This window comes from Capsicum annuum, chromosome 2 (genome assembly GCF_002878395.1).
Source record: "Capsicum annuum cultivar UCD-10X-F1 chromosome 2, UCD10Xv1.1, whole genome shotgun sequence".
Classification (NCBI taxonomy): Eukaryota; Viridiplantae; Streptophyta; class Magnoliopsida; order Solanales; family Solanaceae; genus Capsicum; species Capsicum annuum.
Genome location: NC_061112.1, coordinates 35023355 through 35074323, shown reverse-complemented (window position 1 = coordinate 35074323; position 50969 = coordinate 35023355). Strand labels below are relative to the sequence as shown.

The following is a 50969-nucleotide window of genomic DNA, read 5'->3' as shown; positions in this document are numbered from 1 at the left end:
TATATATATATATATGTATATATATATAGATATGTATATATATATAGATATATATTTGTTTTTACACAAATACAAATGATAAATTGTGCATATTCACAGGTAAACTATTCAAGTACAAATAATAAATTTATTTAAAGTATATAATTTGATACAAATAAATATAAAATGTAAAAAACATATAAACATAAAATACAACAAAAAAACTATTAAAAAATAAAAAAAAGAAATAAAAAATGAAACAATGAAGAAAAAAGGAAAATACTAAAAAAGTAAGAAAAGAAAAAAGAAAATTTAATAAATCAAAGGAGAAAACTAAAATGAAAAAAAATATAAAAAAATTGCAAAGAGAAAAAGAAACAGTAACAAAATGAAAAATAAAAAATATGAAGGAAAAAAACAGAAAAGAAGAAAAAGAAGAGAGAGAAAAAATTAAAAAATATATATTTTAGTCATTCAAATCTATTTTGAGTTTTTGAAAATCATTAAAATAGACTTTCTATTTTTAGAAATACCATCTTCAATTAATATTTAATTAATTGGATGAACGTGATTTAAGAGAGCTGAAATTCTTTTGCCCTTTAAACTCAAGTTGTTACCTAAAAATAAGGTAATTAATTGTATTTGTATATCGATAATCTATATATATTAAAAGTGTGAAAGACCTTAAAAATGTTGTTTGAACTTTTTATCCTTCATTAAAAGTTTTTGTTTTAGACAAAATCGTCTTTTCACTATTTTTTTTAATATTTAAGAGTTGAAAATTAATTAAATATATTTATGATAAAACCTTTCCTTATTAGAAGTCGTCGGAATTAATGATTTTTCTAATATTTAAGTGATGAAAAATAATTAAATATATTTATATAAAACCTTTCTTTATTAGAAGTCATCAGAATTAATGACAACTACTACTTTTTTCACAAGTTTAAAAATTCTAAATCAACTAAATTTGTTTTTTAAGAAGATTTAAAAAATTTGAAAATAAATATAAAAGCGTTAGAATAAGAAAAATTTAAGAAATACCAAATTTTAAAAGTTTCAAGCACATAATAATAATGTAATAAATGATTTTGTAAAGATTTGACTTTTAAAACAAAGAAAAATTTAAAATATAGAAAAAATAAAAAAATAATCGTACCACAAATATGGTTCAAATTGATGTTTCTCTCTTAGCCACTAGCAGCAAGTGAAAGAGGTATTGTATGGCAAACACAAAATTGATGATCGATCAACCACTTGAAACTTTTGATGGTAAAATATGTGTTTACACTAAAATAAATGTTTATGTTTTACATTTTTGTATTTTTGAAAGATTTTTGAAAAGTGAGTTGAACTTTTTACACTTCACTAAAAGTTTTTGTAATAGACAAAGTCATTTAATTTTAAATAATCAAACGTTACACCTGCGAGGCACATACGGTTAAACTAGTGTATTTAATACATATACAAGTTGCTATTTCGGGTAATTATAAAATTATTGCTATAAAATGCCTAATTATGGACTTAAGTTTGCTACTTGTCCATTTTTCCCTTATAATAATTTAGTCTAGAACTTTTTGGGCGTATTTTGGTTACGTTTAATGCAACCAAGCGTAGAAATCATTCTGTGCATCCATCTTTGGAGACGCAATTTCAAAACAGTTAGCACTACTACTACATAGAATCTAGTGGTTCTACTTTTCCAGTTATTCAAACACAATAAAATCTTTAACCACTTGAAGTAGACTTCCACTACCTGAACTTATTAATCACTGTAATAAGATATCAGGGAAAAAGGTATACACAATTCAATAATCATCTGATGCATGAGACAAAATCCATAATATTCGAATTGATGATTTACACATAGAAGATCTGTCCAACATTCAAGAGGCTCTCATGTGGTACATTGAAGATGACACTATTTTCCCTGCATATTTTCCTAAGGAATGCATATATATAGTCTATAGCAAGCTTCTTATAAAACTTAGATTCCCTTCTTGCTCTAATTACAGTGTTCCCTAGTATGTGTACAACCCCAGCATCTCTGCACCTATTTAAGAATTCCAATTCATCAACTTCTGTCTGGCAGCTCTCGTGGCCTGATGATGTGATTGAGCTGGTTACCTGAGGATGACATTTAATGGGGGCTATCGAGTCCATTGATGAATAACTGAGTTCAATATTTGAAGTAGATGAGTTCCCATTATAATCTCTTGAATGTTGTGTTTGCTGTCCAGATAAGCTGTACTCATCAGAGTCAGAGCAGCCATCCATCATGGAATCCAGCCGGACAAACGTAAAGAGATTATCGAAAAGCTTTTTCTCAAACTCATCATCCTTCCTATGGAGGTCTTTGTAACCATACCTTGCAACACACCGGAACATGTGAAAACTCTTCGGTCCTATCCGTTTCACAAGGAATCTCTCATCATCTGGAACTGTGTAAACAGGAAGGTACTTCACACACACAAATACCACAACTGAATGTATAGCAGGTAGGTTGGTAATGAAGTGAGAAAAGATGTGAGGCACTCCACTAGCTAGCTCAGTGTACACGAGTCCTATTCCTGGCACACGCACCAGTCCTAAACTGGGTCCAAGCCCAAGAATCCATGCCATAGATACCTTGCTGTGCATCTCAAATTCATATCGTTTCACTGTTCCATAATGCCATACATACATGATAAGAAGAAAAGCTGCAGCAATCACAAGTGGAACCCAACCACCCTGGTCAAGCTTAAAAAGTACTGCTGAGAAGTAGGTACATTCAACCATTAGAGATAAGACAGTGAAGATAAGGACAACAACCCAATGGCAGTGCCAAACTAGTAACATTATCAAAGTCATGAGCAATGTCGTCACCAGCATGACTATCACAACTGCTGTTCCTGTTCAAGAAATGCCATGTCAAGAAGTGAGTTTCAAGGTGTGGATCTCATATGTTGTCAACCGTAATGAAGAAACCAATTAAAGAGAATATGACTTCAAAACAGTGATTATTAATATGAAAAGATGAATATGGATGGATACACTCGTCTGGTTTGATTTTGCTGGGGCCAACTTTAAACTGATGTGCCACTTCCATTTTATGGTTGAACCATTATACAGAATTTATTGAACCATTATGGTTGAACCATTTTATGGTTGAACCATTATACAGAATTTATTGAAAGCCTCATCTTCCTCTCCGCCAAATGAAAAGGAAAGAAACCTAAACCATAGACGACTGATTAACTTGTGCAAGTATTAAACTCTTATGTATGGTTTAATTTATTGAAACCCAGACTTCATTTCATTAACAAACTTCTAACTTCAGCATACATGTCAACGAAAGAACCAAGGAGAACTTCAGTAACCTACAATGACCTGATTAAGCACCCCATTGAGATAGGAAAATCAACATGCATCTATTCGAGTGCATGTAACACTTATCACTAAATATAGATATAAACCACTAATAAGGGCCATAAAGGAAGACAACAAACAGAAAAATATTAATCAGCTGAGCAGTGTCCCCTCGGAAATTTGATCTTGAAAAGACTTAAATCTCTCTTTGTATGTTTAAACTGCCAAAGGAATCAAGAAATATTAGATGTAAGGCAAAAACTCACCATAAGCGTTGCCAATTTGGCTTTGATTTTTAAATCCAGCAGTAACGGCAATGCAAAGAACCATAAGAATCCAATTTATATCAGGAATATATATCTGCCCTAAGAACTTCTTTGATGTATGTACAACCTTTACTCTCGGGAAACAGCCAAGTGCTAGAGCTTGCTTGATTATTGAAAAAGTTGCAGATATGGTAGCCTGGCTTGCAACAATAGCAGCTAAAGTTGCAATGACAAAAACTGGCCAGTATATGCTCTCTGCAGCACAAAAACGAGTATTTTCTTTCAGATACATTATAACTAACACAACTCCATAAACATACCCGATGTTATTCCATAAGTGGGGTCTGGGGAGGGTAGGATGTACGTAGACGTTACCCCTACCTTTGTAAGGTAGAGAGCCTGTTACCTCATTGTAACTAATATATTTAGTAATTGATGTCACCTTTTACTACTACCATATCTTCCTTTCTAATTCAACTTTATTTCCCTCTTTTCCTTCAAAGGAGGGCTGAAAATGGTAATCTGCTGTAGAGGTTGTACACTACAAGATGATATATAATCTGATTAGTCCTTTTTAGACCTATGTGAAAATAAAAGAGGCTCAGTTTATGCTATTTACATAGTAAATGCGCAAACAATATCAATGATACATGATCGGAGTACTTAGGAATTTATGAACATGTTTCCGAGCCACAACCTCCTGCCCCATATTCAAAGATCCTGTCCCTACCAACATATGGAAAATGAATCCTTATAGCTTGTTAAATGCTAGCAATAAAAAATAGGATACAGTGGACCAGCCTCGGTGATTGCATTCAAGTCTTTTTACATGGAAAAGAAAGCATATTATCACTAGCAAGAAAAGATGAGATTGTAAAATCCATTGATTCAATATCATACCTATAAGGATCATTCTCTAATTCATAATATAAATCATCAAAAGCCAACTCTCCAGGAAAAAGGCATACTAAGGAATATCTCCAACATAGTTCCTTCAATAAGCCATTAAATTTTGGGGACCCAGGTGCAGCTGGAGACTCCCTCATTGCCATTACAAGAGATAGGTTCAGTCTTTAGCTTCAAATTGGAAGCGGCGCAAGTTTAAGAATTCTGGATTTGTAAAATATCATTTAAAAAGAACTTGGATAAGTCCCTATAGGAAAAAGAAAGTCTCAGATTATCCTCTTATCACCACTCTTCTGCCTCAACCGTGCTCGCAACAGGTCCTTATTGACATCTCACCTATTACCGCACTTCAACATTTCTCGTATCTCTCTTCTCAGATGAGTATGTTCTCTAACTTAGATAAAGTGGTAACAGATTATTTTGCAGCTTACTGAATGTGCACTGCCAAAGATACTCACTCCAATCTGCACTCAGAGGCCAGTGCTCTATCAATATTATGACCTTTTAGGTCCACACAATGCTAATCCGTTTTATCATGATTGAGAAGAAAAACATCACTTTTAACATTATAAAGTTCAAGAGCAAGAAATACCTGGAATAGATCGATAGAATGCATCAGCAACATGATCCGTATTTTTAATGAGGTATGCAGCTTGTCCAGAATAAGCTAAAAGAAGGCAAGGGAAAACAATGACCGTGAAAGCAAGCTGTACTGCTGACACTGGAAAATGAGCAAGATCAGCAAAAAGTGCCTCTGTTCCTGAAATAGCCAAGGAGCACACACTCATCTCCTTGAGCTCTAATAAACTAGTGACATATAACATAAAAAAGAGATGTTTGAAAAGAGGGAACAGAACAAGAGGAAAAAACCTGTAATGCTGAGCATGATCCCTCCCAGCGATGTCCAACCATCTCTTTTTCCCCTTTTAAAATACCGATATATGTAAACAGGAGAAAAAGCCCGCAAAACAGAGCTATCATATTTCCAGATGTTAAAGATACCAATACCTCCTACTAAAAGAAACCAAAGCAGCACAATTGGAGCAAACAGCCAACCCACTCTGTCTGTGCCATAATGCTGTAAGCTAAACAAACCAACTAATATAATGACAGCAACAACCACGACTACATCTGCATCAACAAGCACAAAAATGAATTTTTTTTGTCATAAATAACTGAAAGAGACGCAAGTAAACAAGATGTAATCAAAAAATAGATCAAAGAAGGTATTTGGAAGTAGTGTAGTACCATTACTCATCTTCGGATGGTCCACCTTGATCCCACCGGAAGCCGAAAGAACTGAGAAAAATATTCTGCATAAATACTTTGTTGCAAAATAGAAGTATACGTTTCTTTGATCAATAAAAATCTTCTAGTTGATTATTACACCAAAACAAGTGTCATCCCATACAAAATCATGACACTGAGTTCCAAAATTCCATCTAACTAATTCGACAACAACTATGCCTCAGTCCCAAACAAGTTGGGTCGCTATATGAACACCATTTCTTCATTTAAGCTTATACAATGAAGTAAATATATCAAAAACACACAAGAAGACTGCTTTTGTTTCTCATTGTACGAACTTTCCATAGCACTTCACCACTAAGGTCCTTAAACTGATGTAAAATTACAATGCAGTACTAGGTGGTCCTAGTCTTCTCATTGTGGCTAACACATGCATTACCAAGTCAACATCTATCATCTCCTCTTACTAATCTGCTTTTAAGAAAATTACCTATTAAAATAAAATTAAAAAAAGCCCTTTAGAAAGCATTCCATGTAGATACCATGAGAAATCATCCCTTTCTTAGATGCTTTCCTCTTCGAAACTGACTTCCATCCAAGCCTCATTCCCTCAATTAAGCATCTGTAGTATACCCCTTTCAACATCATTTTGTCATCTTCTATGAACTCTGATGGCCATAGATCTTTGTCAGGAAACCCTTGAACTCATCTCATTCCCAATCCTAGATAGGTCATCTCAAGTATACTTGCCAGGACGATTTGGTCTTTTGTTCTTTCTGAGCGCTTCGACTACCCTGACCTGCTTATTGGCAATGAAGAGAATAAGCTGGGAGCTCTTTCGTCAAGGTGTAGCCTCCATATATACATTGAGCCAGAGTCAGATGAGCTAATCATTACCAACTGTGAGCCTTATGAGTTGGAAAGACCTTCAATCCAAATCATTCTATCCTTCCACACTCCTTCCCTTTATGAGGTTACAACATGCCTCAAAACCTATCATGCCTATTGGGTTTAATTGGTGTGAATGGAAAATGGAGGGACACAACCTTTGAGCAAAAGACATATTGTTTTGGAAAAGGTGCATATTGTTTTGGAAAAGGTGTGACTGTTCAGATAGTTGTGTCTGTTCAGAAAAAGACACAATGTTCTGAATGAATAGACATGACTCTTCCAAAAGATACTCCTTTTAAGTGGACCATTGTCACCTTTCAGAAGAGGCATCTGATGGCTATATAAACCTGTTTTCATCCACAGGTTTAGAAATGAATGAAAAAAAAATTCTGAAATAAAAACTCTTCTTGTCTTCAAAACACTCCTTGTGATCAATCAAATCATTGAGTGAGTTCGTTGAATCCAACAATTTGAGGTACCGTTATTGTTCGGATTGAAAGTCATTTTATCCTGGGAAGAAGATTCCATAACCTCGGGTAGAGTGAGGAAAATTATTCCTTAAAGACATTCCGTAAAGTCAGGGGACTTCGCCTTAAAATTCTATTTCATGAAGTCGGGGGACTTGGCCTTAAAATTCTATTTCATCTCTTTTTTGGACAAAAAAAATAAATTAACACACTTCTTAGATAGATTATTCATAATCTAGTGTTGAAGGTGTTAAGGAACTTCAAAAGTGTTCTTGTCTTAGACTTGAACTAGTATTGAAGTTGGTGTTACATTTTATATTGAAGTTGGTGTTGCATTTTATACAGATTCTTGTACCCGAAACACTACATAAAACTACAATCTTAGGGAAATAATTTTGGAAAAAGAAAGAAAAAAAATATTTTTTTTTTCTTGTTTGGTGAAATTTTCTTTTCACTAAAGTCTTTTATTTTTTTCAGAATCTATATTACTTGTTTTTGGAGATTAAAGCTTTAAGCTTTCTACTCCGTTTGAACTTAACTGGTGATTCAAAGACATAAAATCTTCATCACAAGTTAAAGATCACTCGGTTGACGATTGGAAGTCATAAAAACTTCATCGTTAACTAGAAACAAGAAGAAGAGTTTAAAGTTGCTTAACTTTATAAGTAGTATTCTGAAAATACTAAATTTTATTGTCTTGTGGTTACAGGAAAAATGACTAATAAAATTCAAATGCAAGATGCGGCTACGACTGTGGGAGCAACTAGTATTGCCTCAACAAGTCGAGCAAATGCTCCGTAACCAATGGCACCTAGGGAGAAGCTCGAAAAATTTGCGGGTATTGACTTTAAGCGGTAGCAGCAGAAGATGTTCTTCTACCTCACAACACTATGTCTTCAAAGATTCACTAGTGAGGATGCCCCTGAGGTGCCCGAGGGAACCTCGGACAAAAAGCGTTTCATAATTGTAGAGGTTTGGAAATACTCAGACTTCCTTTGCAGGAATTATATATTGAGTGGTCTCCAAGGCGACCTCTACAATATTTACAGTGGAACTAAGACATCAAAGAAATTGTGGGGGGTAGTAGAACGAAAATATAGGACAGAGGATGTGGGAATTAAGAAGTTCTTTGTTGCAAGGTTCCTGGACTTTAAAATGATGGATAGCAAATCGGTTCTCTCAAGTGCAGGAATTGCAAGTAATCATCCACGATCTCTTAGCGGAAGGTTTGATTGTGAATGATGCATTTCAAGTAGCAGCAATAATTGAGAAGCTACCACCTATGTGGAAAGACTTCAAAAACTACTTGAAGCACAAACGCAAGGAGATACTGTCGAAGATCTTATTGTCCGACTGCGTATTGAAGAGGATAATAAAGCTGCCGAGAGAAGGTCAAAAGGGAATTCAACAATTAATGGAACACATATTGTAGAAGATAACCAAAACAATTCTAAGAAAAGAAAGAAAGTTGAACAAGGAAGCAATCAACCCAAGAAGAAATTCAAAGGAAAGTGCTTCAACTATGGCAAGATTGACCACAAGTCCACGAATTGTCGTGCCCCTAAGAAAGGCAAGAAAAAGGACAAAGCAAATATGATTGAGTCTAACAAAGAATGTGATGATCTGTGTACTATGTTTTCAAAATACAACTTGGTGGGGAATCCTCGCAATTGGTGGATGGATTCTGGTGCCACCCGCGATGTTTGTGCCAATAAAGAGTTGTTTTCGTCATTCGCTCCGGCTCAAGTAGAAGAAATGATCTACATGGCTAACTCCGTTACGGCTAAGGTAGAAGGAACAGGAAAAGTGGGCTTGAAAATGACTTCAGAAAAGGTCTTGACACTTAACAATGTCTTGTACGTTCCGGAATTACGAAGGAACTTGATTTCTGTTTCACTTCTAGACAAGAACGGATTCAAATGTGTAACCGTTTCTGGAAAAAATGTAATTAGCAAAGGCGAAGTGTATGTAGGAAAAGACTATCTCACCGAGGGCCTTTATAAGATGAATGTTGAAATCAATAAAAGTTCAAATTCTTCTTACTTGCTTGAGGTCATGTTAATTAAAAAACGTTACGAAAACTGATTAACTTAGAAGTTTTGCCAAACTTTGAGTACAATAAATCAAAGTGTCAAACGTGTGTGGAATCAAAGTATGCAAAGCATCCTTATAAGTCCATTGAAAGGAATTTCAATCCCTTAGATTTAATACACACTGACATTTGTGATATGAAGTCAACACCATCACATGGTGGAAAAAAGTATTTCATAACGTTTATTGACGATTGCACTAGATATTGTTATGTCCACTTGCTAAATAGTAAGGATGAAGCAATAGATGCGTTTAGGCAATACAAAAGTTTAGGCAATACAAAATTGAAGTAGAAAATCAGTTAGAGAAAAAGATAAAAATGATAAGAAGTGATAGGGGCGGAGAATATGAATCTTCCTTCTCCGAAAAATATGGAGAGAATAGAATCGTACATCAAACTACAGCCCCGTATTCACCTCAATCTAATGGAATTGCGGAAAGAAAAAATCGAACTTTGAAGGAAATGATGAATGCCTTACTTAAAAGTTTCGGTTTACCGCAAAACTTATGGGGGGAGGCTATCCTTACAACCAATCGTATACTCAATAGAGTTCCTCATAGTAAGACATAATCAATTCCTTATAAAAAATGGAAAGGAAGGAAACCCAACTTGAAATATTTCAAAGTGTGGGGGTGTCTAGTAAAGGTTCAAGTTCCTATGCCTAAACGGGTTAAGATAGGACCTAAGACGGTGGACTGCGTATTCATAGGATATGCTAAAAGCAGTAAAGCATATCGGTTTTTGGTTCATAAATCCAAACATCCAGATATAAATGAAAATATGGTAATTGAATCAGATAATGCTGAATTCTTTGAAAACATTTACCCGTATAAAGTTAGACATGAACAGTCTAGTGGATGATCTAAACGACCTCGAGATGGACCAAGTGAGAATGTACATAATGAAGAGAATCCAAGACGTAGTACACGTTAAAGAATGTCAACTTCGTTTGGATCAGATTTTGTAACATTTCTCTTAGAAAATGAGCCTCAAACGTTTAAAGAAGCGATGTCGTCGTCAGACTCATCCTTTTGGAAAGAGGCAGTCAATAGTGAGATTGATTCAATCTTAAGCAACCATACGTGTGAATTGGTTGATCTTCCTCTAGGAAATAAACCTTTAGGTTCTAAATGGATCTTTAAAAGGAAAATGAAGGCAGATGGTACTATTGACAAATACAAGACAAGACTTGTAGTAAGACGCTTCAAACAGAAAGAAGGCCTTGCTTACTTTGATACATACTCGCCAGTAACAAGGATAACATCGATTTCGAATGTTAATTGCCTTGACGGCGGTATATGATCTCGAAATACATCAAATGGATGTGAAAACCGTATTCCTAAATGGAGAATTGAAGGAAGAAATTTACATGGAACAACTTGAGGATTTTGTGGTTCTAGGAAAGGAAAATAAGGTGTGTAAACTTATTAAGTCATTGTACGGACTAAAGCAAGTACCTAAACAATGGCATGCGAAGTTTGACCAAACCATGTTGGCAAACGAGTTCAAGATAAATGAATGTGATAAATATATTTACATTAAAGACACTCCAAATCACCAAGCCATTGTTTGTTTATATGTGGATGATATGTTGATCATCAGTCGAGACATTTCTAACATAAATGCAACGAAACGAATGCTCGAGAGCAAGTTTGATATGAAAGACCGTAGAGTTGCGGATGTGATCTTAGGTATAAGAATCCATAGAACTCCACAAGGTTTGGCATTGTCACAGTCTCATTATATCGAAAATGTACTTGACAAATTCAAGTATATGGAATTCGGTATTGCCAAGACTCCATTGGATGTGAGCTTTGCACTTCAAAAGAATGAAGGTAAAAGTGACTCACAATTGGAGTACGCAAGAGTATTGGGATGTTTAATGTATATAATGAACTGTACACGATCAGACATAGAATGCGCTATCAGCAAGTTGAGTCGGTACACGAGTAATCCCAACAAAACTCATTGGATGGCAATGAAAAGAGTTTTGGAGTATCTTAAATACACTCAAGACTATGCTTTGCATTACAATAAATATCCCGCGATAGTTGAAGGATATAGTGATGCAAATTGGATCACTGGATCGAACGAAGTAAAATCCACAAGTGGATATGTATTTACTATCGTTGGAGGAACAGTCTCTTGGAAATCATCCAAACAGACTTGTATTGCTCGCTCTACAATGGAATCTGAATTTATCGCATTGGATAAAGCCGGTGAAGAAGCAGAATGACTCCGAAATTTATTGGAAGATATTCCTTATTGGCCCAAACCAGTGGCCCCAGTATGTATACACTGTGATAGCCAAGCAGCAATAGGCAGGGTAGGGAGCATGATGTACAATGGTAAATCTCGTCACATACGACGTAGACATAATACCTTTAGGAAACTTCTCTTTAGTGAAATTATCACTGTTGACTATGTAAAGTCAAAGGATAATGTGTCGGATCCACTTACAAAAGGCCTATCTAGAGAAGGAGTGAAAAGGACATCAAGGGAATGGGTTTAAGACCTAGGACAAGTCAGCATGGCGGTAACTCTACCTCGCAGACTAGAGATCCCAAGAGCTAGGTTCAAGGAGATCAAACAAAGTTGTGTCTGACAGGTTCAACATTGTCAAAATACCAACCCATTCTCATGATGTAGACAATGTTTAGTAAACAAGGATAAGACTTAAGGTGAGAAGTCTTTTAATGATTATCTAAATTTGGCAAATTTGACCAAATAGTTTAATTTATGGGATTAAAAGTTTAGAAATCACCTATGTGAGGGAGAAGTGGAAGCCGCTTCAAGGAGAATGTTAGTAAAGACCTATTCTCTAAGCTCTCATGAAACCGGAACGTGTTCATAGCTGAAAAGAACAAAACCGTGAGAACCATAAACGGTAAAAGGCTGGTTGTGTGACATGCGTTTTCTAGGTGTACATTAAAGATCGACGGTTCAAAGATATCAAATCTACCGATTGACCGAGTGCATTCGATGTATGTTCACTACGAAAAGTTCAAAGGGAAACCCACTTATCTAGATGCAATCTGTCTTTGCTTGATGATCACATACTTATCCGTAAAGTTTTACAAAGAATAGTCATTCCCCATTCATGTGGGGAATTGTTGGGTTTAATTGGTGTGAATGGAAAATGGAGGAATAAAACCTTTGAGCAAAAGACATTGTTTTGGAAAAGGTGTGACTGTTCAGATAGTTGTGCCTGTTCAGAAAAAGACACAATGTTTTGAATGAACAAACATGACTCTTCCAAAGGATACTCCTTTTAAGTGAACCATTGCCACCTCTCAGAAGAGGCATCTGATGGCTATATAAATCTGTTTTCATCCACAGATTTAGAAATGAATGGAAAAAAAATTTCTGAAATAAAAACTCTTCTTGTTTTAAAAACATTCCTTGTGATCAATCAAATCGTTGAGTGAGTTCGTTGAATCCAACAATTTGAGGTACCATTATTGTTCGGATTGAAGGTCATTTTATCCTGAGAGGAAGATTCCATAACCTCGGGTACAGTGAGGGGAATTATTCCTTAAGGACACTCCGTGAAGTCGGGGGATTTGGCCTTAAAATTCTATTTCATCTCTTTTCTGGAAAAAAAATAAATTAACACACTTCTTAGATAGATTATTCATAATATAGTGTTGAAAGTGTTAAGGAACTTCAAAAGTGTTCTTGTCTTAGACTTGAACTAGTATTGAAGTTGGTGTTGCATTTTATATGGAAGTTGGTGTTGCATTTTATACAGATTCTTGTACCCGAAACACTACATAAAATAACAATGCCATCGCCATCCATGCTAGCAAGAATCACTTCCTAGGCGAGCCCTCCTTTTAAATGTGGATTTTCTACTATAACTACTTCAAATTAAGCTTTTCCGGAGAAGCAACAGTGAGAATATATAGCCTCTCTGTCCCACTTCATATGACACTGTTACTATTTGGAGAATCACATAATGCTTCTTTTATTATTGCTTCCTGTGTTCCATTTTATCGGCACTATTTCAAATTGATTTATTCCAAAAACAATATAACATTTATGTATTTGGAAACCATTTAACATTAAACTTCACAATTTGGCAAATGTCGTGGAATATTTGAGACCACAAGTTTCAAAAATCTTTCTTCTCTCGGATAAACTCCCTGTCAAGTCAAACATCTTCATGAAGGGACTTTTCACAGCATATAAATATTTTTATTAGTCAACAGGATAAATAGTAGTTTTCATGTACTTTCTAGATATGTAAATTCTATTTCAAAGAAGCTTGAGGAATCAATCATAAAAGTCCAGATTTACATGAAAAATTAAATGTTTTTAACCCTCAGAACTTGTTATTCTTTTTGGCAGGAGGAGTAAGTTTTTTAGGCAAATTTTTAACTAAAACAAGAGTGAGAAGTGTTGAACAACTCAAGTAAATAAATAAGAATATCATCTCTAAAATGTAAGCTTGAAGTCAATCACACAAGTCAGTATGATATGAGAGTAAGAAGAGATCTTCAATTCAGGTCATGCTTGACCCAAGAAAAAGCATCAGGTTGGCACTAATTGGGCATGCTGAAAAGCTAAAATAGCCGACTAAAAGTCAGTACCTCAAAAGTACCAAAGAAGCATGGGAATTAAGTGGCACACAGGACTAAATGCTAGTCCATCACAGTATCCCCTGTATAATTAATTGGGGTCACAAAAGTACCAAAGAAGCATGGGAATTAAGTGGCACACAGGACTAAATGCTAGTCCATCGCCAGTATCCCCTGTATAATCAATCGGGTCACCTTTAGGATTCACGTTACAACTATGTAGAGTTGTTCTGTCATATATGTCTCACGAGCCAACTTGCCTTCGATCTGGAAACTATTGGTGAAAAGCCCACTTTGTTCATGAAATAAACTAGAGGCTAGCTTTAAAGGAGGTTGACTTGATGGGAGTAACCTCGTGTACGAGTAAAAACAAGCTATCACATTGGGTCGCTACTCCAATCTGGTTAGAATACAACCTCTTTTATAACTGTCGGTATTCTACTAAGTTGCATTCTTGTAGCCGAGGCAATTCAAACCAACATCATCATGTTAGCATATCTTTAATCCTTACCGCTCATGACTTTCATTAAGAGGGGCGAGATTAGTATATAATATTAGGTATTGGTCAAGCATGGTGTTTTATTGGTTAAGCATGCAGGGAGCAAGGGCAAAAGCAACAAGTAACTTTCGCCAAAGCAGAATCTTAGTAATATCAAGTAACTTATTACAAAAGTGGAAGCCCCACCAACAAAAGTAAAGATAATCGCCAATCAATCTCATGTATTGTTGCCAAACTTCGATCGACAATTTCCTGGTTTAGAAGTATTTAAAGTAAATGGATATGGGAAGCATACAATGTAGAATCCTGACAAGTTAAATGGCATTACCATCATCAAGTGGTGAGTTTGGATGTACAGGGAATAGCTATAGAAAAGGTACAAGACTGGCATTAGTGGATTCTATCGAGTGCAACTCAAGTACTTTTTGAGATGGATGCATGGTTTTTTTCCCCTATAATCACTAAAATACAAGTTCAACTACTACTCATCTATATAATCTAACTAGAATAAATCTATCAGCAGTACACTATATTAGAAATGTATTCAAGTGTCGTTTCTAATCATCGAGTTTTATCTAACACCAGCTAATAAGATTGTCTTTCAGAAAAATATTATCAGGTAGAGTTCTTCACTTGATAATAAATGATGAACTTCAACCTAGTCAGTAACGCCTGACAAGTACAAGATGAACTTCAAGCTAGTCTACCTGATATGGCAGGAGTGAGAATTCCATCACCAATTACCATGCAGGTGCCAACAACCACAAGAATAAGAAGCGCATTCTTCCTGAATGGATATGCCTCCAACCATCTTTTTGTTTTCGCAGCAAATGAATGCTCATGGAATGTGCTACGGCTATAAGTTGTCAGCTCCTCATCAGTTCGGTGTTGGTTTGGAATTGTCTTTATCTTAGCATGTCGACAGAGTAATGAATAAAGAGCAAAAGTCCCACCTGAAAATGGTAAGTTCAGTTCTTCCACCCTAGTGCATCATAGAATACTTAAAATGTTGTTTCTTTAATTTATATAATTCTTGCATTAGAAACGTGTAGCTGAAGATTCTGGCAGAGAGCAGTTACAATTAGATCAAACTGATTAGGTACCAAGTAAATATGAGAAAATGCATATCACGATTCACTATAGTTACACAATAATGAGGAATTAAAGAAAACATAAAGTAACAAACAGCAACTACTTAACCAAATGTAACAAAATCTGATGAATGAGCCATACAAAGTCTTATCATTTGATTTGAAATGGAATTCAATGAAGCTTCCATAAAATCATCAAAATTAGAGAATTGGTTTACTGCAGTAAGCAACTGGCTTCAATTTCTAAACAAAGCAGTGCTTACAGATGCATTAATATTCAGCAAAGCATTCCTATCAATGAGACAATCACATAAGAAGGTTGTTTTTGTGGTAAATCTCGCGGAAAATACTCAACACGAACACTTGTAGGAAATCCTTCATAGATGGATAGAAAAATATTTTGCTGGGTTTCATATATAAGTACAATGCGCCGAATTTAGTGTCCGTAGACTATGAACCAGACCTAGATTAAACAAGATATAAGCTTACAGAATAATCAATGAATTTTTCGACTTTTATGAACCAGGAATTCTTTCGTAAGATTAGAGTCTTATACTATCACATCATACTCGCACAATCTTTGTCATTATCGCAGTTTTGCACTGCGAGTTCATGCGCATGTCCTGGCATTCATGAGTGCTCTAAGAATCTGTCACAAATTCATAGGAGCGGCACCACTCCACACTCATATAGGTCCAATCATCAAGTGTATTCGACAAAGCAATACATCACCTATAAAGGATATGGTTTGGATTAAGAGTCTAACTCAACCCTCACTTTGCCCCGCACACTGCACTATATGCGACACATCATAAGTGGGATAAATCTTTAGTATAAACAACATAAATCCCATCCTAAATGAAACTAATTACATAAGATCCCGGATTGACTCTCTCCCAGATTTGGGAAAATACATATACATGTCAATGTACCTCATACGTAGCTCCAATGTATGAGGAAACTTTTTCTCCTTAAATTATGGAAATAAAATCAGATCCAATTATTCTTTCGCCTTAATAACGGCAGTAATTGATGTTGTGATTTTGTGGATGCTTAAAAATAGTAACTGTAATTCAAATTCAAAAAATATCATGAAACATCTCTCTTCATCTCCCTCAAATAAACCAACGCCGCCGCCGCTGGTTTACGGTTGTCACCGTCGTTCACCGCTTCACTCCTCTTCCTCACGCCGGTGAACACGCAAGGGTGACCAGCCGCCAAGTTTGACGTCGTTTCTCGTTCCTCTCCCACTGTCACCACCACCGGCGCCATCACGAACAATCAACGGCGCCTTCATCGCACTACTCCTCTTGACCAGCAGCCAAGATTGACGTCGTTTCTCGTTCCTCTCCCACTGTCGCCACCACCGGCGCCATCACGAATAGTCAACGGCGCCTTCATCGCTCTACTCCTTTTCCTCACGCCAGTGAACACGCAAGGGCGACCAACCGCCAAGATTGACGTCGTTTCTCGTTCCTCTCCCACTGTCGCCGCCACCACCAGCACCATCACGAACAGCCAACGACGCCTTCGCCCTCTCTTAGCGTATTTTTTTTTAAGTAAAAACTTGCATGTTATTGTATGAGAAATTATAATACATTACCCAGTTTGAATGATATTTTGACATTGTTTATGAAATTTACACGTATGAGAATGTATTACACATTTTTTTCTATGTATGATGCTAGTGTTATATGTATGATTTACACTCCAACAACCACATGTTCTATATGTATGTGAATGCATTATACTTTACTTCCTATGTATGATGCAAATGTTTTTTATTTTATATTTAAGTAAAAACATTTCACATATATGTATGAGAACATATTATACTTTACTTTCTATGTATGATGCCAGGGTTATATGTATGATTTACACTCCAACAACAACATGTGTTATATGTATGAGAATAGATTATACTTTACTTTCTATGTATGATGCAAGTGTATTCATTTTTATTATACTTTACTTTCTATGTATGACATTGCAAAAGCAGATAATTTGATAAAATCATACATGCAACCAAAAAGGAGAAATAATTTGGATCTTATAGCTCAAATCAACTTTCAAGTCGTTGACTATAGAAATGATTGGATCTGATTTTATTTCCATAATAATTTGTAATGCATATTATAGTTCAAATTAAGGTATAGAAGAAATAATGGATCTTTCTTCTATAATATAGAACAAATTTGAACGACTTAAAAATAAAATACATTATTTGATTTTATGAAAATTTATTATGAAATAACTTATTTCCATAATAATTTGAAATAATAGACCTTATTTGAACAAATTTGAAACCCTCAAATCACGTAGCTTGAAATTAGGCATAAAATAAGGAGTGCCATAATGGAGCAAAAATCGGACTAAAAATAGAGCAAAAATTGGATGTTTTGGGATGTATGAGGCAGAAAAAAAAGAGTCTAAAATGAAGGAATTCTATGTAATTAATATGAAATTTTTGTAATTACTTTTCAAATAAGCGATATTATGTAATAAGTAATAGTTATCTTGTGTATATATAGGTAGTTTTAAGAAAAATTTAATAGTGCTCTCTTGATCAACTAATGACTTGTTATTACCCATATGACCTAATTCATAGGATCCCCAATCACATAGCTTGGGTTACCATCATTATTAATCTTCCCATATGGACTAAAAATTCCATTCCCCTCTATGTTTCTTTTAGTCTGTGAATTAATCAAATTCACCACTAACTACACGTTTGTTTACGTAAACAATTTCCTCTCACAGCAGCTATTTTATCACATTATGTCACAAACACATATCTAATTTCACCATAGAAATTTTATATTTCCACAACAACTATTGTTGCTTGGCAACCACAAGCTGAAGCAGGCTGCTCTCCGTCGACATGCCTGCTTCATCTACTTGCTTTATGATTTTACTATATCACACCTAATTAATTATTATAAGTTATTTACATATTAAAAAAATAATAATATTCAATAAAAAAAGTAAAATAGACATTTATGACATGTCTGATTTAGCTGCTTCAATCATAATTTTACTAAATATCACCCTAATTAATTGTTATAAGTCATCTAAATATTAAAAAAATAATATTTAATAAAAAAAGGAAAATAGATATAAAATAATAAGTTAACTCTTGATGTTTTAAATTAACTTCATGCCTTATATGAGGCCTACTTATTTTTTCACAAGTATTTTTTATAGTAATTTTGTCACACTTCTAATTGGTCGTTGTGAGTCATCTAAGACATGTCTGTTTTACTACTTCAATTGTTATTTTACTATATCACCTCTAATTAATTATTATGGCCATCTAAGCATTATGCCACTTAAGCTGAAATAGAAGAAAAAGTTTTAAATCACAACAATTAAAAACTTAAACTAATTAAAAAATATAATTGCCTATCAATGCCACAAAAGCTTAGTCAAGGAAAGTAACATATATTATTTGAAAATTAAAAATTCTATTTGCGTCGCATAATTTGAAATAAAAAAATAACATATACCGAGTTTGTGTTATCTGAAAAATAGTAATATAGGCCCATCGAATTTTACTTTTCAATCTTTATTAATTTGTACATTTGTAGAGTTTAATTTTGATCGTGAATAAAATTTTTGAAACAAAATTTTATATTTGAATAATAAATCACAATAATTGAGAATTTAAAACATTTTAAGAATATATGCAAAAATTACCCAGAAAAATAAATTTATTTAACTTTCAAAATTCAAAAGATGTCACATTAATTGATATGACTATTATTATAATATTAATTTAGGATAGATGTTGGGCCCGTGCTTTGCACAGGCTACTTCTAACTAGTATATATAGACACATAGTTTTATTTCAACCTGAATGCTCACTAAGAGATCTATTAACCACTTAGCCTTATCACTAACCAACTCTAAAATAATAAATTATGTTTGACTAGTTTTCATTTTATAACACCCCATAAGGATGTACACATATAATAACTCATGGACTTTGTCTCATTTAGAATCAACATTCAATTAGCATCATTAGTACAATGAGAAGTCCACTTTATTTATTACCAATATTATCATCAATAAAAGTGTAAAATTCATCATCAATTTTTTTTTAATCCTCATAATAATTTGGAACAACAAGGTTACATAACTTTAGCAAGATACCCTGCACTTTCAAATATTTCAAAATAATGAGATAACTTTTCTACCGTTCATAAGATTTTTCAACTTTATATATAACATACAAACATATACATTAAAACACTCAAATATTAAATCAAATAGGTATGAGATCATATTGCTAACTACATATATCCCAATATCAACAATATATTATAAGCCTATAATGACCATTCAATTATCAACTGCAATTTTTCACAAATGAATTAAAACATGTAAGCTAATAATCTAATACCAAAGGTCTGTTTCATTCATTAAGAATATCTAAAGATTATAGGTATCGAATTCATTAATACTACCTAATGTCTGTTTCATTCATTAAAAATATCTAAAGATTATAGGTATTGAATTCATTAATACTACCTAACACCAGTTATATTTCACAAAGAATACAAAAGAAACATATTCAAAAGTTGACATTTTAAAAAACAAACACTATCAATATTTTAAGACTCATTAGTCATTATAATACAATATTTAATAATTAACTTGGACATGAACTTATAAGATATTAATTTTTCCTTTTTCAACATAATAAAAAGAGATAATACTCAATTACCCTCCTGAACTATACCCAAAAAGGCTATGACATACTTCAACTTAAAGGGAGTCCTATTACCCCCTTGAACTAATTAAAAGTATAATTTTAACACCATTAGTGCCTACGTGGCACATAGGTGGCACAAGGCACACGTGTGTGCCACGTATGCACCACGTAGGCACTAAGGGTGTCAAAATTACACTTTTAATTAGTTCAGGGGGTAATAGGACCCCTTTAAGTTGAGGTGTGTCATAGTCTTTTTGGGTATAGTTCAGAGGGGTAATTGGGTATTTCCTCTAATAAAAAACTTTAAACTAATAATTTCATGTCTAACATGTCCTCAACATATGAATCATTCAAGTAAATATAAGCACTAATATTTTTATCTATCAGAAAAATATTAAACACAAGCAAAACCATGGCTACAAACTCATCTCCCACAAAAATGTTATATTTGTTAGCACCTTACTAATCTCAAATAAAATCCACAACTTTTCCAATTGGTCTCACAAAGGCCAAATTGATTAGGAACATATATCACCTCAATGCCAATACTTCTCATATTCAAGTTTAATAAGAAGAAAATTTTCTATTCTAAGGACGTCCGTAGTTCTAGAATCATCAACATGTACAAATCATTCTTCTTCTTTAAATTGGGTGCAAAACACAAATTAAATTTATAGCACAAATATGTTTAGTAGTACCAAACTTTAACATTTAATCTTTCACATATTAGCAAAAAAATTTGCTTGAGAAATGACCACAATAATTTATATCATCTGCTTACTCAAATTTATTTTTGCTTAGAGGGATTATCATTTCTCCAAATCTTTCGCTACATTAAGGGGGTATGAAATCGTAGTATGTTGTAGACATTAAAATTTTGTGGACTCTACAAAAAGAGTTCAATTTTTGTTAGAGTTCTTTAGGCTACTTTACCTTAAATCTAATTTGGTGGCTACTCTACCTTAAAGCCTAAATTACGCCTATATAAAGGGGATAAATATCCTTTAAAAGGCATCTCCAAGATCCACAAATTCAGGAGATATCCATACAGAAATCAAATATCTCTAGATAATTCCGTAAACTCATAGATCATAAAAGGATCAAAACCCTCTCTATACACAAACTCTCCTTTCATAGAGATCAAATCCAAATGTTCCTACGTTCGAGAAATATGCCACTAACAGCCCTCGAATTACGGAGAAATTCATATCCAAATCTTCCTACATTCGAGAAATACGCCACTGACGGCCCTTGAATTACGAAGAAAATCAAGAAGGAAGAATGAAGGGAGAAACAGATTTGTACCCACTTCGTTTATCAATAAAATATCATGTTTCTTTATATTTTTATTTGTGATTGCAATTTATATCTGTCACTGTAAAAGTTTGTTGGAAATATATGCCACACACAAACATATTAAAATATCGACATAAAGTATCATCACATACCTTACTGGCCGAACACAAGTGACAACTTTTGTACACATCTCCAAGAATCTTTGGGCAAGACAGATGGTCAAATTACGAAACTTGGGTTGCAACATAGTAGCGATGTATTTGCTCAAAGTTTTCATAGCTAAGTATCCCTCACATCAATAATATGAGGACCCTCACTATGGGTTTGTGTATTCTTAACACTGTAAAACCATTGCTTCTTCCCTCACATATTCATTGGACTCTCAGTGGCACCCCAAAATTGAGAAACAAGAGGAGAAGGAAATTTGAGAGCACAAACACCGTTTTTTTTAAGTAGTATTTTTTGTAAGAGTTGAGTAGAAGTCCTTAAGATTATTGTAAGTCTTACGAAAAATACTCAACACGAACACTTGTAGGAAATCCTTCATAGCTTGACGCGTGCTTCTGTCATTTTCCTTAAGGATATTTCACCCTATATAAGTGTATCCCTCGGATTCAACAAGTTGTTCTAGTGTAAACTAGAAGCCAGAAACTGAAAAATATTCAACATGAATGAAAACCCAACACTATTAAAATAAGAGGGAAATGAGAATATTCTACTTATATTTAAGAGGCAGTTGAGAGGAGCTTGCCATCGTCCTCCTTGCCAACCAATTCACCAGCTTGCTTGGTGATTTTATTATATCAGCGCTAATTAATTATTATATGTCATTTATGTATTAAAAAATTAATAATATTTAATAAAAAGAGTAAAATAGACATCTATGATATGTCTCTTCAGCTATTATTTTACAGTATCATCCCTAATTAATTATTATAACTCATCTAAGTGTTAAAAATTTTATATTAAAAAATTATTATAAAGTCATCTAAGTATTAAAAAAATAATAATATTTAATGCTTAATTAACTTGACATCTTATATGAGGTCAACTTAATTTTTTTGCCACGTGTATTTTTTATAGTAATTTTATTAAATTACTTCTAATTAATTATTATAAGTCATTTAAGACATCTACTTTACTACTTCAATCGTGATCTTACAATATCCTCCTAATTAACTATTATAAGTCGTTTAGCTATTAAAAAATTAATAATATTTAATAAAAAACATAAAATAGACATAAAATAATAAATTAACTCTTGATGTTTTAAATTAACTTGACGTCTTACATAATGTCCACTTAAATTTTTTCCACAAGTACTTTTATAGCAATTTTGCTATATCACGTCTAATTGGTCATTATGAGTCATTTAAGACATCTTCTTTGTTACTTCAATCGTGATATTTAATTGACTCTTGAAATTATATCAGTGTCGCTTAAATTGAAATAAAAGAAAAAGTATTATAAATCACAATAATTAAAAACATAAATTATTTTTAAAATATAATCGACTATCATGACACAAAAGTTTGGATAAGGAGAGAGTATTATAAACTACAATAGCTAACGACTTAAAATAGTATATTACAGTGCCAAAAAAGTATTATAAATTACAATATTATAAATTACAATAGCCAACAACTTAAAATATCTAGAAACATATTGAAAAAGTTGATTATTTAAATTTTATTTGTGTCACATAAATTGAGATAAAAATACGTAAAAAAAATACTATAAATCATAATAATTAACAACTTAAAAGATTTAAGAGATATAAAATATTTGTTGGACTCTCAAAATGATATCAGTACCACTTAAATTAAAATAGAAGAAAAAGTATCATAAATCACGATAATTAAAAACCTAAATTATTCTAAAAATATAATTGACTATCAATGTCACAAAAGTGGATAAGGAGAGTAATATAGATTAATTGAAAATTACAAAAAAAGTATTATAAATTATATAGTAATAGTTAACGGCTTAAAATGTCTAACAAAAATTAATTTGTTATATATATTTCAAAAAAATACATAAAAGATACTATAAATCACAATAATTAACGATTTAATTTTTTTTTTTAAATAACATATTTGATTGATTGTCGAAATTATATCAGTATCACTTAAATTGAAATAGAAGAAAAAATATTATAAATCTCAATAATTAAAATCATAAATTATTTTTAAAATATAATTGACTATTAATGCCACAAAAGTTTGGACAAGGAGAGTAACATATATTATTTGAAAATTACATAAAAATTATTATAAATTGTAATAATTAATAACTTAAAATATCTACAAATATATCAAAAATATGATTGATTATCTAAATTCTATTTGTGTTATATAAATTAAGACAAAAAAATAACATACTTCGGTATCTAGTAGATAGGAGGAACTTGTCTTATTTTTTTCCTTCTACACTCAAATAAAAGGATTTTGTAATAGGAATAGATATATATGAGATTAATCATCTCAATAAATGGCTGAATTATACTCAATTAATATTAGTAACTAACAGTAAAGAGGCCAAATAATAAGTCAAATAATGAGATTATTGATGACATAATAATAGTCATTGAAGACAATTAAGGTTTGGTTGGAATATTGGTCAAAGATATTCAAGGATTAAATATTAGAATAGGGTTAAAATCGTTTACACCTCCGAACTTTGCGGTAAAAATCAAACACCCCCTTCAACTTTGAACAATAATCATTCTCCCTCCTTTTTCCTATTTGATTTTTTAAAATACATATTTTACCCTTATATTTATATCAACATTTGTATCTCTTTTAAAAAAAAAAAGCTTTTTATAAAAATATATTTTTAATCTATATAACATATTTTCTATAAAAGTTCAAAATTATTTTTAACCAATATGAGTTGTGGGGCAGTGGATGGGGCTGTTCCACCCTTAACCAGAGATTGAGGTTTCGTCCCTGGGTATGGAGAAAACTCTGTTGGGAGCATTGCCACCTCAATAGGCCCTGCAATGCGCGATCCAGATTAGTCGAGGCTTCAATGCGTGCACCGAACACCGGATGGGGAACCAAAAAAAATATTTTTAAGATAAAAAAATAAACGTGAGAAATATTAATTGAGTATATAATTTAATGACAAACTATAATGAAATAAATGGGCAAAATAGTAAAAATTAATTTTCTTAAAAATCAAAACTCTAATATATATTTATACGTGAAAATAATAGATAATTATAATTTTATAAATATATTTCAATGTAGGTATACAAATTCTCAAGCGCACCTTTTAACAGGGTGACCCTCTATATTACCTGCTTTATTCATCTTAAGGGCTGAAGTATTGTCAAGAACCCTGAACAACCTACACCACTACCCTCACTATTATGGTTTCCATATGGATTGGAATGGTCCTAATATTAACCATCTCAGTTTTGCAGATGATATCATCATCTTTACTACAGGAAGAAGAAAAACTCTCAGATTGGTGATGAAGACTTTGGCTTCTTATGAAACAGTTTCTGGCCAACTGATCAACAAGAACAATAGCCGTTTCTTATTACCAGATCAAGCATTTCTCTCTACAGTCTCGAGGATTAAAGAAGAAACTGCATTTCAGCAAAAACACAGTCCTATTACATACCTTGGTTGTCCCATTTACATTGGAAGACAAAGAATCAGTCACTATGCTGGTCTGGTTAGCAATGTGTCTTCCAGAATTGCAGGATGGCATTCTAAACTGCTAAGCTATGGTGGTAGAAGTGTATTGATTAAACATGTTCTGCAATCCATCCCTATTCACATCCTTTCTGCTTGCATTCCTCCAAAGACTATTATTAAGCAATTTGTGCATTTGTTTGCTGATTTCTTTTGGGGATGGAAGGACAACAGAAAGAAATATCATTGGGCTTCTTGGAAGGAGCTTTGTTTCCCAATCACAGAAGGTGGCGTTGGAGTTAGACATGATGCTGATACATGTAAGGCTCTGCAGATGAAACACTGGTGGATATTCAGAAGCAGACACGCTCTTTAGGGGGATTTTTTACTAGCCAATTATTGCAAAAGAGTAAATGCAGTAGCCAGGAAAGGGTGTGCTAGTAAATGCAGTAGCCAGGAAAGGGTGTGCTAGGCAATCCCTGATATGGAAAGCTATGATGAAAAACAATAAGACAGCTGAGCAACATATTTCTTGAAGGATTAGATCAGGCACATGTTACTTTTGGTGGGATAACTAGTCTGGCCTGGGAGCATTAAATAACCACAGAATTGATGGTGTAAGGTCCAGCAATGCCAAAGTAGCTGACTTTTTAATTAATGGTGAGTGGAACATGCAGAAGCTAGCTAGCTACTGTACTTCCCCCTCCTTTACTGCAGGCTATCATCAGAATTCAGGTCCACTTTCAGGAAAACTCTCCTGACTTCCCATTGTGGACTACAACTCCAAGTGGTGATTTCAGTTGTACATCTGCCTGGGGGTTGATTAGAGAGCATAGAGAAGTAACTTTGCTGCACAGTCATATCTGGCATAGGTTGATTCCCTTCAAATGTTCCTTCCTTACATGGAGAGTACTGAGAAGGAAGTTACCTACAAATGAAAGGCTGAGTCAATTTGGTATAGCTCCTGTCAAGTGTGGATGCTGCTCTTGTTCTGGCTGGGACAACATACCTTACACATTAGTTGAGGGTACCTTTGCAACTCAAATATGGAGGTATTTCTCATCTATGGGCATTATTCATGTTCCTGCACTAATCAAGAACCTGTTGCTGAAGTGGTGGAAAACTAGAGCATCCAATAGAGCCCATAAGTTGGTATTGCAGGCTCTTCCTATTATCATCTGTTGGAACTTGTGGAAGAGAAGGTGTGCTGTAAAATATGGAGACAAAAAACCTCAATTAGCCAGAGTCAGGTTTCTGATTTACAAAGACATTTCACTTTTGCTATACAATGCCTTTCCCTACATTCCCTGGCCTTCTGGATGGGTTAATCTAGCAGCTTATGTGGAGAAATGCAGCCATGAGTTTAAAGTTACAACTGTGTATTGGTCTAAACCACCAGCTCTAATGGTCAAGTTGAATTCTGATGGTACTGCTATCACTAACCCTGGAAAAATTAGTGCGCGGGTGTGGTTAGAGATCGTAAGGGTGATCTCATATATGCCTATGCTGCTCCTCTTGGACAAGGAACTAATAATCAGGCTGAGGTGGAAGCTGCTATATGGGGGATATCACAGTGTTTAAGTAATGATATACAACAGGCTGTGCTAGAAGTGGACTCTAAGCTCTTGATCAAATGGATCAGGAAACAAATACCAATACCATGACACCTGCAACCCTTGGTGGATTCCTTACTACAACTCATTTCACAGCTTCAACTATGTATTTGCAGACGTGTTCAGGGAAGCTAACTTTGTAGCAGATGCCTTGTCAAAGGTCAGCCATCAACATGATCAGCCACAACACTATTTCCATAGCTGTCAGCTCCCTTCAGCAGTAGCTGGATACTTTCACCTTGATAAGCTAGGCATGCCATGCTTCAGGAGAAGGAAGATGACCAAGTTACATGAACTACCTAAGAACTAGTATACCTTTTCATAGCTATAGAGCATATTCTTTGTATTTCTCTTGCAATAGTTACACTTTATCTGTAATCACAGATTGGAGGTCAGGTTTATGCCCCCCTCTATGTATAGTTTTTGTGTGATTAATGATAAGGCCTGGGGTGATGCTCAGCCCCTAAAATTTTATTTTTTTTAAAAAGGTACTTTTTACATTCAAATTTTTATATTGTATGTATTACGTATGTATGTAATTATGTATATAGATGCATATTTTGATTTTCTCTTATTCTTTAATGTCTATATAGATAAACGAGTTTTGGTTGTTAATATGAATTATTCTCTAAATTATAATTTAAAATTCATCAACAACAATCATTTGATTTGTAACAAATATATATCTACAACAACATCATATCTACTGAAATTTTTTAAGTGAGCTCTGAAGAGGGTAGGGGTACACAAACCTTACCACTACCTCAGAGAGGTAGAAAGATTGTTTTCGAAAGACCCTTGACTATTAATTATTTTTGTATACCTACATTGAAATATATTTATAAAATTATAATTACCTATTATTTTCACGTATAAATATATATTAGAGTTTTGATTTTTAATAAAAAGAGTTTTTATCACTTTGCTCATTTATAATATTATAGTTTGTCATTAAATTATATACTCAATTAATATTTCTCACTTTTATTTTTTATCTTAAAAATAATTTTTAACTTTTATAGAAAATATGTTATATAGATTAAAAAATAAAAAATACTTTTATAAAAAGGTTTTCTTTTTTAAAAAAGAGATACAAATGTTGATATAAATATAAGTGTAAAATAGGTATTTTAAAAAAATCAAATAGGAAAAAGGAGGGAGAATGATTATTGTTCAAAGTTGAAGGGGGTGTTTGGATTTTATAACAAAGTTCGGGGTTGTAAACGATTTTAACCCTATTAGAATAATGTCAATAAAGACTCTTCAATGAGGAGAAACAAATGTCAACCATTAGACTATTCAAAAGTAAAGTCAATTGTCTTACAACAATAGTTGTAGACATGTTAATTATTTTTGAAATATCCAATAGTTTTTGCATATCACAAAATTAACAATCAAAATTCGATCTCTTGTCAAGCTAGAAATATAAAGCAAAGGCATTACTGTTGATGAGAGAATCTCTCTTTTCCTATTTCATATTGTTCCACTCTATCCTTACAACAATATGAAGTATGTATAGCTTAACACTTATAAATGGAGAGATTAACGAAGATGTCACGCACCGTATGTTATTCTATGTATAAAAATTTGTATATTTTAATACGAACTTCAATACTAAGTTCAAGAACTATTTCAAGGACAACAATAAAGTTCCAACAACTTCAAACACAAGTCTAAATGAATAATCAAATGAACTATCAAAATGAAGTGTTATTAACTTTAAGAAAAAGAAGATGAAGCAGAAAATTGTAGAATCAAGTCCACCGAATGCACAGTGTGTCCTTAAGGAATTTATTCCCCTCAAGTACCCGAGGTTATGGAATCTTTCCTCCCAGGATAAAATGATCTCTTTTTTAAAATAGCGGAATCTCAAATTTTCAAAAACTTCAAACTCACTCAATGATTTGACGACCACGCAAGAGTTTTTAGAAGAAAAAGAAGATTGTTTTTCAACTCAAAAATTGTATCCTTACCTGAGGAAAAATTCAGGTATTTATAGTCATCAAGGTGTTGCTTCATGAAAAGAAGCAATGGTTTAGAAAAGTGCACCCCTTCATAAAGGTGCAACTCTTTGAAAAAGTCACAACCCATTGAAAAGGACAAAACCATTCCATCCGAAAAAGTGCCTATTCAAATTGCATCCTTTCTCTTGGTGTCTTTTCGAAAAAACACATATTCATTTTCCATTCACACCTCTTAAAAACCCAACAATCCTCCACATGAATGAGGAATGGCTATTTTAACAAAAAATTTACGGATAAGTGTGTTATCAATAAGCAAAAACTAATTGCATCTAGATAAGTAGGTTTTCCGTTAAACTTTCCATAGTGAACTCGTATCGGATGCATTCGATGAATCAATAGATTTGATATCTTTGAATCGTCCAACTTTAATGTACACCTATACAACACAGGTCACATAACAAGCATTTTACCGTTTATGGTTCTCATACTTTTGTTTGTTTCAACTATGAACACGTCCTGATTTCATGAGAGTGTAGAGAATAGACCTTTACTAACATTCTCCTTGAAGCGGCTTCCACTTCACCCTCACATAGATGATTCCTAAACGTTTAATCCTATAGATCAAACTATTTGATCAAACTAGTCAAACTTAGAAACCATTAAAAAGCTTCAAATCATAAGCCTTATCCTTGTTCTCTGAACATTGTCTTCATCATGAGAATGGGTTGAGTAATGTTGAACTGTCAGTCACAACTTTGTTTGATCTCAACCTAGCTCATGGGGTCTCCAGTCTGCTAAGAGATTTACCGTCAAGCTGACTTATCCTAGGCCGTAAACCTATTCCCTTCGATGATTTCTCAACTCCCTCTCTGGATGGGACTTTTGTAAGTGGATCCGACACATTATCGTTTGACTTCACATAGTCAACAGTGATAATTCCACTAGAGAGTAGTTCTCTAACGGTATTATGTCTTCGTCTTATATGACGAGATTATCATTGTACATCATGCTCTCTCTCCTACCTAAAGCCGCTTGACTATCACAATGTATACATATTTGTTCCAAAGGTTTGGGCCAATAAGGAATATCTTCCAAGAAATTTCGGAGTCATTCAGCTTCTTCACCAGCGTTATCTAATGCGACAAATTCAAATTCCATTGTAGAGCGGGGCAATACATGTCTGTTTGGACGATTTCCAATAGACTTCTTCTCCATCTAAAGTAAATATATATCCAATCGTGGATTTTACTTCATTTGATCCAACAATCTAATTTGCATCACTATATCCTTCAATTACCGCTGGATATTTGTTATAAATGCAAAGCATAGTGTTGAGTAATTTTAGAATCCCCAAAACTCTTTTCATTGCCATCCAACGAGTTTGATTGGAATTACTCGTGTACCGACTCAAATTACTAATAGCACATGCTATATCTGGTCATGATATACATCAAACTTCCCAACACTCTTGCGTAGTCCAACTATGAGTCACTTTCATCTTTATTCTTTTGAAGTTCAAAGCTCACATCTAATGGAGTCTTGACAATACCAAAATTCAAATATTTGAATTTGTCAAGTACTTTTTCAATATAATAAAACTGTGACAACGCCAACCCTTGTGGAGTTTTATAAATTCTTATCCCTAAGATCACATCCACAATTCCAAAGTCTTTCATATCAAACTTGTTATCAAGCATTCGTTTCGTGTTATTTATGTCAGAAATGTATCTACTGATAATTAATATATCATCCACACATATAAACAAACAATGACCTTGTGATTTGGAGTGTCTTTAATGTAAACACATTTATCACATTCATTTATCTTGAAGCTGTTTGCCAACATGGTTTGGTCAAACTTTACATACCACTATTTGGGTGCTTGTTTTAGTTCACAAAGTGACTTAACAAGTTTGCACACTTTCTTTTCTTTACCAGGAACTACATAACCCTCAGGTTGTTCCATGTAAATTTCTTTCTCTAATTCTCCATTTAGGAATGTTGTTTTCACATCCATTTGATGGATTTCAAGACCATATACTGTTGTTAAGGCAACTAACATCCGAATGGACAATATCCTTGTTACAGGCGAGTATGTATCAAAATAATCAAGGTCTTTTTTTGTTTAAAGCCTTCCATTATAAGTCTTGTCTTGTATTTGTCAATAGTACCATCAACTTTTATTTTCCTTTTGAAGATCCATTTAGAACCTAAAGGTTTATATCCTAGAGGAAGATTAACCAACTTCAAGTATGGTTGCTCAAGATTGAATCAATTTCACTATTGACTATCTCTTTCCAAAAGGAATAGTCTGAAGGCGACATCATTTCTTGAAACGTTTGAGGCTTATTTTCAAGAAGAAATGTCACAAAATCTGATCCAAAGAAAGTTGACGTTCTTTGACATGTACTACGCCTTGGATTCTCATCATTAAGTACATTTTCGCTTAGTTCAGCTCGAGGTCGTTTAGACTCTCCACTAGACTGCTCATGTCCAATTTTCTACAGATAAATGTATTCAAAGAACACAACATTATCTAATTAAATTATCGTATTTTTATTGATTTCTGGATGTTCCGATTTATGAACCAAAAACCGACATGCTTTATTGCTTTTAGCATATCAAATGAAGACACAGTCCAAAGCCTTAGGTCCTATTTTTACCCTTTTAAGCATAGGAACTTGGACTTTTGCTAGACACCCCTACACTTTGAAATATTTCAAACTGGGTTTCCTTTCTTTCCATTTTTCATATGGAATTGAAAGTGTCCTACTATGGGGCACTCTATTGAGTATTCGGTTAGCTGTAACGATAGCTTCTTCCCCTCCCCCCCATTTTTGACTAAACCCGAACTTATGAGTAAGGTATTCATCATTTCCTTTAATGTTCGATTTTTCCTTTCCACAATCCCATTTGATTGAGGTGAATACGGGGTAGTAATTTGATGGACAATTTCATTTCCTACACATATCTACGTAAAAGGAGATTCATATTCTCCACCCCTGTCACTTCTTATTGTTTTGATCTTTTTATGTAACTAATTTTCTACTTCCGTTTTATATTGCCTAAACGCGTTTATTGCTTCATCCTTACTATTTAACAAATGAACATAATAGTATCTAGTGCAATCATCAATAAAAGTTATAAAATACTTTTTCCCACCACGAAATGGTGTTGACTTCATATCACGAATGTCTGCATGAATTAAGTCTAAAAGATTGGAATTCCTTTCAATAGACTTATATGAATGCTTAGCATATTTTGATTCCACACACATTTGACACTTTGATTTATTGCACTCAAAATTAGGCAAAACTTCTAAGTTCCTTATGTTGTTTCACGCAACTATATTCAATCAATTGAGTAGAGAGGGCAATTGAATCAGTCGCAAAGTTTTGTAATTGATATGTCCTAAACATTCATGCCACAATTCATTTGACTCAAGCAAGTAAGAAGAAATAAAACTTTTATTGATCACAACAGTCATTACATTGATCTTAAATAGGCCCTCGGTAAGGTAACCTTTTCCTAAATACATTACTCCTTTGCTAATTACAACCTTATCAAAAACAAATACACATGTGAATCCATTTTTGGTCAGAAGTGATAGAAACCAAGTTTTGTCTCAACTCCGGTACATGGAGGATGTTGTTGAGTGTCAACACCTTGCCTGATGTCATCTTTAGGCAAATTTTTCCCGTTCCTTCAACCTTTATTGTTGCGGAGTTAGCCATATAAATCTTCTCCTCATCTTGAGCCGGAGCAAACAACTCCTTGTTAGCCCATACATGGCGGGTGGCACCGGAATCAATCTACCAATCTCTAGGATTACCCACCAAGTTGCATTCTAAAAGCATGGAACATAGATCATCCACTTTATTTCTTGATTCAGCCATGTTGGCTTGATCCTTTTTCTTGCCTTTCTTAGGGCCGACAATCCACAGATTTATGGTCAGCCTTGACACAATTAAAGCAGTTTCCTTTGAATTTCCTCTTTGGAGGATTGCTTTGTTGTCTAGATGCTTTCTTGCGTTTCTTTGAGTTGTTAGGCTCATCCTCCACAATATTTGCTCTACTAATTGCGGAATTCCCTTTTGACCTCTTCTCGGTTGCTTTATTATCTTCTTCAATACGTAACCTCACAATGAGATCTTTAACTGACATTTTCATTCTTTTATGCTTCAAGTAGTTTTTGAATTCCTTCCACGAAAGTGACAACTTCTCTATTATAGCCGCTACTTGAAAAGCCTCATTCACAATCAAACCTACAACAAAGGTTATGTGATTATCAAGAACTACTTTAATATGTTCAAGTAAGGAATTCATTATGTCCATACATTTTGTCATAAGATCATGGATGATTACTTGCAGTTCTTGCACTTGAAATATGACAGTCTTACTATCAATTATCTTAAAGTCAAGAAATTTTGCAACAAAGAACTTTTTCGTTCCTGCATCCTCAGTTTTATATTTTTGTCCAAAGCATCCCACAATTCTTTCGAGGTTTTCATATCATTGTACACATTGTAGATGTCGTCTTGAAGGCTACTCAGTATATAATTCTTACATAAGAAGTCTGAGTGTTTTCATGTCTCTATTACAATAAAATGTCCCTTGTATGGTGTCTCTTCGAGCAATTCTGGAACATTTTCAGAGATGAACCTTTGAAGACTTAGAGTCGTCAAGTAGAAGAACATGTTTTGCTGCCAACGTTTGAAGTCCACACCCAAAAACTTTTTGGGTTTCTCTGCAGGTGCCATTGCTGGCGCAACACTTGTACGGCTTGTCGTAGCAACAGTTTTTGCTACACTTTTCATTCCATAATTTGCATGACTTTCAGTAGACATTTTGATGTCACAAAAAGACAACCAATTTAGTATGTCAGAATACTAACTTTAAAGTTTGAAAAACTTTAAACACCAACTTGTTTCTAGTTTAACAATGAACTTTTTATGTTCTTCTAATCATCAACCGAATGAACTTTAACTCGTGATGAAGTTTTTATATCTTCAAATCACTATAAAGTTCAAACAGAGTCGAAAGCAACAAGCTTTAATCTCCAGAAACACAAAAGTACAGAGAGTTCAATAAATCGGTGAAGTTTTTTATATTCTTCAAACCGAATTTCCACATTGATTTCTCGGTGAATTTTTTATATTCTTCCAACCAAAGGAGTAGAAAATCACAAGAATTTAGTATCCACAAAATCAGTCTCAATACAGATTACGAAAGTACTTTATTTCTAAATGGTGAAAAGAAAAAATTCACCAAACAAGCACAAAAAAATATTTTTTTCAATAAATTCCTTAAGATTGTTATTCCGGGTACAAAAATCTGTATATTTTAATATGAACTTCAACACTAAGTTCAAGAACTACAATGAGTTCCAACAACTTCACACACAAGTTCAAATGAATAATCAAATGAACTATCAAAATGAAGTTTTTATCAACTTTAAGAAAAAGAAGATGGAAAAGAAAATTGTAGAATCAAGTCCACCGAATGCACGGTGTGTCCTTAAGCAATTTATTCCCCTCAAGTATCCGAGGTTTGAAATCTTTCATCCCGGGATAAAATGATTCTCTTTCTGAAAATAGCAGTATCTCAAATTTTCAAAAAATTCAAACTCACTCAACAATTTGATGACCACACAAGAGTTTTTAGAAGAAGAAGAAAATTATTTTTTAACTCAAAAAATTGTATCTTTACTAGAGGAAAAATACAGGTATTTATAGCCATCAAGGTGTTCCTTCATGAAGAGAAGCAATGACTCAGAAAGGTGCATCCCTTCATAAAGGTACAACTCTTCTGAAAAGGTGCAACTCTTTGAAAAAGTCAAAACCCATTGAAAAGGTCATAGACATTCAATCTAAAAAGGTACCTATTCAAATTGCATTCTTTCTCTTGGGTTCTTTCCGGAAAAAACACCTATGCATTTTTCATTCTCACCTCTTAAAAATCCAACACCGTAATAGTACAAGATGGTTGAAATGGAAGCTCGCTTCAGGAGTCTTGTGCGATAGAAGGTGCATCCTGAGCTTAAAGGTAAGTTCTACAGAGTAGCAGTACGACCGACTATGTTGTATGGAGCGGAGTGTTGGCTAGTTAAGTACTCCCATATCCAAAAGTTGAAGATCGCGGAGGTGAGGATGTTGAGATGGATGTGTGGACTTACCAGGAGAAATAGGGTTAAAAATGAGATTATTCCAGAGAAGGTGGGAGTGACTTTGGTTGAAGACAAGATGCGGGAGGTAAGGTTGTGATGGTTTGGACATGTGATGAGGAGGTGCACGGATGCTCTAGGATAGATGTGTGAAAGGTTGTCTATCGATGGTTTTAGACGAGGTATAGGTATTCTGAAAAAATATTGAAAGGAGGTGATTAGACATGACATGGAGTGGTTACAACTTACGGAGGACATGATCCTTGATAGGAAGATGTGAAGGACGCAAATTAGGGTAGAGGGTTAATGGGTAGGAGTGCGTCCGTAATAGTAGGGAGGAGTGTCTTGTTTGTATCTATGCCCTGTTTCTTGTAGTTTCTTGTTCGTAGTGTTCCGATGATGTTTGTGATCTCGAATAGATAGTTCATAGTATTACTCTGTTGGAGTCTTGTTTCTTTTATTATCTAGCAGTGTGTTATCCCATTTTTATTTTTTTTTAATGTTTTTCGTTTGTTATACCGTTATCTGTACTGAGCCGGGGTCTATCAGAAACAGCCTCTCTACTTCATCTGAGGTAGTGGCGTGGACTGCATACACTTTACCCTCCCCAAACTCCACTTTGTAGGAATATACTGAGTATATTGTTGTTGTTGTTGTTGTACTTATAAAAGGGTCATTTAGTATCAGTACGGGTTCTCTTGTCTAATGCAGGACTGGAGTCAGCCTAATGGATAATGATAGGCACATCAAAGACTACATATTGCAATCTAAGACATATATGGTTGCTTAGTAACTCTTTTTTGTTTTAAGCTATCATTTTATGGTAATAGAAGGCACATACTAACACTCGGTTCACATTTTAACATTTTAATTTGGGAGGACTTCAAGAGACAAATCCTTGTGACAAAACATCTCCAACTAGACTAAGCCGAGGGAAAAAGAATTGGATAAAGTCTGGTATTTAAGTGGAGAAAGGTAGAGGAGCGAGCCCATTATCCGTTATGTTCCACATTGTGCCAACTTGGCCTCTGGGATTGCTTGGTTAGTAACACAAAAGAATTGGGGAGACTTCTTTTGGGATGCTAGATAGTCCTTTCCTTCTCGACAAAGCGATATTAGTCGACTGCAACAGTTCAAGTGCTTTAATTGATGCAGTGTCTGACAAGTAGGCTGTGTGTACCAGGTTAACAAGAAATAACCCCCATATTAATTAGAGTTCTATAACAGATAATCTTGTGTCAATTTTCTTCTCATGAATCTTATCATACCTCCTTAGCATTCACGAAGGTGCCTTATTTTGCGAGGCGTGAGATGAAATTTCAGGGTTTCATGGTAGGATTGAGTAGCTAAGAGTCTAAGACTCATTCTAAGTTTTTAGATTGTTCACCGCATTGAGGCAGATGGGAAGAAACTGTTTGAGTTGCTTGAAGGACACGGTGCTGCCACATCTTTGATTAATGAGTTTTTAGCTATTGAATATTGAGATTATGATGATAAGAAGAATGGACAGATATTATGCTGTTGCTGGTAGTGGTATGGTGCATAAGGTTAGAATGCATGCCTGGAATGTGGTGTGTTTCTGCAGGTTATAATCTCTAACAAGATCAGAAGTCCTTTTTTTGGTTGTTTGTAACTTTCTATTTACGTGAAATCGTATAGAATTTATGCTACTTTGTATACGTTTATTCTAGATTTGGGAAAATTATATGATGGGAATGAGAATATCAATCATTCTCTAGCATTCTAGAAGCTCTTCCCATTTATTATTATCTATGTGAAGCAAAAAAGGAGTCTTTCTGAAGGTACTTACAGGTGGATTGTCGTCATATACCAACTTAGGTGACATGAAAATGAATGGGGGAGAGGAAGAGTATGGAAATTTTAATTACAATGGACACGAAAAAGAAGGGGAGTAGGAACTGAGAAGCATCAGCAAAATTACTCAAGGAGCAATGACCATTTTGCTTGTTGCAAGAAATTTTAGAACCATATTTGAATTCCTTTGTTAAATAAATCATATAAAACAATTCGCAGGAAAGAGAATTTTTAAGACCATGTCAAATCTGAAACGGATGTCCTACCATTGGCTGCAATATGCAAAATCTTATAGAAAATAAAAGGATCTTCTGCGTCCATCTACGGAGGAATCAACAGTACTATGCGTTTCGGTCAGAATACTTTCTCTTTGCCATACCTACAGCCCCACCTTTGTTTTCATTTTCTCCCAAAAAAAAGCAACTCAAGAATACTGCTATATTAGGTGTTTCAGTTTCTTGATGTATCTGCTCTATATTTTCTCTCTCTCGCCCAACTTTACACAAACACACACTCTTTCAAACATCCTATTGATTTTCAATGCCAAGTTTCCAGTTGTAACCCAGAAATTGCAGTTCTCTCTAATTGACCGGTCTTCAAACACTCAAAATGGACAGCTAGCCTAATCCAGCTAATGAAAGGTGGATAATCAAGCTAAATCCGCCATTTACAAAGTGTCTTAGTAGTACAGAATTAGAATTTCAGCTACACAGAAGAATACTTTCATTTATAAATCCTGCTCAGACTTTTGAGTAGACATGGAACACTTACTAACCATAGGGCATGCATACACAGATATGAGGTATCAATATATTAATCAGATGTGCAACTTTTAGTGCAAAATGAGCTTACCTTGGCCATTGTCATTTGCTCTACATACTATGAAAACATACTTGAGGAGAGGGATAAGCGTAAGAGAGTAAATAATTAATGAGAGTGCTCCAATGACATCTTCCGGATCGCTAATTCCGTGGGGAAATGTATTATTGTAGACATACAAGGGAGATGTCCCAAGGTCACCATACACCACTCCAAGACTCTGATAAGCAAGCCGCAATAATAACAATGTCGAGAATTTCTGAATTAAGACAAATGAATCAGGCAACTCGCTAAATAATGAGCAGGACTAAAATGGTCCATTAGAATCAGACACCAGGTCATAACCACATTCAAAGAATTGTAAATATGGAGTTTGCAGATGATGTACAAGTTCAGCTATCTGCTTTTGATCATTTATTACAGTTGAATTCATAAAGATGAAGTAAACAAGTGCATACATGACTAACCACATATGCATGCATTATATGTATGATATAAGTCTAAACTCATACACATGTGATATGTGATATTTGATCTCAGTCTAAAATCATCCTCTAGATTCAATAGAACAGCTATCCAATCATCAGTGGCAGATGAAGCTCATGTCCTACAAGATCCATGTACTGATTTACATACATACATTATGAGGCTGCAAATTACTCATGCATTAAGATCAAGTAGGTAACAAACAATTCAAGCTGATTGAGTGCTAACAAATTAAAGTTCAATTAATCAAGCAGCCCCTTTGTCCCCTTTAAAGAAAAGGAAACAGAAACAGTAAAGAAGTAGAGCGAAAGGTCCAAAGACGAAAAAAGAAAAGGTATCTTTGACATTACCCATTCCTAAGGAATCAAAATAAAGGTATATACATATATACATATGTTACCTTTTCTCTATACATATTTCTTAGCCTTCCAGCCTCCTCATCCATAGGCTGATCAAGCTTTTGCTCTAAATCCCACATCCCTCCCTTATTTTCATTATTATTATTCGCTTCATCAATTTCTATCTCTCTCATCATACTGCTTAAACTTGAACCCTCCAAGAAACTCAGCCCAAAAAGCCAATTTTGGGAATGAAACAGAGTTGGTATATATCCAAAAAGATTTGATTTTTATTTTATTTTCAAGTAAGTTGTATTGACAAGTGGGGCCAACTCAATCAATATCAGCCACAGAAGACAGCAAACCAATTTGGTAACTCCAACCCATTCATTAGTAACTCAGTTCTCCCAAAAACAAAACAAGTAAATTAAAGAAAGATTCTTTATTTCTTTCTTCTGTTCACCAAAAGAGGTCAGCAAAATTCAATGTTTGAAGAAAGTGACCAAAACCCAATTCTTGAAGAGGAAAAGAAGAGAGAAAAAAAGAAGGAAATTGTGGATGTTAAGAGTCTGTTTTGGCTTTTTGCAGTGATTGCTGCTGCTGCAGTAATCTCACTTTTTCGTCTACTCTGTTTCTCTTTCCCATTCCATTTACACAGCATTCAAACAAACAAACAAAAACTCACATCGCTTTCACCTCTCAACGGTTCTTCCTCTTCATCTATTGCTATATACTGCTAGCACTGTGTGTGTGAAGAGAGTTTTGATAAGAGTTATGTCATGCAAAGCTGGCAGTTTTGGAAATTGTAACATGTTACTGCAATGCTTAATATTAAAAAGAATCAATATTCTACCAACAAATATAGTAGGATAATTATTTCGCACTCGAAAATTTGATTATACTCTGTTCGTTTCATTTTACAGCCCTGTATCAAAAAAAGAAAAAAAAATTACTTATTCCTTTCGCAAATCAAAAGTGTTAATTTTTTCCTAATATTATCCCAGGGTTGTTTGGTATTATAACTAGTTTCTTGTTTGGTACATGTTTTTATCCTATATAACACTAATACAACATTAATTATACATTTTTTGCCATTAATTGTGTACTATATAACTAAGAAAAAAAAAGATATTCTCTCCATTTCAAAATAATTGAATTGCTGGAATATAACACACATGTTAAGAAAAAAAAATAAAGATATAAATTAGTCATGTTTTCTCATTTTTGCCCTTCTCAAACTTCAAAACATTAGTAATGATTATTGGAACTCAACCTTGAAAATTTAATTAATGAAGGATAAAATTGAAAAAAAAAAATCAACATCTATCTTGAATAATGAACAATTCAATTATTTTGAACACTAAAAAAATACTCCAACAATTCAATTATTTTGGAACGAAAGGAGTATAAGTATCCCATTAAACTATCACCATATTCCAACGACAAACCTTTTCGTTTAGGAGATCCTATTACTTTCTCAACTATTTTAAAATGAAACTTATACACCATTAAGTGTTGAGCTGGTAAAGAGAGTGAACTCACCCTCTCGGAGGAATGTGAAAGACCAAAAAAATCCTTTAAGAATCTTATTTTAAATGGATATATATAATTTTTTTAATGGATACTTTACAGGAGTAATTCAGTAGTATACACAATTAATGAAAATTTAAATTTTAAAGTAGATATTTTTAAAATTATTTTCCTTTCACTCTTTATGAAGTAGAACCAAATTTCTTATTTTTTACTTTTTAGTTATTGACATTACTATTGACTTTTCTTCTCTTCAATTTCTTGATGATTCGGATGCCAACAATAGTTCAATGAATTTTAAGAAGATTCTTTTCCTTAAAATGTTATATTTAAAAATATTAGAGGTCAATTACTAAAAAGGAAAAAAAACGAATTTAACAATTCAAAATTCACATTAATATTTATTCACTAGGCCTGGTAATGTGTTATACATCTTGTGGGGTCTTATTAGGCTAAATGAGCTATTCATAGTCTACTTCAATTCATATTAGGCTAATCAGTAACATGGTATGTGCATTTTTATTTTTGATTTTTGATTTTTGGAAAAGAAGAACCCGATTTTCAAAAATAACTTTTTTAAGAAAATTAATAAAAGTTCTCACAACAATTCTTGAATTGATTCCTCAAAAATCAAACCAAAAATAATACTTTCATAATCAAACAAAAGTAAAACCATGAATTAATAGATAATATGCTCATTGTTATAAATAGCGAAAATACATAATTACCCCACTGATGTTGGCCGAGATTTTCAAAAAGACACCTAAAATTTGAATTTGACCTATTACCCCACGATTCTTACTTAATCTGTTGCAAACACACCATTTTTTGCTGAATCTCAATCACAACAAAGAGAGTGGACACACGCACCAATCGGTGCTGCCATGTGTCAAATACGTTTAATTTATATTTTTTTATTTTTTTAATAAAATTTTACTTTTTTTTTAAATTTAACACCCCACCCCCTCTTCCACCACCCCACCTCATCCAGTACCCCCTCCCCCCGACGTCTAGCAGCTCCCCTTCACCCCACCCCCATTCCACACCCCCACCCTATCAGCATCTCCCCCTAACCCCTCCACTCCGTCAAAACCTCTTCCCGTCTATTTTTTTTCTATTTGTTCAAATCAATTGAAAAAATTATTTTATGATTGAATTGAGTTTAAGGATAGTTAAATGATTGAATTGAGTTTTAAAGATAGTTAAATGAGCTTTAATGGAGCTTTCATGGAGGAACTTTAATGGAGTTTTAAAGATTTTTTTTTTAAAAAAGCTTCAATGGAGCTTTAATGGAGGAGCTTTAATGGTGTTGAAGAAGACATTGTGTTGAGTTTTAATGGAACTTTAATAATATTTAAAAAAAAAACTTTAATAAAGCTTTAATGATGTTGAAGGTGTTGGACAAGAAAGGATGGGTTGGGGAGGAGGGGGGGGGATGATTTAAATAAATAAATAAATATTAAATTTTTTCATTTTAAAAAAAATATAAATTGTATATTAATTATTTACACATGACACCTTTTTATTGGTCAAAAAAGTCAAATTTGAGCCCTTTCACGTGCCTATGGAGCGTGTGTACATGGAGTGGATCAAAATGGTACGATTACAACGAAATAAAGAAGAATCGTGGGGTAATAGGTCGAAGTTAAAGTTTAGGTGTCTTTTTGCAAATCTCGGACAAGATCAAGGGGGTAATTATGTATTTTCTCTTATAAATATATTATCATATATAATGAATGTCTACTTTACCATATATAGTGAATATTTATTTATGAAAAAATTAGAAATCCCAAAGTTAGTTTTTTCCTATAAATAAAGGGATTTTCTTCATTGTAATTAAACCACCCAAGAATCACTTAAGAGAAACAAGAATTACTCTCTATTATCTCTCTACTATTTTTCTTTATTCTTTATTATTTTATAACACGTTATCAACACGACTCTATCATCTCGAGAAATATATGTGCATTACCTGAAGAAGTTGATTTGATAGATTCAACTCCAATTATTTTTGCACTTACACCAGTGTCTCTAGTAAGACTTACTAATTAACAAAAGAAGTATTAAAAAATTATCACAATCATCAAGTACTTTGGTCAATCCTAAAAACCCAAGATCTGCTCGTGGTTAAGGGTTGTCTTTATATTCATCTTTTGCTACTTTGTTTTCTTTTACATAAATAGAATAGATATTAGTATATATCTAATTATCCACGTACTTAAACATGAGTCATGTTACATGATCTTCCGTTAGGGTTTTATAACATAAATTTATTATGTGATATGATTCTTAAGAATTGAAAGCCATCTTTTTAATATGATGCAAATTATGCTTGATACTTAGCAAATCATACACATGTTGTCAGAGTTCATAATAATTGTACAACCATCAGAAGTGGTTATATATTTATTTTATTGGATATTTTGTCATTGAATATATATTTGGTTTCATAATGTTTATTTCAATGATGAATTCATCATGTTTATTTCAATGATAAATTTAACTCTCATTCCATTAAAAGGGTAAGACAGTGGATTCAAGTTCCATCGCATCAAGAGGACAATACATCGGAGTTAAGTCCTGATACATTGATGCACAATAATGATAAGCTGTTGGGTTCAAGTCCCATCGATTTATACCTGAGATGCCTTTATATGGTAAGACATTGAGTTTGAATCTCAATGCACCATATTGATGATATTATGATGGTTAAGGCAAAATAATGTGTATTTGATAAAAAGTCATGAAATTTGTTCATTGAATATTCTCCATTCCATGAAGTGAATATGGTAGCAATATGTGATAAGTTCGAAAGATGACAATTTGCTCCATTCTTGAAGTGAATGTGATAGCAATATCTGATGTACTTTGAAAGATATATTAAGAGAATTTTTTTCTACATTATATGTATGCCTCGATTTGCTCCTGAAGTAGTAACATCATGAAAGAGGTTATAAGCTATCAAAATTTGATAGACTTAGGACATGATTATATTTCATCTTAGGGAATTGAAATTTCGATTGTTTCAATATAAACATGCATTTGATTGTGATAGTATCACAACTCACCTCCGAATGAGGTAGAATAACTGAGAAAAGTTATTTTAAAATCTACTTCTGAAGTAGTAAATTCGAAAACTTATTCATGTAATAGTAAATATGAAATTTACTAAAGCAAAAAGGTACATGTCATGGTAAAATTGGAGTTTACTAGTATAAAAGTTCATAAATTGACATGAACGATGGCTACATTTCAAAAATGTGCATATTGAGTAATAGACATATGTTGAAGAAATAGAAGATTCTTCAAGAATTGTTAATTTGCATGTTTTCATGGAAAGTTGGTTGGACCAACTAGTATTGGGATTTGATTCCTCAAAATTTGAAAAGTATAAAAGGTGAATATGGGTCCGTTCATCAGTCATGTGATCTATTAAGATGCATCGGTATAAGATGATCACTTGTACATTTATTGTCAACCTGCAGTTTGACATTCATAAAGTTGCTTGCTCAATAAAATTGATTTAAGAGCACAACTTTCAGATGGTGTAATCAAGACAATTTATCTTGATGATGATGGTTTGGCATTGAATGCCTTTGATAAATAGCTAAATCATTGCTAATGAAAACAAAACTTCATGTGTTGGTCTGAAATATGATATATTGCATACATAGCACTTGTATGCATTAGATCAATAAATTATAATTATTTCTTCCATCTCAATTTGTTCAAGGTCAGGAACCAACTATTCCATCAAATAGTTTTGATTACAGTATAAGATTAATGGTATATCATGATGTACAAAGATGGATTCTTTGAAGTAAATTGAGATGTATGTTAGTTTTCCTAACGTAAGGGGGATATTATAAGCAATTATGAAATATGTTAGGAATTATCACCAGGTCATCATTCAAAAGATAATTCAAGTCAAATGCCGAAAGCATTTGTTGACTCAAATTTAGTCTCATATTTAAGCTGCAAGTGCTCTTATTTTGTGTCCCTAAAGGACAAAGTCTACACATACATAAAGCATGGTAGGCCAATTGATTCTAAATTAAATAATCCTTAAAAAGAATAAAGAGCAAATAATGATAATAAGAAGGCAATGTGCTCTTGAAGAGCCTACGACAATACTTCATGAAACCTCATGAGAAGTTCAGGTACTTGAAAATAATAAAGTGATGAGATCTCAAAATATTATGTCACACTGTGAACTGATACACAATGATATATCATCAATATCTTTGACACAATATTGGTGCAATATTATGAAAGATTACGAAGATCTGAGTTCTATGTTTATTTAAGCATGTTAGCATAGAAATATTTATCAAGTGACATGGAAGAATGCATCTTAAAAAGAATAAAACTTATTTGATTTGCAGTACAGATACTTGAAGATGTCACTCATGAAATGTTGAATATTGTCAGTTGACAAAATTTAGATGAAAACTTTATAAGGATTCAAAATGTTTGAAGCATTTACAAATTTTTGGGAAACTTATTTATAATTTTTAAATGAGAAATAGATTATTTTGATAAAATGAGAAATATACCAATTTGAATTGGTTATGAAGTATCATATCTTAGTGCAATTGATGCACTCATGTATCTTGCAAATACTACAAGTCCTATAGCTTTTTCGGTTAATTTATTAGCAAAGTATAAGTTTGCTTCTACTAGTAGACATCGGAATGAGATCAAACACATACACGATACCTAAAGAGACTACCAATATGAGCTTATATTATTCTAAAGATTGCAGTTCTGATCTTATTGTTTATGCTGGTGTTGAGTACTTATCTAACCCATATAAAGCTTGGTCTCAAATAGGCTATTTGTTCATATGTGGTGGTACTGCCATATTTTGGATATCTACAAAGCAGTCTATCATAACTACTTCATCAAACCATGCTGAGATAATAGTTATTCATGAAGCAAACCGAGAGTGTGTGTGGTTGAGTTCCACGATACATCCCATTCGCGAAAAATATAATTTGAAATGTGATAAAGTACCCATGATATTTTATGAGAATAATGCAATATGTACAACACAACTTAAGGGAGGACTCAAGGAGATACAACGAAGCATATTTTGTCATAGCTTATTTATACACGTGAGTTACAAAAGAATAGTGATATTAACATGCAACATATTGGTTCAAGTGATAATGTGGCTGATTTATTCACCAAGTCTCCTCTAATTGCAACTTTTAAAAAAATGGTGCTTAAGATCGGAATGCCAAGATTCAAGGATGTTCTCATTAGGGAGAGTTAATACGTGTTGTACTCTTTTTTCCTTACGAGGTTTTGTCCTACTAGATTTTCCTTGTAATATTTTTAATAAGGCAGTCTATATACGTATTGTTAAAGATGTGTACTATTTTTTCTTCACAAGATTTTTTTTCACTGGGTTTCTTCTAGTAAGATTTTAACGAGGCACATTATCTATCAATTAGGCATTCAAGGGGGAGTGTTATAAATATATTATCATATATAGTGAATGTCTACTTTACCATTTATAGTGAATGTCTATTTTACCTTATATGGTGAATGTCTATTTTACCATATATAGTGAATGTCTATTTATGGAAAAGTTATAAACCCCAAGGTTAGTTTTTTCCTATAAATAAAGGAATTTTCCTTCTTTGTAATTAAACCCCTCAAGAATTCCTTAAGAAAAATAAGAATTACTCTTTGTTCTCTTTCTACTCTTTTTCTTTATTCTTTATTATTTTATAACACTCATTATTTTTTTAGAAAATAATTTTAAACTAACTTCTTAAATATATATTTTAATTAATTATATGTACTAATTGATTATAAGTTGTCCAATTAATAATGACATGTGTCCATATTAAATAATTTTTAGCTTCATGCCTTCAAGATAGCTCACTCAGTTTGCCACCTCAATATTATGGGGTATATAATTCATTTTAAAATAGTCCAAGGGTGTTATAGGACATCCCAATAAAAAGTGTGCAAAAAATACGATAATAGTTCAAGGAGGTATTTGTTCCTCTACTATTAAATATAAGGTATATTTACTCTTCATTATACTTTTTCAATATATATACCAAATGCAATTATAGAACTTTTGCGACCATGAACACTACCCTAACCACCGAACCTCAACCTCGCGGACCACTGGAACCACCAGATCACATATCCCACATGGATAATGACAAAATGGACAAAACAATCCTTTCAAGAAATACTACTAGATAAGAAAGCAGAAATGAATTGCTTATACTACAATATCACCAGCTAAGATTGTGGAATTGAAGACAACATCATACTCATAAATGAGGAAAAATAGAGGCTATATCTCCCATAAAAATGCTTTGTCATTGCCAAGCTAATTGGGAAAAAAGGTATCACACCAATTGCTGAAAAATTAATTGATAGAACTATGGAAACTAATAGAAAATATCATCTTAATTGATCTAGGATGATATTTTTACATAGTTAAATTTTTGCTACAAGAGAATATGCAAAAAATGCTGCATAATGAACCATGTTTCATCCTTGGAAGCTTCTTATTTGTGAGAAAATAGGTTCCAAACTTCATACCACCGGAATCTATAATCATCCACAATATGAGATGGATTAGACTACCCTATTTGCCGACGAAATTCTATGATAAGAATCTTTTGAAAAGAGTTTCCGCAAAACTAAAAACTCTACACAAGATTGACACTTGTATACCGACCACACTAAGAGGTCGATATGCAAGAATATGCATTCAAGTTCCCTTAGGTACCCCGATAAAAACCTTGTGACTATTGGTGACCATGTTTAGGAAGTGGTCTGTGAAGGTGAAGGAACTCTATATACATGGTGTGGTAGAGTTGGTCATACAGCTAAAAACTACTCCTTGACTCCACCAAAAGCACCCCTATCCCCAATACAAATGACCTTTTCAAGCGGATACAAGCTTGACCAATGAAATATAGCAACATTCAAGAAGAGACCCCAAAATACCAAGCAGAGCAATAACAAGTCCTTGGCTATGTCCCCAACTGGTAAAACTGCAGTCCAGGTAAAATCCATTAATGCAACAATAGGTAAGTTTACTGAATCTTAGTACTATGATAACTCCCCTATATCAGGTAATTCCAAACTGCCACTCCCCAATTCCACCCTTAACAAATGGAAGCATCGTTAAGAAAGTATTGTAATAGGCACCAAAATTTTTCAAATACATCAAGAAAAAGTGGGAAATATTTTGTGCCAAAATAAAGCAACCCACCCTTATCCATAACCCCTATCTCCTACCCCTTCTAATAAAGGGACCCATACGATTTTAACTCCCCAGCTAATTGTCAACCCAAATGCCCCTCCATTACTTATGATGGAATATTATCTCCAGGAAATAATTGGAAAGAGGTCCACTAGGGGCACAGACCCTAGGGTCTTTCCCCCTCATCTCTCTTCAAACATTCTAGCTTCTCATATGGATAAATCAATCTCTGTCTCTACTATCGACATTTTCCCATCTGTAGGTAATAATCATTAGTGTGATAGTACAAATATCACATTGCCTATTGTATCACTTAAATCCAACATCCATATTTCCTCTTTTAGTAAAGAGAACCTTACACACCACTATCGCTCTAATTTTTCTCTAAGATCTGTCCCTAAAACCTCCAATGAAAAACCCTAGCTAAGAAATAACCCTTTTCTACTTCATTACAACACCACTACCAGCGGAGCACATCTCAGAGTCTTCTTTGGGTTTAGAGGTTCTTGGTAAAGCTCTGACTCTTAACTTCAATATCGGGAATCAACCCATTATAGTGGTAGTAAAGGATCTGTGCTACTTAGCTCAAGTAGTGAGTGAAAACATAATCTTGCAATAATGGGCTTTAAACAATACCTCTAGATTCAGGTGATTCGACAATCCCAACTTTTGGGAGACTTGAACCATTTCCAGCTGTGGAACTCAGCTCTTTAATTCACCAAGTAGACTAAGCAAACCACCAAGTTCCTTTCTTCCCACCCAAAATAACAAACCTAGAAGCACTAAACCTCAGTTCCAATAATAGGCACCTTTAGGTAGTATGGATGGGGTCGAAGACTAGGGAGAAACCATACCCTTAGTTCTATAAATGCTCAAATAGAGCAATCAATAAATAGAGGAACTCTTGAATGCATTAGTGAATAAAAGGTTGAAATATTCTATATAGAAGGAATGTATCTATAAGATTTCAAAGAGACCTTTAGTGATCTATTTTAGCACTCTATCTATGAACTATCAAAATTTTGATGTTGAATTTGAGACACTAGAAGGAGGATGTCCACCAAAAGTGATTTTGAACACTCTAAGCTACTTCCAAATCCCCCTCAAAGTGGGAAAGGTGAATGTCGTACTGGACTATCCACTCTTCTCTTTAAGCTCCATGAACTTCATGATATGGGATGTTAAGAAAGCAAATAGTAGATACTTCTGCAGGTAGTGTCAAATAATGGCTAAACTCCACAAACCCTCAATGTTAGTGCTCTTTAAAACAAAAATGGTTGAGTATAACGAGTTGACCAAGATCCTAGGGTATGATGTTCAAATCTAATCCTTCTCTGAATGCTTCTCTGGAGAAATTGTGATAATTTGGAAGAAAAGCTTCCTGAAATTGGAAAACATCTCTGTCACCCCCTAAGGAATTCATGTCTTGGTCAAGTATGCGAGCTTTCAAAAAGTTGGATTTCTCAACCATTTATGCTAGTACTTTATTTGAGAATCATACCATCCTATGGGACAACCTAATTATCAAGTCGCGGAACTATAATAGTGACTAGTTTATAAGAGTTGATTTAAATGAAGTGCTCTAAGCTAGGGATAAGCTTAGAGGAAAAAACATTAATAATAATAGAGATAATTACTTTTAGCAATGTCTTAATCCGTGTAAAATGGTAGACCAAGGGTTAAAGGTGGTAGTTACACTTGGACTAACAAAAGATACAAAAATAGAATTGGACTTATTCTTGAAAGGATGTATATAGGTGTTTTGCTAATGACTCCTAAATTTTTAATATCCTAACTTTAGTGTAACACATCTACCTCATACCCACTCTGGCCATTGACCTCTTTTATTTCACCTTATCAATCAAAGCTCCAATAACCACAACGTGTATTTTTTTATTTGAGCCCACGTATTGTGGACATCCCACTCTAAAAGTGTAGTCCACAATGCATTTAAATCTACCTCAACTCTCTCTAATCCAATAACCAACTTTCATATAGTTGTAACTAACTGTAATAAAAATACTTTTGGCAACATCTTCTATCAAATGACAAAAATCCTAACTAAGACTAGTGGTATTCAAAATCTTCTAGCTCTCGTCATAGCTCCTTCCTCCAAAACCTGGAAAAAGAACTTTTGACTGGACACAATACCATGTTAAATTTTAAGGAAGATTTTTAAAAATCCAAATTCAAAATTAGTTAGCATAGGGTTGGTGACTGATAACACTCACCTATACCACGCAATTTGGTAGAGGACGGTTGTTGTCCATATCTCAACTCTCGTTGAGGTCGAATCCACAAGGAGTGAAAAGTAGAATTCTAGTTTTATGGGATTTAACACTTACTAAGAAAACACCCGAATGAAAATAAAGTAAAAAAAAGCATGATTTAAAATGGGGGGTTGGTTTTAGTAACTCGACTCCAAAAAATACAAAGCAATTGAAATTTAACTTAGATATAAAGAGAATTTTGGGATTATGTCTACCTAAGGGAAAATTAGGTATGTGTATGTGTAGATTTGGTGTATATGCTAGTTGTTAACAATATGGTAGGCTAGGTCTAGGGTCCTTGAGGTTAGCTTGACAACAAACCTCAAGAATTTCACCTATTGAACCTTTCAGATACCTAATAAGTGTTTTAATTATATTCACCTAGTACCTCAATTAGGTATCTCTATTTCTAGGAGTACTCAAGATATATTCAACTTCATACTCACTCTTATGTCTAAGATAGTGAGGATTAGTAAACTAAATCAATTAATTGTCTACTATTGCCTTGGTTCCCACATCCCTTTTCAAGGATGATGTGGGTTCCAAAAGTTCATCCAAACCCTTTTTTCAAGGATGGTTTGGGGTTTTCACCCACAAACCCATTTTAAGGATTTAGGGCTTTCACCCAAAAATCCTAACCAATTTAATCAAACAATAGGAGAACCCATCATTAACCAACTCGCATACACACAGATACATCACAACCCACAACTAAGTGCACCTTAGTTCAACATATCCCAAGATAATGAAATTTAGCTACTCATGATGAAATGAGAGAAAAATATACCATAAGGGTTGTGCAAATCATCCATTCTTCAAGAAATTACTAAATTCAAAGTCTCCAAATCAAATTACAATTCTTGCCCAATTTAGGGTTTCAACTTCAAATTCAAAATATTGCTAGTCTCTAGAATGCCTAAAAATGGGAAAGGGTTTTAAGCTTTTAAGGGATTTGGGGTCAGCTGCTGAAAATTACAAAACTACCCATGTGAATAATCCCGCGTTGCCGTGATCGCAATAGATTTGCTGTGATTATGACTACTATGTTCGCGGGTAGATCCATGCAATCGCAGTTGCTGACCTTCTTGACTGGCCACTATCGTGGCCCTCAGACCGCAATCGCGGTAACTTAGGCCTGTTTCTGCTTCGAGTCTTCTAGCTGTACTTTTTTTTGATCTTTTTTATTTCAAGTTCACATATTTCCATCTCATAACCTGTATGCTTGCAAAATGCAGATATTAGTGCATTTAACTATACATATGTCTTATTTATACATTTAAATCATGACAATATGCACGAATGTTAAGTGCAAATGAGTGGTAAATTCACCACTCACCAACATCCCCAACTTAAAGCTTTGTTTGTCCTCAAGCAAGACTACCTCTTACCATGAGACTATGTATATTTATGCCTATATTGAAGGACCCAATGATCGTAATGACTTTAAGCTCAGTTAATACCACAATTTATCTCTTCAAACATGGTCAAAACTATTTTCACAACACCCATCAACATAAAATATGATTTTTCAAGGATGCAAGAGACTTTAAAGAGCAACCATTCAATAATCACTAATACTTTAGAAGTGACTCACCTTTGACCTCAACTACATTATACTCCTTTTGCCTCATTTTGCAGGGGATGACAAAGTCACCCACCTTGACTTGTTTACATGCCTCCTCACAAGAAAGAAAATTCTACATACCA

The 50969-nt window shown here is 33.6% G+C and overlaps 1 protein-coding gene across 3 annotated transcripts; it reads right to left on the bottom strand.

The window, feature by feature from the left end:
* Window positions 1–1779: 1779 nt before the first annotated feature.
* Window positions 1780–39037, bottom strand: LOC107858432 (potassium transporter 11). 3 transcript variants are annotated; one of them, XM_047405729.1, is made up of 9 exons: window positions 37429–37565; window positions 26031–26228; window positions 25008–25949; window positions 14984–15229; window positions 5748–5798; window positions 5370–5630; window positions 5092–5259; window positions 3594–3848; window positions 1780–2870 (listed from the first exon to the last, which is right to left on the bottom strand). In XM_047405729.1, the coding sequence occupies exons 4-9, from the start codon at window positions 15021–15023 to the stop codon at window positions 1840–1842; spliced, it is 1806 nt and encodes a 601-aa protein (XP_047261685.1). In that variant the 5' UTR covers window positions 15024–15229; window positions 25008–25949; window positions 26031–26228; window positions 37429–37565; the 3' UTR covers window positions 1780–1839. The 3 variants fall into 3 exon arrangements, with proteins under 3 accessions (XP_047261685.1, XP_016558570.1, XP_047261681.1); XM_016703084.2 differs by lacking the exons at window positions 25008–25949; window positions 26031–26228 and adding an exon at window positions 38282–39037 and having other exon boundaries at window positions 37429–37654; XM_047405725.1 differs by having other exon boundaries at window positions 25008–26228.
* Window positions 39038–50969: the final 11932 nt, after the last annotated feature.

What these genes read in the sequence shown, in the direction of transcription:
- LOC107858432 (XM_016703084.2), bottom strand. Translation starts at nt 38,416, where the DNA reads ATGATGAGAGAGATAGAAATTGATGAAGCGAATAATAATAATGAAAAT. An exon ending in GATCATGCTCAGCATTACAG is followed by an intron (nt 5,260 to 5,369) that starts GTTTTTTCCTCT and finishes TGGCTATTTCAG; the next exon opens with GAACAGAGGCACTTTTTGCT. An exon ending in ATTCTATCGATCTATTCCAG is followed by an intron (nt 3,849 to 5,091) that starts GTATTTCTTGCT and finishes TTTGTGCTGCAG; the next exon opens with AGAGCATATACTGGCCAGTT.